Raw genomic sequence first — 71055 nt, forward strand, 5'->3', positions numbered from 1 at the left:
CGAATCATTTGATTTCTTTTAGGGGTCTTGCGGCCTGTAGGTATTATATATATGTTTATCCTGTGATCTGGCTACATTCCCTGTTGGTATCTTGTTTTCGCAGTATCTCCATACAACAGCACACACAAATCGCTACAAATGGATTTGTTTCAAATATTTGAGCTGTCAGATATTCCGATCATCACTGATTTTGGCACAGCTATATCATATATAATTGGTGCTCTATACCTATAACGATTTGCTTATTGACGTAGGTGCACTCATGCTAGAATACTTTTGAAAGTTGTCAATAGACTATTGTGAGTGCTTTGTGCAAAATAGGCCCTATGTGATTTTAGTTCTAATGCATCACAACGCTAACTCTTAATACATGTAAATACATGGTATGTGTTTACAAGCAGTAAGAATTAGGGTTGTATTTATCAGTTAGGGTTTGTATATGCATTAGAATTTCACTGCATCATCACAGTACAGTATGCAGTAGTTTTGCAGTGCATGACAACTTTCTAATGCATAATAGACATTTAGTGCAACTATCCTATTGCGAATTTCCACCAATGATCTACTGCACATTTACTTCTACATGTATGACACATTACCTGAAACCTAGCCATTCATGCATATCAATGTTGGAAAGGGTTTCCTAATCATATCAACGGGGAAAAGGGTTTCTTAATCATATCAATGGGGGAAAGGGTTTTCTAATTATATCATTGTTGGGAAGGGTTTCCTAATCATATCAATGTGGGAAAGGGTTTCCTAATCATATCAATGGGGAAAAAGGTATCCTAATCGTACCAATGAGGGAAAGGGTTTTCTAATTATATCATTGTTGGGAAGGGTTTGCTAATTATATCAATGTTGGGAAGGGTTTCCTAATTATATCAATGTGAGAAAGGGTTCCCTAATTGTATCAATGTGGGAAAGGGTTCCCTAATTATATCAATGTGGGAAGGGTTTGCTAATTATATTAATGTGGGAAGGGTTTTCTAATTATATCAATGTCTACAGAGTCTAAGTTGATGTTAGAATATTCTGTTGTTTTCAACTCAACTTTCTCAAAAGTGTCAACAGCCAAACAGTTTTATTGCTAATTTTATACAGAAACACAGGACAGTCATATTTCCACATAATATTGGATGTAATATAGATAGAGTACAGGGACAAAAATGCAGGTTGATATATTTTATTATAGATCAAACCTGAGTTGATAGGAAAGTCTGTTCTATCAGAATGATGAGGAGTGTGAAAGGAAAATTAGAGGGTGGAGAAGTGACATATTTTACAGTAAGTTGAAATCTATATGTCATCCATGGTGTTTTGTTTCTTGATAATTCAAGTGAATAAAAAAATTATACAATTATTTGTCAAAATTCTGGAAGTAGTTTTCTATTTAGGTGAAACACCGTCACTTTGAGTTCATCTGATAGACCGAGTTCATCTAATAATATAACTATGTGCCGGGGCATTGCATATTTCACTCTGTCTCATTTCCTGATTGTTTAGATAAATGAGAAGGAAGGAGAGTTGGAGGCACAATCAGTCAGAGTGAAAGTGGCTGCTGCCAGTACAAAACAACATAATTCTGAGGTTCGTGTTACTCAGCATCTCTGTTTTCTTCTAGCTGAATTTCTACCAATGAAGTCGTACGTCCAGCCAAACCCCCACATTGGAAGTTCATTAGTTTTGGTAGTAGCTTTTTATGTTTAGATTGGTTTGTTGTAGCAAATACTTTTACAAGTATTTGCTGTATAGTTGTATTTCATTTAATTTTTTTAAGTAATAATCGTTAAAAAGAGGTTTGTATTGTCATTTTTCTTTACGTCAAGACAGGTGAGCAGAGTTGTAGTCTTAGTGACACAGGAGATAGGCGAAGGTATAGGTAGTGATATGGAGCTCTCATCTAACATAGATCAGTCTTTTTAATTTAGTAGAACTATGGCTAGCTGTTCATCATTCACCTATGCAGGCTTCCTCTTTTTACATCCCTTTCATTCTCATAGTAACTAGTAGAAAGGATTAGAGATTATTTTTAAGGGATTGACCGACACTCTTTTTATTTGTTATTATTATTAGCTATAATTCTAAAAAAGTGTTTTTTTTTGCACCACTACTACCACTCACGCTGGTCTCATATGTCCGATGTTAAACTGAGAAAGTTTTAAAGCGCTGTTCTGTATGTATGTGGTGATTTATGAAATTGCAATGCTTTAACAAACTTTTGACATCATATTTGGAAATAACTTTGTACGTCGAGGTGGAGATTTCCTCAAATTTTATGTCACGTGTCAAGAAATCCATACGTTGAAGTGATCATAAGTTGAGGTTTGACTGTATATTAGATGTTAAGGTGATCATAAGTTGAGGTTTGACTGTATATTAGATGTTAAGGTGATCATAAGTTGAGGTTTGACTGTATATTAGATGTTAAGGTGATCATAAGTTGAGGTTTGACTGTATATTAGATGTTAAGGTGATCAAAAGTTGAAGTTTGACTGTAGATTAGATGTTAAGGTGATCATAAGTTGAGGTTTGACTGTATATTGGATGTTAAGGGGATCATAAGTTGAGGTTTGACTGTATATTAGATGTTAAGGTGATCATAAGTTGAAGTTTGACTGTATATTAGATGTTAAGGTGATCATAAGTTGAGGTTTGACTGTATTGTTGTTTTTCAGCTGTGACTGTCATTTAGCTGTAGTTTTTTATGATGTTTCTGACTGCATATTTTGGGACACTTGAAAGCGTAATTGTACTGTCATTATCAATCTGTAGTAGAAGCTGGTGTAACTATCAACTTCATTGTATGGTTGCACTTGTTTTTTGCAAACAAAAATTTTTCAGTTAGCGCTGGTCACTAATTATAGGGCTGAGCAATAGTTACTAGCTATAGTACTAGACACTGGTCACTAACGGTAGTACTAAATATTGATCACTAGCCATAGTACTAGTCACTAATATCAATGGTAGATACTAATTACCAGCAGCATCTCTAAACTCTAGCTAATATCCATAAGGTCATTAACTCTGACAGGTTATCAAGTTTCTGGGTGCCGGTGAGGAGGGTTTCACCTTTCCAGCCTGCACCGACTTCAGTGGGCAGGTGGCAGAAGTTGGATCAGCTGTAACTTCTGTTGCTGTAGGAGATGTTGTCACAGGCATTATCTCTCTTCTGTCACCATTCTCTGCTTGTGCTGACACGTGCGATGTACATCAACTGGACATTGGTAAATAGATGACATGCATAGTCTCAAGGTGAAAACACACAAGGCGATATTTAGTGCGATATCGTGCTGCGTGGCGCTAATCTGCGCTAGAACTCGCTCAGCGAGCTCATGCAGAGCTATAACGCTAGACATTCTCTATCACAACTTTATCACAACTGATGCATTTCGATTGGTTGGTTTTTCCCAGAATGCATTTTCATGGCGGGTAATTATTTCTTGTCAATGTTCACCAACGTACAGCAGCAACATTTTGCTATTTTGTTACGATTAAAACATCATCAGAACGAACACTGAATTGCTCATAAATTCAATAAAAGCACTACCAGTCCTGCACGACACAACACCAAAATTACAAAAAAAACCATTTGAAAACTCACATTTGGAGTCAATCGTTGCGCAGGTTGACCATCTTAAGAATGGTAAATATTTAATGTATTAGATATAAAAAACTACTATAAAGTAAACTATCTATAAGAATCATAAAAATATCACTGTTAAAAATACGAGAACCATTTTTTATGTCTTTTTGTAGTGTACAATTCTGAAAGTGAGATAGGCCCAATAACAAGAGCCTGAGTTGTTTACGTCGTTGCCTACACGGCGCCAGATTGACTCACCAAAATTTATTAACAACTACGAAGAAACTAATGATACGGAATTTTATTGGCATTTTATGAGTGTGCCAATGTCATCGTTTGCTGGTGAATCGCTCAAGTGTGTTTAGGCGCACGCCAGCGATTCTCTGCGCTCATGATGCACGCGATAAAATCACCTAGTGTGTTTGGACCTCTATTGTCTGAATGGTTTTTTGTGATGTGTATTATCTTCTTGTACTCTCCAAGTCTGTTAGTACTTGGTGCATTTACATATTGGATCCTTTTTGTATCCAGTCCTTTTTGTATCCAGTCCTTTTTGTATCCAGTCCTTTTTGTATCCAGTCCTTTTTGTATCCAGTCCTTTTTGTATCCAGTCCTTTTTGTATCCAGTCCTTTTTGTATCCAGTCCTTTTTGTATCCAGTCCTTTTTGTATCCAGTCCTTTTTGTATCCAGTCCTTTTTGTATCCAGTCCTTTTTGTATCCAGTCCTTTTTGTATCCAGTCCTTTTTGTATCCAGTCCTTTTTGTATCCAGTCCTTTTTGTATCCAGTCCTTTTTGTATCCAGTCCTTTTTGTATCCAGTCCTTTTTGTATCCAGTCCTTTTTGTATCCAGTCCTTTTTGTATCCAGTCCTTTTTGTATCCAGTCCTTTTTGTATCCAGTCCTTTTTGTATCCAGTCCTTTTTGTATCCAGTCCTTTTTGTATCCAGTCCTTTTTGTATCCAGTCCTTTTTGTATCCAGTCCTTTTTGTATCCAGTCCTTTTTGTATCCAGTCCTTTTTGTATCCAGTCCTTTTTGTATCCAGTCCTTTTTGTATCCAGTCCTTTTTGTATCCAGTCCTTTTTGTATCTAGTCCTTTTTGTATCCAGTCCTTTTTGAAAACTACATAAATAGCCTGAATCATAAAACAACTTGACTGAGTTTTTAGATGTCTTTTCTGTTATTTCTTTTCAGTGTTTTTAATGATTTCTTATACTAAATAAGGAAATCTAACTAGGAGTAACTTTGAGTAAGTGGCCAAACAGAGGCTGTGCTGCAAAAATGATATAAACTTGTCTCTGAATGCTTGAATTGGTGTAGTTTTCAGGACAGAACCTGTTTTACCACTATCAGTTTGGATAGTAATTTGGAACCTTGCTGGTTCACAGGAAGCAGAGGTTTGACAAAAAAGATAAAACCATAGATGTTACTACCGCTGGCACCCCTAATGCTTAAACTAGACCTATGTGTCGCTGTAAAGGAGGTGCTGTCTTGTCAAAATGCAGTCAACGTTAAAAATATCTACTTTAAAAATAAAGTTTGCGATACCAAGTCTGCTGCGCATCATCTCAACTTCTCCAGTTTATTTACACTAGTACACTGGCCTGTCCTGTGCATTATGAGAGATCGTCATGAATAATCAGTATTAGATTAGATGGTAGTAGATTAGTAGGAGATTAGATGCCATACATATATGTATCCAGTATGTGTCATATTTGCATATATCCGGCGCATCATTTCGGCTTCTGAGTTCTTATCTTTTAAATCTGATGCCCCGGGTTCGATTCCCATGAAAGGTAATTTTTTTTCGTCACGTTTTCAGTGTGGCTTTGGGCAGGCGGATGGACACTGCCTTTATTATATTAAAGACTGCATGAATGCCCAGCGTTGCACGATAATAAAATGGTTGCCCAATGGACTTGAGTAACTTAAGCTAGTAAATTACTATAATAAGAGTCGTGTCTTTTGTCTGAAGCCAGCTTGCATTACCGTAGGCGTGATAATGTGATAATCTTTAACGCAATCATGAACTTGAAGCGTGCTAGTATTTTTGCAAGCCATACATGATTATGTGCCCTAATATCCTATAATATGTCAAGGGCAGCGTGTCGTGTAGTGGGTTAGCTCGCCTGTCTGCAAACCTGGGGGTTCTGAGTTGAACTTCGGTGTGAAGTGGGTTTTTGGTTTCAGACGAATGGCAGACAGACACTGAGATTTATATATATTGATTGGTTTAAACAGAATGGAAAATAAAATCATGGCTGGACTATTGGTCAGTCCTTGAGTTCAAACCTTCTTTATCAGAAAGTTTTCTCTCTAGTCAAAGTACCATCAGCAAGGAGTCAGACAGATGCAGCAGCTTGTATAGGTCCTGCGGTGCGAGCCTATACGGCCATGATGTACCAGACACGCATCTCTCCATCTACCACAGTGCTCATCGTGTCAGGGGCGAGTGCTAACGGCCTCATTGCTATTCAGCTTGCTTTGTCATGGCGAGCTAAGGTACAGTAACTCGAGGGATTTGTCTTCCTTTTTATAAGCATTTCATATAATACGTTTATTCATGGTTTAGGTCCTACTAGCCTTAGTTTTATTATGTTACTCTGTTACTGCCCTCTAGGTTATTGCAACTGTTTGTGGTGATGATGAACGAAGATTTCTAGAAAAAAATCATCCAGATATTGGTGAGTATTCAGATATTGGTGAGCGTCATACATGTATCTATCCAGATATCTGTGAGTGTCATACATGTATATATCCAGATGTTGGTGAGTGTCATACATGTATATATCCAGATAAGTGTGAGTGTCATACATATATATATATATATATGTATATATATATCCAGATATATGTGAGTGTCATACATGTATATATCCAGATGTTGGTGAGTGTCATACATGTATCTATCCATCTATCCGGATATATGTAAGTGTCATACATGTATATATCCAGATACTAGATGAATGCCTGGCATTGCCCGGGTAATAAAAGTTTTTGCACAGAAAATATGTTTGTATTTAACAAATAACAACATTTACCATTCTAACTTTCAAGCTTCATATCATGAGAAAAGTGTTTTTTTCAGTTTGAATAAATTAGGGACAAATTAAACAGCTGTAAAGGTTTTCAAATTTTGTCAAACAACTGTAACTTTCAATCTTCATATTATGAGGAAAATGTTTTCTACAGGTCAAATAAATTAAGAAGCAAAATAAAACAACTATAAAAGTGTTTAAATGTAAATGTGAAATAATTAGCAAGTAATAGCTGAATTAAGCCTGTTTTGCTACAATTACAATAAAAAATGATTTGATAATGATACAATTAACACAAACTGAATATGTTGAGGTAATAATAACAATTTGTGCATAGAAGTGTGGGTATAAAAAATGTTACTGTTCCAGCAGAAACTATCTATCAAAACTTTGAATACGACGATACTGGTACCTCTCTATATTGGTACAAATGTAAAAATGAGATATCGTACTGTCTTTGTCTGACCAAACAGAGAGAGAATGTCAAGGCTCTTTCTACGGAGATAATACAATTTTCTGCGTGAAAAGAATTTGCCTTGACCGCGGATATAGCAATTGAACCTTACGAAAAACCAAAAGTAGAAGTTCAAGACAACACGAAAAAGCATCGTTTTTCACAGCCTATAGAATTTATAGAGTTTCAAATAATATGTCATTTAGCGTGTACATAGGCTATACGGTATATGATAGTGCCCTTGATCATTATGCCTTGTATAGCTCAGTAGTATAGCGTGTGGTTTTATTACTTGCGGTTGTAATCTCTGTAATCTCTTTGAGTTCAAATCCATCATAATGCGGAATTTTAAATTCCAAGATTTTAATAGCTATAGCTGGACATACACAGACATGCACACAGACACACAAACTTGGAGACATATGTACAATCTATATAAATTATGTTTATTGGTGCCCTGGCCTTCTAGTGTGCTGTGAGAGATTGTCATGTTTGCAATAGGAAACTATCAATAAATGATCATTTTGGAACTTGATCTAAATTAGCACATAGAATAACTATAATGCACTGTAATTGTTAAATCCTGGCCTGTGAAGGATTGGGCAGGTGGTAGTTTTGTGGGAGAAAGCCAAGGGTCACAGGTTTGAATCCCATACAACGAAATCTTTTTCCTAACTGTTGTGACTGATGGACACGGCTCCTGTTGTAGAAGAGACTTCACTTACAAATTATTACCTCTTTCTCTTTGCAGCTCAAGTTATAGACTTAGGATCCAAAAATTCCTCTTTAGTTTCAATTGTGATGGAGGAGACAGGGTCTTTAGGAGCTAATGCTATCATAGATGATGGTGGTAAGTGGTATCTACATGTATGTGAACCTTGATATTTGTACTTATAAAAACAACCTTAGTTTGGTCATTGTCAAAAGGTGAACTAATGAGTGGAGGCCGTCAACTCAATTTTAGCTTGGCAGTGAGTTCAAAGTGCCCAGAACAAAGATTTGCCTTTTGGCATAAGGCAGTTTCTGATATCCCTGTATTTTACAAAAAGCTTTTTCATTTTAGCTGCCATATGGGTCTTGTGGCGTTTAGTCAACCATTAAAATTATTTTTTAAGTTAAATGAAAACGTTTTGCACTTTGGTATGTATTTAAAATGTTTGGAAATAGTTTAATAGTTCCACAATCTTATTTGGATAATTTAATCTATCTCCAGCAAAAAGTGATAACTTGTGTTACGAAATACAGTCATACTTCGACTTACGAGCTTAATGCGTTCCGAAAGTGAGCTCGTATGTCAATTTACTCGCATGTTGTTGCAATTTATTTATATATAGAACCACTAAATATATATTGATTGGTTTCCATACTTTAAAAAATGCAAATAAAACACTCAAAACAAGATATTGTAACAGAAAGAACATATTGATTATTGTCCTAATTTACCACATGTTTTCAAAAAGCAACTATTAAAAAATAATGCAAGGAAATGTGATTAATTAAAATGTAAAGTTAAATACATACAATAGCAGCTACCGCTAGCATTTGCCAGGGAGGGAGATATAAGTTATCCTTTATTACAACAGTTGACTTTGATAAATTTGGATTTTATCGATGTCTTACAAGACAAACTTAAGGCAAACATAAAAGCAAACTTTTATTTTTAACTTAACGTAATTAAAGTTTCTTCGGCGTTCGTAGTTTGAAGTTTCTCGCTGGTTAGCTAATTTCTCTTTTTTTTCGCTTTTCCAACTAGCCGGCCGTTTTAAAATAAACCTATCTAAGGATGTTTGCCTTTGTCGCCCTTGCAACATGTTGCGATTAGGGCGAACACAGGTGTCAACACAAAAGGTTAATGCACGACCACTAGCCAACTTGTCCGAATGTCTATTTTTATAGTTTTGATAGATCGCACCGGCCTTTTTACATAGCATCGTTTGCCAATTTTTTATCTTTTAGCCAATGCCTGAGCAGTCTCTCCATCAGCAGTGAAGATCGCTGCGCCGCTTAGAAACTATGGTTTGTCCTTTTGCGAACTAAAAGCCCTGAATATGATCCTTTGATAATCCTGTTTGATAATTGTGGATGGATTTCTGTCATATTGCTGAGCTAGCTCAATCACGCATACACATTTCACATATTTTTCAATAGTTTTCCGTTTAATATCAACTGTTATCATTCACTTTTTTTTTGCTTTACCTTTCATTTTATTGGCAAACTTTTGGTCAACGCAGAGTACTTTTAATTTACACAATTCTGCACTATAAACCCCACACAAAAACTCGGTACAAAAGTATAACCTGAGCAGTTGAAAAATACAGAGGGATGCTGTTCTCATAAAACACCGCCGGCATACTTGGCAACTGACTCACGTGCTCGTATCTCAAACATGGCTCGTATGTTAGTGCTAAAACTTGCTTAAAAGCTGGCTCGTATCTCAAGTTTTTTGTACGTTGGAGCACTCGTAAGTTGAAGTATTACTGTAGTGATGTGGAGTTTGTTAGGTTACGGAGAGATTTGCTGTGTTTGTTACTCAAAGGCTACTGTAGATCTAATCATGTTACAGTGAACATGTTTGCTGAAGAAGACCATGAAACGCAAGTTCCAGGGCGGCCCTCTAAGCATGATGTAATATCCTGTTTGGCGGTAAACGGCAAATGGATAACCTCTCAACCCAATTTGCAGGTAGCTATGGCTTTAACACCGGTGTAAATGTACATGACTAGGGGAATGCCGGCGTTGCACGGGTATTAAAAATCTGCTAATAAACAGTGAGAGTTAATGTAGTTGCCTGCCACTTGCCATTAGCCTGGCACATTGCCAATAGCTAATTGAGTAAGGTTCCTAATAAGAGCTGTGAGAGCAAGCATAAAATTACGTTGTGCTATAGCGGAGAGTAGTAGCATACGTTTACCCACATAGTGACATATTTTGCCCAATGAATCCATCAATGTGGTGTAGCTCAATTGGTAAGGTATTTGCCTGGCGAAAGGGAGGTTCTAAAATGAAATTTTCTGCGATACGGGTTCTTCATTCCTAAATTTTAATATCTATAGTTGGACAAACCGAACTACACACAGACAGACACACAAACTTTGAGATTTATATATATAGCTTCACACCATTTAGTATATATTTTATAAATCTTTCCTTAAATTCCTCTGGCAAATGAATGCAAACAGTACTTAATGGCCAGATATTTAGCGGTTTCTGGTAGATTTCACTTATATTAGAATCATCTCCACATACAATCTTTTTAACAAATCATGAACAAACTGAGAAAATCTTGTGATTTCCAGCATACGACTTTTGAAGTTTGCAGCTTCGTAAGTGAAAGTGAAGATTAAAATTGGATAAAAAGTTTTAAAATCGAATTTTTAGTTTTTAATTTTAAAAATTAGAACTTCAAATTTTAAAATTAAAACAGAATTATAATAAAATTTAAAAAGTTAGTTAAGTTTTTGAATTAATTTTGGTAGAATTTAAAAAAAAGTAAAATAAATCAAATATATAAGTTAAGTTAGTTTAGACTTTATCTAGGCTGGATTAGAGCATTTATAGGATTAGAGTTTAATTTGATCATCACTTTTTCTCTGAACCCACCCATTGCTGAGCCTTCACTTTTGTTTTGGTGTTTTTATGGTAATCTTAGTTTTTACATTTTAAATAATACTCTACGGTTTTCTAGCAATAGCTTGCAACTCTTCAATAACATCTTCAAGTTATCTAATGCTAGTCTTTCACTTTATACGAACATTACTCCTAGTAGTGTTTGGCTCCTAGTAGTAGTGTTTGACTCTTAGTAGTGTTTGACTCTTAGTAGTGTTTGACTCTTAGTAGTGTTTGACTCTTAGTAGTGTTTGTTTGACTCCTAGTAGGAGTGACTCTTAGTAATAGTGACTCCTAGTAGTAGTGACTCCTAGTAGTAGTGAGTCCTAATAGTAGTTACTCCTAGTAGTAGTGTTTGCAACTTCAGTTTCGGCTTTGGATTGACCACTAGTGACTAAAACATGTTTGATATGCTTTCGTTTGACATCAATATGAAATGAGAAATATCACTAAAATCTTTTTGACGGGAACTTGCAGCATCAACTTTCTCCTTTCAACATATGCTAGGTTATAAGTGTACAAAATAATGTTTCCTCTTCACTCTACAAATTATTTTCATTTAAACAGACAATATGTTTGTCATGTGAGAGAACAATAGTGCTACTAGTAAAACTACTTAAAGTTTTACTTGAAAACTGCTCAATGAAGTGAGTCATTCACTCCTTGTATGTTGATGGTAATAGAGAGGCGTATGTATAGTAGGTGATAGTAAAATTATTTTTATAATAACTAAATAATAACTATCTTGGCGCTGCTTGAGATCACTTTCATTATAAATTAAATAGTCAGCAGGTGGGTCTTTAAGAGGCTCGTTCACAGGAAACAAATAGAGTTTTGAAACCAAATATATTCGGCAACCTGGTGGATGACATAAAGTATATGCGTGTGTGAAGTTTGGATGTAATCGGACAAAACATGTGAAATTGCATGTCGTGCATGCATACACACACGCTCGCTCGCCACACATTCACTCCACACACGCCACGCACGCCACACACGCACGCCACACACGTACGCCACACACGCACGCCACACACGCACCCCACGCACGCCACGCACGCCACACACGCACGCCACACACGCACCCCACACACACACACGCCATACACACGCACACACCAATGTTATTTTACCAATGCTATGCATAATTACCTCAATTACCTGTAAGGCTTTTAAACTGAAATGAATTAAACACAATACGATGTATTCCTATTTGCTCCAACATACATGTATGATGGTTTTAGCCTGCGAAATCAATCTTGGAACAAGGTAACTTAGCATGTAGAAGTTTGTCAGATTTTTTTAATATGCTGCCAGTCTCGGCAGCATCTTACACACAATTAAATATCCTGCCATATGTCATCCACCTTAAATGCTAAAATTAAACTATCAAATTGGTATTCATCATCAAACAGCTGGCTTGTTAGAGGTTCTTATCAAATAGATGACTCTATTACTCAGCACTATTCATCAGTAATTTGGCAGTGATATCTATTGGCCAATTCTCTGGATAAACATATGTGATTGGTTGGCTGTTTGCAGTTGGACCCACCTGATTCACTTAAGCTGCACATGCGCAATGCATCTGTTTGCTTCCTGTTTGAGCAGAGCTGGAGTTTGTCTACAGCTCAGCGAGGGGTTTATCTCCACATACTTACTGATATAATGGATAAACTAGCCGCTGGCATTATTAGGTTTGTATTTATATAATATTTTCTATTTCTTCATGCTGAAGGCCAATAACATTGTAGAAACTCCTGAGCAGTTGTCCGAGTTTGTTTGTTAACTTGCTTGATAGGACCTTCTGTATGGCCTTTGAACAATCAGGTAACCAGATCTATGTCGTTACTGCATGCATCTCGATACAAAAATTAGACATTGTGTTTAAAGTGCGCAACAAATGGTTTGAATGAATCTAATTAAAATACAGTCATTGGAGTTTGTCTATTTACAGCTCATTAGAAACTGAACATGTAGATGATTGTAACTAACATTTCAGTAGAGTGACTGTTATAGTTGAATGTGCTAGCATAGCTTCATTATGTTTTTTTCAATCTTATTTCTTGTGTTAGGTACCTTCTACACAGTCTATGAACTTAGCTTGCTGCCTGATATTTGTAAACAAAATTCATCAAAACGTTTTTTCGTTGCAGATTTATCATTTGAATGTAGAACACTCTCAATAATGATAAAAATCATTTCATCAGTAATCATGTGAATTTTCTGACATGTTTTAAATTTCCTGTTGGATTTCTTTGCTTGATTTGGTATTTAGGCACCAAAATAACATTTATGTGGTTTGTTATATCAGAGAAATCAGCAGCCAACCAATAGTTTGTGGTCATGTGTTTTTATTGAGCCTTGGAGGTGTGGGTAGTGGCAGGTGTCTGCAGCTACAACTCCGAGTCTCCGATGCCATCGAGTCGGGGCTACTAAGCTGAACGCTGGTAGTTCGAATCCAGTATGAGGCGGTGATTTTTCACCATTTTAAACCGTAGCCTTTGACACATAGACAGACATAGCTTTTATTAGCAATGATTGACCCGCACACGTTTCTTTGGATCCTCACAGCATTCGATTTTAATTTTATCATTGCTTTACACATCCCTTGAACTTGTCATGAATGTCTGAATATGCCATCATGGTTTGAGCAGGATATTTCAAGTTTTAATTATTTCAAGAAAGGCGTAATCTGTTTGCTAAGTCAGCTAGATGCTATATGCTTCTAATAACTACTGCTTGATTCAGCATTTCCATAGGTTTAGGTTACTATCTAACCTAAAGGAGTTGCTTACTCCTTGTGGCGATCATGAGAGAAAAGACAATTCCGTATTTTCAAATGTATAATGTTGTTCTCGCGATAATACTGTGCAGAACAGGTACAAAAATTTATTACGTAATCTTTTAGTAAGCAAACTATAGGTTTGCTGTCGTTACCATAACTTATTTACATCCTTTGGAATCTTTTTATACTCATGAGTTGTTTTCTTCAGACCCCACGTGTCTCGGACTGTCCAGTTCTCTGATGCCGAGACTGTCCTATCATCGCTACCAAAGCGCCAAATTGGCAGCACGGTTATGTATATGAACTAGTCCGCCTATCGCTGTCCAGCCACTCATTGATAGTAATGTAGTGCATGTATGAATTAAATACATTTATTTTTCTAGTCATGAATCAAATTTTTTTGAAACCACCAACTGCTGAGTAAAATAGCTTAAATTACAATTGTTGTAAATTTTATTTTAATAGTGCATGTTAATTTATAGTCGATTACAAATAGATCAATGTCAACCCAAGCCTATGGTTGACACACGTCTCCAAAATCTTTATTCATTTATATATTGATCTATATTCCAATAATTAACTGTTTGGGAATTTGTAAAAAAGTTAATAGTGTCAAACTTTGTCTTAGAAAACTGTTTAATTTAAATATAAACCTTTGTATGTTTGTTTTGTTTGAATTCATCTAAATTTGTTTCGGAGTCCAAAACATCAACAATAAATACTTGAAGTAATTGTATACGAAGCATTAAAACAAATGTATTCTATAAAATATATACTAACCAAATTTTAACAAACTATTTGTAATATGTAAAGGCCGAGTGGTGGGTGATAGATAAGTGATGTTACTCTGCTTGACGTACACTAGAAATGGGTTAGATTCACTTTAGTGTATATATTCCTCTTTTGTTGGGATTTTCAATTCTTAATCAGCTTTTATGCGGTCCATTTTGTTTTCCGTTGTGTCTGTTTGAAACCATTACTATCTTATTCATATTATTATACTATCTTATTCATATTATATCTTATTTCATGTGACTGATTTCAACCTTTTGGTGCTGTTGGAGGATATTGAGTGAAGCGTCCAAAAATGTAATCTGTTTAACAAATATTTGTAACAATTAGTGAATCACAGTATGATGCTGGCACAGTTGGGTCCTGGTAAGCTTGTGACAACCATGATAAGATAACTCTCACAACTCCTGTGCCCTTTAGAAATCTTGTCGGAGTCGTATCTAAAATGATCCTTTTTTCCAAGCAAATGCTATTTATTAAGAAAAGTATATACAAATTTTATATTAGAATATTAAACCGTTCTGTAAAAATATAAATTATTTGCATTGGCATCCTTACAGTTGCGCTATAATGGTATTAACGATTGACAGGTAGAAAATTTAATATCTTTGAATATTGACCCAAGGCCTTGTACAGAGTGATTGTGCTTAGAAGGTAAATCAAAATATCTTACATTGTTGTTTGAAAAGCGTTGAAGGGTTGAATATACCAAGAGATATGGCACTGACAGGTATTATTATTGTTAACACAACCGCTAACTTGAGGAACCTGCCAGCTGTGCCTGGTTTGTACCTCGTAGTCGATCAGTTCATAGAGCTATCAACAGAGGTAATTGTAAACCGGGAATAAAGAAAAGTGAGCGATATGATCATGGAATGCTTGCTTAGCCGATAGTGACGTTAATATAACATGGTGGGACCATTGTGGTTGGGTCGGCTAGAGTCTTTATAGCTGAATAGGTCGTAACCACTCCACCAATCACTCCTACTATGATAATTTCCACACTGAAGATCTTTTCATGCAGTGCAGCTTTCCTGTAAGAGAAATTAATGAAGCCAATAAGCAACGTAGCATACATGACATCAACCAATCAGCGTTGTTTAGAAAACACAACAGCCAATCAGAATTATCACAACTGAACTGCCAAGTGATGTTTAACAAAGGAGCTAGTCATTGGGAGAATATAAATAATGACAAATGAATTTCCAAGTGTTAATCAACAGTGTAACATGATTTGCAACAGCCAGTCAGCAGAGCACTTGTCATAAATGTATATGATAACCTATCATATATGATAGATTCTCCTTTATGTGGATAATCATGCAGCTAGCTGCATTATTGATAGTTTTTAAGGTAACAATGAGAAAATCGGAATTCAAGTGCTTGTAAAGGATTTCATACGTGAAAAGTAAATGCCCAAGTAAACTAAATATAACAAGCTAAAAAGATTCAGGGGGACAACAATCCTACTGTTTCAATGATAATGATAGCTGTCAAACTGCTACTTGCATTTTGATCATAAAACCTAACACTCAGGGCCTGACAGTGAGAGGACAACTCCATGACAACTCACTTTTACGGCAGCCCTCAACTGTCATATATTCCCCACAATGGTAATGCTTCTCTTTTCCTAAACCTTTCCTAACAGGAATATCTCTACGGGCTAACGAATTTTTCGCAGGCAGCAATTTTTATAAAACAAACTTACAGAATTTTGCTGGCATATAGGCCAGTAAACAACAAACCTACCTTTCAGGCCAGCCAAGGTTTTCCATAGATGTAAGCTTTAGATAAAAGACACAGGGTAAGACAATGGCAAGCAGAGTCGTGGTAGATCCACCAATCAGGGATTGAATTGGTCCAAAATGAGGAACTGTTTCAGCAATAAATACGACAAAGGCGACACAAAGAGTTCGAATGACGGCCCTCTTCCAAGTGAAGTCTGCAACAGTCCACAGCTTTCACATTCCACAGACAAGTCAGCTAATTGCATGGTTCCAGATCCTACGGCTAAGCTAATATGTCAAAAAATTTAGACGCTTAGTCGAGTTTTAACTGTACACTGTATACGTAATGAAGTATGAATTAACAATATGTAGACACATGTAGTTTCAAGTAAATACATATATATACTAGCTGTGCTACCCCGTGTTGCCCTGGTAATAAAAAGGTCTTTGTACAGAAAATTGGTTTGTATTTAACATATAACAAAATTTCCAACTCTAACTTTCAAATTACATATCATGAGAGAAGTGTTTTGTGTAATTAAAATAAATTAATGGAAAAGGTAAAGGCTTTAAGACTTTGTCAAACAACTGTAACTTTTAAGCTGTTAGCCATGCATATTTGCCAATGGAAAATTCTAGTAAGCTGCTTAATAAGATAGGCTTTAAATGGTGGTAAACCATGACTTTGCGTGTGCATTGTTGTCCAGCTACAACTATTCTAATAATAGCTATAGCCGGACAATCAAACCTAGAATACACATACGGACATACTTTGAGAAATATATATATACAGATATATGTCAAATCCCAATTTTTCATTCCGCATGTCTGTCTGTCGGTGCAAACGCTTAGCGTTTCCGTATTTCATAATTTAATTCAAACTTCGCATGAATATGGTCCGTACCTTCCACCAGGTCACTAAAATATTTTGTTTCAAAACTCTGTCTGGTTCCTGAGAATCAGCCTTTTAAACATCCAAACCAGGCAACTGTTGCCTGGTTTTTCTTTTATTTTCATTCAGATAGCCAGCAGGTGGATTTTCCACTATTTTCCACTATGTTTTCTACACAGTAACTGGTATTTTGAAATCATAGAGTTATGGACAAGATAGTGTAACAAACAGACATGTGGAATTACAATTTAAATGTATTATGTAATTATCTCCTAATTAGTTATTCAGTAAAATGCAAAAAATAATTTTACAGAATTATGAGTTACTGTATTTTGTCAGATTAGGGCAGAACAGGCTTACTGCTAGTAGATTATAGATATGCATAGAGAAACTCACGAAGGGGCATCTTTAAGAGTTTTTCCAGTTCCTGACAGGGTGGGTTGATGACTATAGTGAAGGCGAATAGAAGGTGGAGGCATATAAGGGCCTGAATGACGTAGTAGACCCAGTTGGCGTGTTTAACGAGACCGCTAAGGATATTGTCCTCCAGAGTGCTCCCTAGCACCGAATAGCCCAGGGCTGACACCGGCAGGTACATAGCTATTAGTACTAAAACATCAATATGCCTATGTAAATGGGGTGCTGTCACAACTAGATGTCTGCTCAATATGTTAGTATGTGGAGCCTAGTATAATTATACATTTGACACGTGCTTTAAGCTAACCTTACTATGGATACAAACAGGATGACATCTCAATGCCATTTCATAATCAACAGAAACTATTAAAGATTGAGCAAAGAATATACATTGTAGCAGCAAAATATATACGGTATATTATTATATATATATTATAATATACATATATATTATACGGCTTAATAATTAATAATATAGCGTCCCTTAATTAATGTGAAAACTAATAGTAAAACAAATGGGCCCTAAAGTGAAAGTTCTAGGAGACCAAAGTGAAACTGCCAAACACACAAAGTGAAACTGCCAAACACACCAAGTGAAACTGCTAAACACACAAAGTGAAAGTGCTGGGGGTCTAAGAAACTACATAGCTTATTGGATAGACTCAAATGTAACACCTGAGCATGCGGAAAAGAAAAATGAAATATGTCAAACTACATCACAATATTTAAAATCTAGACAAACAGGCACTAAAATAATTGTAGACAACATTAAACAAGTGGCTAATATGATCATTAGTAGAACTTGTTGAACATCAGATGTTTAAAAAAGATGCAAGGAAGTCAATTTTAAGTTTATTACAAAAAATCAAGAAAGTCGATAGCAAGTCATGTGAAATCTATCTTCTATTTATATATATCTCAAAGTCTGTCGTCCTTCGGTATGTCCAGCTATAGCTATTATTAGTTTAGCTATAGCTGGACAATGCTGACACAACGTCATGAAGTACCGTCATTAGAAGCCTAACGCTTATTAGCTTACTAAAGCTTACTGGAATTGTTCATTGACATTGTGCCAGGCTAATAGCAAGTGGCAAGCAACTCTTATTACTTCTCATTGTTTGTGAATTGATTTTTAATACCATTTTCCATTGGCAATGTGCCAGGCTAATAGCAAGTGGTAGGTAACTCTCATCACTTCTAATTGTTTACAAGCTGATTTTTAATACCTGGGCAGCGTCAGGAGGCACAGCTAGCATATATATATTTCTCAAAGTTTGTGGATATACGTGTCCCTCCGACTAGAGCTATAGTGCACGCTAATTATTTTACTGATGCCATGTGTTACGATGCCCATGTTAAGAAGTATTTTTTGTAAGGTTCAATTACTATATCTGGGGTCAAGGCCAATTCTTTCCAAGCGGACACTTATGGGAAGAGCTTCGACATTTTCTCTCCGTTCGGCCCGACAAGGACAGTACGATATCTCATTTTTAAATTTGTGCTGATACCAAGAGGCAACAGTATCGTCGTATTCAAAGTTTTGATGGATAGCTTCTGGTGGAACAGTAACCTTTTTTATACACACATTTCTATGCAAGAATTGTTATTTAAATTCAACATATTCCGGATTTATATTTTGTTTTCTCAGTTCATATTAATTGTATCATTATCGAATCATCTCTTATTGTAATCATAGCAAAACAAACTCAATTTAGCTATCGCTAATTATTTCACTTTTACATCTAAACCCTTTTATAGTCCTTTTATTTTTTTAATTTATTTGAACTGCACAAAACATTTTCCTCATGATATGAAGTTTAAAGTTGTTTGACAAAGTTTGAAAACCTTTACAGTTGTTTTTGTTTTTTCTCTTAATTTATTTCAACTACACAAAACACTTTTCTCACGATATGTAGTTTGAAAGTTAGAATGGCAAATGTTGTTATATGTTAAATACAAATTAATTTTCTGACGAAAGACTTTTTATAACCCGGGCAACTGGGTAGTACAGTTAGATATTTATTTAACTAGGAAACAAAGAAACAATGATGCAAGAGAAACTTTTCTGTAGAAATCGAGGCAGTAAAATCAAATCTGTCACCTCCGTTCCGCGAGTGTCTGGGTTAATTTCTCTAATTCATTATATTATTTTGTATGTGAAGTCTATGATTACCACCTGGTCAAACCGTAACAGTAAAACCACTCCATTCCCTAACCATAGTGATCAATACAATAACCATACAAGTACATGTAGTTGTAACACTAGCCCTAGCAACCTTCACAATGTTAACCAATCCAACCACACTGGTTTCACCATGTCATGCCAATGTCACTATTGGCTAACCATGCATTCTATGATCATCTCTCTCGCGAGCTACTTTGTTCGTTTCCGGTTTATGATTGCCAGCTACCTTTGTTGATAACTCTATACAAGCAGCACTTAAATAACAGTTTATTTAAATCTTCATAACATCAGCTATAAACATACATATTACGCTCGCTAGAGATAAGATTTGCAATAGAGGTCAATAAAAAACCAATACAAATGAACTCCTGCTCCTTTGTGGCACTCACTTGAGAAAGCTAGTACTAGGGCTTTGGGAAAGTCACCAGTCTGTCTCATGTCATGCTGAATAGTTGGAAAGGCAGCTGCCCCTCCAAACGAGAAAAGAATGGTGCCGAAAGACAGAGCGAATGTGACAATGCTGATGTCATCATGGTGAACTTTAGAAGGCACCTGAGACTCTGGATCTATTCCTATGGCAACGAGAAGTAGGATGCAGGCTAAAGCTGTAGACACTGTTGCACCAACTGCAATGGGCCTACAATCACAACCCGCACACAAGCTGATATTGGTAATAAAATAATACAATTCACATAAGGCAAATGCCCCATCACTATATGCTAGGACTAGATGAATCCCCGCCATTGCCTGGGTAATAAAAGTCTGCGCAGAAAATGTATTTTTGTTTAACATATAACATTAACCATTCTAACATTGAAACTTCATATCATGAGTAAAGTGTTTTGTGCAGTTCAAATAAATTAAGCAAAATGATAAAACAACCGTAAAGGTGTTAAAATGTAAATGTGAAATAATCAACAAGTGATGGTTAAATAAAGTCTGTTGTGCTACGATTGCAATGAAAAAGATTTAGCAAACAATTATAACTTTAAGTCATTTAGTGTTGGCTTCGTGGGGCAAAAATTTCGCATAGAGAAGTATAAAAACCCATAATTATTTAATGCAAACACACCCAAGTAAAACATCAAAATTTAAATATACATATTATATATATATTTTATATACATATGTACATATAAAAAATTAGCAACAGAATATTATGTTGACCTTAGTAACTATAGTTACATACATTAACTTTATAGCATTTAGAGGTTATGATCTGCTAGAAAATGTAACATTACAGTGTAGTACGTGCAGTATGTACCGTGGGGAGTTTTTAACTTTCGAGACAAACGTATAATGTAAATCTTGAATTTAAATGAGTTTAACTTAAATGAATTCAGCTTACTAAACACATACATAAAGCTGAGTTTTAGTATGTATTTTACTAAACTTCTACCTTGTCATAGGCTAAAACTTTATCATTTATCTGTTTTCGGTTACGCCTTTACTATAACTTTTAACATAATAATTATAACAAATAACGCTGAACTGAGATAAAGCGAGTACATTATCTTTTTTAGATGTTGTGGGAGGGATTTCGGCAAATAACATATCGTCATTTTCGCTATTTCATTGTAATCAGTACACCGATTGAAAAATTTTTAATTTTGAGAGAAGTTTTTGTTGGTATTAGATGACGAAAACAAATTTTCATCCTCGTGCAGCAAAGACGGAAAACCATCATGTTCCATATCGTAAGGCGAAAAATCTTATAGCGGGGGCATCTTATAACGGGGGCGTCTTATAACGGGGGCGTCTTATAACGGGGGCGTCTTATAACGGGGGCGTCTTATAACGGGGGCGTCTTATAACGGGGGCGTCTTATAACGGGGGCGTCTTATAACGGGGGCGTCTTATCACGGGGGCATCTTATAACGGGGGCATCTTATAACGGGGGCATCTTATAACGGGGGCATCTTATAACGGGGGCATCTTATAAAGGGGGCATCTTATAACGGGGGCATCTTATAACGGGGGCATGTTATAACGGGGGCATGTTATAACGGGGGCGTCTTATAACGGGGGCGTCTTATAACGGGGGCGTCTTATAACTTGGGCATCTTATAACGGGGGCATCTTATCACGGGGGCATCTTATCACGGGGGCATCTTATAACGGGGGCATCTTATAACGGGGGCATCTTATAACGGGGGCATCTTATAACGGGGGCATCTTATAAAGGGGGCATCTTATAACGGGGGCATCTTATAACGGGGGCATCGTATCCCAAGAGCACACTGCATTAATTAATAATTTAGGGTGCATTCAGGTAAAAATGATAGACAGTATATGGTAAGATCTCTGGGTGTGATAAGAACAGCAGCCATGTGGTTACACGTGCTTCTTAGTAGTAAATTTAAATGTCGCGAGTTCAAATCCGGTATGAAGGTGATTTTTTGTTGCTAAAACTTTATCGCTTGAACCAGACAGACAGACAAACATAGAGATTTGATAGATTATTCTTTCCAGTGAGAACAAACAAACTATATTATTCAAACGTTATTTGGCTGGCCACTTGGAATAGCACCAACGAGACACCATTTTACAGAAGACCAAGTACAAAACCACCTGATAAACAAGTCAGATCTGTACAACAACATCGAGTGTGTCTAAAGCTGCAGCAATCTCAAATCAATTTATTAATTTCAAGGAGCTGGCTTTGGCTCACAAACATCTCCAGTTTTTATTATCATCAAAATAAATAATATATTATATATAATATTAAATATACACAGTATTTAACATTTTTAGTAATCAAATAAGGTTTTGATTACCAATATTTTTGTTTAAAAAAGCAAAATTTGTTCAAACAAATTAGTCAGAGAGAGAATTTATTGCAATTAACATGGCAAGCTGTGCTGAATGGCAGCTCTGGCAGTAGAAAGTCAATAATTACTTCGCTACATAAAACAATCTAATCATAGTGAAAAGTTAACATTTAAATGATAGAAAATGCTGCTCACCTAACTTCAGTGAAAAATTAATTGCAACATTCTACCTAAAGTTGAACTAGACAAGTAACAGAGAAAAATTATTTTCGCCTGGAAATACTTTGAAAAAACTAACTGAACTGACAACTCTTGCCATTCACTTAAGGCCCCTATGCAAGACTTTAGTGATTTTGTTGGCTGCATGAGATCTGGTGTTTGGCACATGACTGACCAGTATATATAACAATTGCACGTCTCACTGGACAGAAATGTGGTCTCATCTAATCAAACCTGAGAACTGTACAAAGACAGAAGACTCATACAGACCAGAAGTCTTTAGGAGTGCCCATCCACACGAAGGGGTTGAGTACAGCGGCTATGATGAGCATCCAGAAACAAGGAGAAAATGCGAGGGCTGGAACTTTAGCAAATACGGCTTGGATGTTCTCAGCCGCGAGCAGGAGGAAGACAATAGACACGCCGATCAGTGTTATGTTTGTACAGATGGACACAAAAATCCTGTAGAAATACAAAGTTAATCGTTCACAGAGATAACAGAGAGCCACTGGTATACAGTAGTAAATATGATAGACTAGTACACAGTAGTAAATATGATATACTAGTACACAGTAGTAAATATGATAGACTAGTATACAGTAGTAAATATGATAGACTAGTATACAGTAGTAAATATGATAGACTAGTACACAGTAGTAAATATGATAGACTAGTACACAGTAGTAAATATGATAGACTAGTATACAGTAGTAAATATGATAAACTAGTACACAGTAGTAAATATGATATACTAGTATACAGTAGTAAATATGATAGACTAGTACACAGTAGTAAATATGATAGACTAGTACACAGTAGTAAATATGATATTCTAGTACACAGTAGTACCCTAGGACACTTATGTATTCGCGGCATCTAACTTTCGCGTTTTCGCGGTGTCATTCTCTCGCGAAAGTTTCATGTGCGAAAATAAACTATCATAACAAACGAGCGAAAAAGCGAAACTAAATAGCTTTGTTCATTGATACTGTAGAATGGAATTTTATAACGACATTTATTCTAACGTTTTTAACGACCACTATAGCATCGTAAAAATATAAACCAACAAAATAATTTGACTGTCAAAATTTATTACGTTATTATTTTGCAATTAATTATGATTATTTTCCCATTAAGAATGATTTATAATGATAGGAATATGATATCAATGCACACGCGTTAGTAGCGTTTGCTGGGGACATCAATCAATGCAGTGAGCACCACATCAATCAATGCAGTGAGCACCGTGTGTTGAAAGAAAATAAGACGCATGCACTGACACTCGCAGTACTACACAAGCAGCATGGCTCTAGAAAGGTTTGGATTCACCACTGACACCTCTTCAATAACTTGTAATTTTTTGAGATTTGTTATGTTTCAAGTGATGTGACTGACGAGACGTTTTTAAATTAAAATAGGCAAAACATGACCGCAGTTAAAATGCTCAGAAAAAAGACATCTTTTTCTTTTGAGCGTTTTAACAAAGATCAATTTTGCGGATTTTATTTTAAGTTCATTCGGAGGCTTTTACGCTTTCGATGGAACATGGCCAAGCGGGTGTTTGATAAAACTTAATCTTCTGCAAACCTTTATAAAAGTCGTTAACAAAAATATTTTGCCTCTGATGATGATAATAATGATGCCTAAGAACTACTAGAAGTTGATGTTTGTCTCTATAGCTTTGAATGAAGTAATATTCTACAGCGATAAAAACCGCGTCCATGGTCGTTGGGCAAATAACTTTTCGAATAAATGATGTTAAGGTCGAGTTATCTGAAGGAATTTATCATTGCGTTGGAACTGACAAAACAAATCCGTTTGAGTTGACCTTGTGTTTGAGATGAAATGTTACATTTTATCTGAGGGCGAGTTATCCGAGTTGGACTGTACTTACCGTAAAAAATTCCCAAAAAGTTGGGGCGGCTCAGCCGGCCAGCTGCCCCAGTGAAAACGGGCCTGTTGATAGTCCAAAAAACAAATGGCAGCAAGCGATCAAATTGCATTATCAACCTTGCCCACACCATTCTACCTGCGGTTCAAAATTACAAACTAATCGCAAATTGAAATTTTTTTTATCGGTGAACTGAACCAGAGGAATCTAATTATGTTTGTTCCACTGTATTTATTTTCGCGTCACTATATTTTCGCACTCATCAGAGCTGCGAAATTAAGTTGCTTCGAAATTTTACTCTGTGAGCTACTCACGAAACTAAATACTAGCGAAATATAAGTGTCCTAGGGTAAATATGATAGACTAGTACACAATAGTAAATATGATATACTAGTATACAGTAGTAAGTATGATAGACTAGTACACAGTAGCCAATATGATATACTAGTACACAGTAGTAAATATAATAGACTAGTACACAGTAGTAAATATAATAGACTAGTACACAGTAGTAAATATGATAGACTAGTACACAGTAGTAAATATGATAGACTAGTACGTAGTAGTAAATATGATAGACTAGTATACAGTAATAAATATGATAGACTAGCATACAGTAGTAAATATGATAGACTAGTACACAGTAGTAAATATGATAGACTAGTACGTAGTAGTAAATATGATAGACTAGTATACAGTAGTAAATAAGATAGACTAGTATACAGTAGTAAATATGATAGACTAGTATACAGTAGTAAATATGATAGACTAGTACACAGTAATAAATATGATATACTAGTATACAGTAGTAAATATGATAGACTAGTACACAGTAATAAATATGATATACTAGTATACAGTAGTAAATATGATAGACTAGTATACAGTAGTAAATATGATAGACTAGTACACAGTAGTAAATATGATAGACTAGTACACAGTAGTAAATATGATAGACTAGTATACAGTAGTAAATATGATAGACTAGTATACAGTAGTAAATATGATAGACTAGTATACAGTAGTAAATATAATAGACTAGTACAAAGTAGTAAATATGATAGACTAGTACGTAGTAGTAAATATAATAGACTAGTACGTAGTAGTAAATATGATAGACTAGTATACAGTAGTAAATATAATAGACTAGTACGTAGTAGTAAATATGATAGACTAGTACACAGTAGTAAATATGGTATACTAGTATACAGTAGTAAATATGATATACTAGTATACAGTAGTAAATATGATAGACTAGTATACAGTAGTAAATATAATAGACTAGTATACAGTAGTAAATATGATAGACTAGTACACAGTAGTAAATATGATAGACTAGTACACAGTAGTAAATATGATAGACTAGTACACAGTAGTAAATATGATAGACTAGTACACAGTAGTAAATATAATAGACTAGTACACAGTAGTAAATATAATAGACTAGTACGTAGTAGTAAATATGATAGACTAGTACACAGTAGTAAATATGATATACTAGTATACAGTAGTAAATATGATTTACTAGTATACAGTAGTAAATATGATATACTAGTATACAGTAGTAAATATGGTATACTAGTACACAGTAGTTAATGTGATAGACTAGTACACAGTAGTAAATATGATATACTGGTATACAGTAGTAAATATGATATACTAGTATACAGTAGTAAATATGATAGACTAGTACACAGTAGTAAATATAATAGACTAGTACGTAGTAGTAAATATGATAGACTAGTACACAGTAGTAAATATGATATACTAGTATACAGTAGTAAATATGATATACTAGTACACAGTAGTTAATGTGATAGACTAGTACACAGTACTAAATGTGATACACTAGTATACAGTAGTAAATATGATATACTAGTATACAGTAGTAAATATGATATACTAGTACACAGTAGTTAATGTGATAGACTAGTACACAGTAGTAAATATGATATACTAGTATACAGTAGTAAATATGATATACTAGTATACAGTAGTAAATATGATAGACTAGTATACAGTAGTAAATATGATAGACTAGTATACAGTAGTAAATATAATAGACTAGTACACAGTAGTAAATATAATAGACTAGTACGTAGTAGTAAATATAATAGACTAGTACGTAGTAGTAAATATGATAGACTAGTACACAGTAGTAAATATGATAGACTAGTACACAGTAGTAAATATGATATACTAGTATACAGTAGTAAATATAATAGACTAGTATACAGTAGTAAATATGATAGACTAGTATACAGTAGTAAATATGATAGACTAGTATACAGTAGTAAATATGATAGACTAGTATACAGTAATAAATATGATAGACTAGTATACAGTAGTAAATATGATAGACTAGTATACAGTAATAAATATGATAGACTAGTATACAGTAGTAAATATAATAGACTAGTACACAGTAGTAAATATGATAGACTAGTACACAGTAGTAAATATGATAGACTAGTACGTAGTAGTAAATATGATAGACTAGTACACAGTAGTAAATATGATAGACTAGTATACAGTAGTAAATATGATAGACTAGTACGTAGTAGTAAATATGATAGACTAGTATACAGTAGTAAATATGATAGACTAGTATACAGTAGTAAATATAATAGACTAGTACACAGTAGTAAATATAATAGACTAGTACGTAGTAGTAAATATAATAGACTAGTACGTAGTAGTAAATATGATAGACTAGTACACAGTAGTAAGTATGATAGACTAGTACACAGTAGTAAATATGGTATACTAGTATACAGTAGTAAATATGATATACTAGTATACAGTAGTAAATATGATATACTAGTACACAGTAGTAAATATGATAGACTAGTACACAGTAGTAAATATGATAGACTAGTATACAGTAGTAAATATGATAGACTAGTATACAGTAGTAAATATGATAGACTAGTATACAGTAGTAAATATGATAGACTAGTATACAGTAATAAATATGATAGACTAGTACACAGTAGTAAATATGATAGACTAGTATACAGTAGTAAATATGATAGACTAGTATACAGTAGTAAATATGATAGACCAGTACACAGTAGTAAATATGATAGACTAGTATACAGTAGTAAATATGATAGACTAGTATACAGTAGTAAATATGATAGACTAGTACGTAGTAGTAAATATGATAGACTAGTACACAGTAGTAAATATGATAGACTAGTACACAGTAGTAAATATGATAGACTAGTATACAGTAGTAAATATGATAGACTAGTACACAGTAGTAAATATGATAGACTAGTACACAGTAGTAAATATGATAGACTAGTATACAGTAGTAAATATGATAGACTAGTATACAGTAGTAAATATGATAGACCAGTACACAGTAGTAAATATGATAGACTAGTATACAGTAGTAAATATGATAGACTAGTATACAGTAGTAAATATGATAGACTAGTACACAGTAGTAAATATAATAGACTAGTACGTAGTAGTAAATATGATAGACTAGTACACAGTAGTAAATATGATATACTAGTATACAGTAGTAAATATGATATACTAGTATACAGTAGTAAATATGATATACTAGTATACAGTAGTAAATATGATAGACTAGTACACAGTAGTAAATATGATAGACTAGTATACAGTAGTAAATATGATAGACTAGTATACAGTCGTAAATATGATATACTAGTATACAGTAGTAAATATGATAGACTAGTACACAGTAGTAAATATGATAGACTAGTACGTAGTAGTAAATATGATATACTAGTACACAGTAGTAAATATGATAGACTAGTATACAGTAGTAAATATGATAGACTAGTACACAGTAGTAAATATGATATACTAGTATACAGTAGTAAATATGATAGACTAGTATGCAGTAGTAAATATGATAGACTAGTACACAGTAGTAAATATGATAGACTAGTATACAGTAGTAAATATGATATACTAGTACACAGTAGTAAATATGATAGACTAGTATACAGTAGTAAATATGATAGACTAGTACACAGTAGTAAATATGATAGACTAGTATACAGTAGTAAATATGATAGACCAGTACACAGTAGTAAATATGATAGACTAGTATACAGTAGTAAATATGATAGACCAGTACACAGTAGTAAATATGATAGACTAGTATACAGTAGTAAATATGATAGACTAGTACACAGTAGTAAATATGATATACTAGTATACAGTAGTAAATATGATATACTAGTACACAGTAGTAAATATGATAGACTAGTACACAGTAGTAAATATAATAGACTAGTACGTAGTAGTAAATATGATAGACTAGTACACAGTAGTAAATATGATAGACTAGTATGCAGTAGTAAATATGATAGACTAGTATACAGTAGTAAATATGATATACTAGTACACAGTAGTAAATATGATATACTAATATACAGTAGTAAGTATGATAGACTAGTACACAGTAGTAAATATGATATACTAGTACACAGTAGTAAATATAATAGACTAGTACGTAGTAGTAAATATGATAGACTAGTATACAGTAATAAATATGATAGACTAGTACGCAGTAGTAAATGTGATAGACTAGTATACAGTAGTAAATATGATAGACTAGTATACAGTAGTAAATATGATATACTAGTATACAGTAGTAAGTATGATAGACTAGTACACAGAAGTAAATATGATATACTAATATACAGTAGTAAGTATGATAGACTAGTACACAGTAGTAAATATGATAGACTAGTATACAGTAGTAAATATGATAAGACTAGTATACAGTAGTAAATATGATATACTAGTATACAGTAGTAAGTATGATAGACTAGTACACAGTAGTAAATATGATATACTAATATACAGTAGTAAGTATGATAGACTAGTACACAGTAGTAAATATGATATACTAATATACAGTAGTAAGTATGATAGACTAGTACACAGTAGTAAATATGATATACTAATATACAGTAGTAAGTATGATAGACTAGTACACAGTAGTAAATATGATATACTAATATACAGTAGTAAGTATGATAGACTAGTACACAGTAGTAAATATGATATACTAATATACAGTAGTAAGTATGATAGACTAGTACACAGTAGTAAATATGATAGACTAGTATACAGTAGTAAATATGATAGACTAGTATACAGTAGTAAATATGATAGACTAGTATACAGTAGTAAATATAATAGACTAGTACGTAGTAGTAAATATGATAGACTAGTACACAGTAGTAAATATGATATACTAGTATACAGTAGTAAATATGATATACTAGTATACAATAGTAAGTATGATAGACTAGTACACAGTAGTAAATATGATATACTAGTACACAGTAGTAAATATAATAGACTAGTACACAGTAGTAAATATAATAGACTAGTACGTAGTAGTAAATATGATAGACTAGTACACAGTAGTAAATATGGTATACTAGTATACAGTAGTAAATATGATATACTAGTATACAGTAGTAAATATGATAGACTAGTATACAGTAGTAAATATAATAGACTAGTATACAGTAGTAAATATGATAGACTAGTACACAGTAGTAAATATGATAGACTAGTACACAGTAGTAAATATGATAGACTAGTACACAGTAGTAAATATGATAGACTAGTACACAGTAGTAAATATAATAGACTAGTACACAGTAGTAAATATAATAGACTAGTACGTAGTAGTAAATATGATAGACTAGTACACAGTAGTAAATATGATATACTAGTATACAGTAGTAAATATGATATACTAGTATACAGTAGTAAATATGATATACTAGTATACAGTAGTAAATATGATATACTAGTACACGGTAGTTAATGTGATAGACTAGTACACAGTAGTAAATATGATATACTAGTATACAGTAGTAAATATGATATACTAGTATACAGTAGTAAATATGATAGACTAGTACACAGTAGTAAATATAATAGACTAGTACGTAGTAGTAAATATGATAGACTAGTACACAGTAGTAAATATGATATACTAGTATACAGTAGTAAATATGATATACTAGTACACAGTAGTTAATGTGATAGACTAGTACACAGTACTAAATGTGATACACTAGTATACAGTAGTAAATATGATATACTAGTATACAGTAGTAAATATGATATACTAGTACACAGTAGTTAATGTGATAGACTAGTACACAGTAGTAAATATGATATACTAGTATACAGTAGTAAATATGATATACTAGTATACAGTAGTAAATATGATAGACTAGTATACAGTAGTAAATATAATAGACTAGTACGTAGTAGTAAATATGATAGACTAGTACACAGTAGTAAATATGATATACTAGTATACAGTAGTAAATATGATATACTAGTACACAGTAGTTAATGTGATAGACTAGTACACAGTACTAAATGTGATACACTAGTATACAGTAGTAAATATGATAGACTAGTACACAGTAGTAAATATGATAGACTAGTATACAGTAGTAAATATGATAGACTAGTATACAGTAGTAAATATGATAGACTAGTACCCAGTAGTAAATATGATAGACTAGTACACAGTAGTAAATGTGATACACTAGTACACAGTAGTAAATATGATAGACTAGTATACAGTAGTAAATGTGATAGACTAGTACCCAGTAGTAAATATGATAGACTAGTACACAGTAGTAAATGTGATACACTAGTACACAGTAGTAAATATGATAGACTAGTATACAGTAGTAAATGTGATAGACTAGTATACAGTAGTAAATATGATAGACTAGTACACAGTACTAAATGTGATACACTAGTATACAGTAGTAAATATGATAGACTAGTACCCAGTAGTAAATATGAAAGACTAGTACACAGTAGTAAATGTGATACACTAGTATACAGTAGTAAATATGATAGACTAGTATACAGTAGTAAATATGATAGACTAGTACACAGTACTAAATGTGATACACTAGTATACAGTAGTAAATATGATATACTAGTACACAGTAGTAAATATAATAGACTAGTACACAGTAGTAAATATGAGACTAGACACAGTAGCAAATATAAGATGAAAAAGTGAATAGATGGAATCGGCTCACTTTCCAGGCCGTCCAAATGCCTCATAACCAATGGACGGGTAGGGATCCCTGCACTGGTCCTGATACTCAGGAAACCGCTCCTCTACAATAAGCCAGCATCGGGCAAGCAGCACCCCGCACCAGCCAACGGCAGCGCAGCTAACTACCAGCACAACCAGCCCAATCCAACCTGCGGACAAACATTTACACTGCCACAATATGTTATCAGCACAAGTTAAGCCACGATGAAGCAACAAAAGTGGACAGCATCAGTCGAAAAGCGTTCGGGACGCTCCCTTTGGTTATGGTTGGTGATATTGTGGACAGCATACGAGTTGAAGTGTATGAAGAGGCCTTAAAGGCATCAAGTTAATAAAACATCTACAAATTCTGAAGTGTTGAGACAATCCTTAGATGAAACTTTGTCTGACTCGTCTGCAAGCCATGGCTTTGTGAGATTCTCTAATTAAGCAAAAAATAATCACATTTAAATCTCAACATGCAAAGTTGTTTTTCTAAATTTTTTTTGTATGTCAAAGCTATCATTTATTAAAAGAAATACTTTTTTTAATTAGAACACATTTTGCCCAGCTCATTTCGGAAGCCAAAGACAACCAAAAAATACTTACAGTAATTATGTATAGCCCGTCTTATATAAGCCCATGTTAAAAATGTAAATATGAAAACCTTCATTTGAAAAGACAAAATGAATAAAATAATATAAACAATAAAAAGATGTTTTATTGCTACTTTAGCTTGGAAACATGTGAAAAGGAGGTATATGTAGCAATGTCTAGGCATGTGGTAGAGGGAGTGATAGAAATACATGGTGCAACATATTTTAGCTATAATTTAAAAAGACTTAAATTAGGTATTGTTTATTATTTTAAACATTTTCCTTTAAACTATATGAATGCCCAGCTTTGAACGGGTAATAAAAAACTTTGGCACAGAAGATTTAGTTTTAAGCTACATATACCCTTCTAACCTTTAAATGAAAGTGTTCGTTTATTTCTGTGTGTGTTTATTTTTGTATAATTCAAACTCTACCGGCTGCTGTGCCTACTACAGCTCTATATTGATTGCAATAGTTTCGCTTAGCACAAGAGTTTAAGCATTTTTTCTGGTCAATAATTTTTACTAGCATAATGCTGCAGTTTTAAGCTTGAAGCCATGAACGATTGGCACGTGTAATGAGTAGGTGCACAATTTATTCCTTAGTACTGCCAGTTGGACAGTCTAGTGTATTGGATAAATGCCTTAGTACTGCCAGTTGGACAGTCTAGTGTATTGGATAAATGCCTTAGTACTGCCAGTTGGACAGTCTAGTGTATTGGATAAATGCCTGTTTGCACTACTGAAGGTACAAAGTTCAAATCTAGTAAACATCGAATTTTCATTCCTAAAATTCTGTCGCTATAACTAGACACATGGGCAAACAGACCAAAAGACAAACAAACACTGAGATTTATATATAGATTTCTAGTAGCTTTCACTTTGACATTCCAAATTAATCTTTTGAGAAATTTTATTCGCATGAATAACGATACGGCTGTTTTGGTCTGAACAGTGTTTTTCGAGTTCTACTGTATCAAATAATTCTGGTTCATCGTGTCAAGGTATAAAAACATATAGCCGATCAGTTTATCATTAATTATTAACATAACTAATTTACTTTTCAAATACAAAATTCAAAACTGTCAATTATTAAAAACACAGTTTGTAAACTTTTGCTAGATATGAAACAATACACAGAGAGCAGTAGTAGTTAACTTGTCTCTAATACATCCGTGAGCAAGTAAATTTAACAATCCGTATCACAGAAGATTTGATTACGGAATCTCCCATTCACCCGCCATACAACTTACCAATTTAGCTACGCGAGATTGATGGATTTTTCGTGCGATATATGTCGCTATGTGGGTGAAAATATGTTATCGCTCTCTGTTACGGCGCAACATCGTTCTATGTATTAGTAAGAACCGTAGATAATTAGCTTACTTGAATTAGCCATTGGCAATGTGCTAGGCTAATGGCAAGTGGCAGGCAACAACATACACTATAAGCTGGTTTTTGATACCTTTGCAACACCGGGCATTCCGCTAGTCTCCAATATAATAAGAAAAGTGTTTGTCCGTATGTCCGAAGCTACGCTAGTAATATTAGAGAGAAAATCTTGCCCTTTACACAAATCAAACCTGGAGCATCCAATTCACAGACAACAACGTTACCATTATACCCTATATATATACTCTATATATCTGGAGCCCTAAAAACCTCACCAGATAGCTCTCCACATACTGATTACTCATGACAATCTCTCACAGTGCACGGGACTGGCGAGTGTACTAGTATAAGTAAAATGAATAAGATGGTTCTTATTATTCTTGTTACAAGTTTTTTTTAGCTCCAGAGTGTCTCAATTCTAGCCAAACAACTCAGTAGACTTAAGCAGTAGCTATTGCAGATCGGCATAATCATATAAATCTCTACTCAACACAATAGACAGGTAAATGTTATATTATCTATAACTTGAGAGTAAAGTGAGCAAATACAGCGAATAAGTTCAAGGAAACCATTCTACACACTGATGAGATACACTGCCACTAGCACACTTGCACAATGCAATAAAAACAAACCTGAATTTTCGATAGCTCGAGGTAAAGCAAGCACTCCGCTGCCAGCCATTTCTCCAACAATAAACACCATGGCTGTCCATATGCTTAGTTTATGTGATGAGGACATTCCTCCATTCTGGAGAAATACAACATTTGGCTAAACTGAGACAACACTACAGTTAGTTGAATATACTGAGACAACACTACAGTTAGTTGAATATGCTGAGACAACACTACAGTTGGTTGAATATACTGAGACAACACTACAGTTAGTTGAATATACTGAAACAACGCTACAGTTGGTTGAATACACTGAGAAAACACTACAGTTAGTTGAATATACTGAGACAACACTACAGTTAGTTGAATATACTGAAACAACGCTACAGTTGGTTGAATACACTGAGACAACACTACAGTTAGTTGAATATACTGAGACAACACTACAGTTAGTTGAATATACTGAGACAACACTACAGTTAGTTGAATATACTGAGACAACACTACAGTTAGTTGAATATACTGAGACAACACTACAGTTAGTTGAATATACTGAAACAACGCTACAGTTGGTTGAATACACTGAGACAACACTACAGTTAGTTGAATATACTGAGACAACACTACAGTTAGTTGAATATACTGAGACAACACTACAGTTAGTTGAATATACTGAGACAACACTACAGTTAGTTGAATATGCTGAGACAACACTACAGTTAGTTGAATATGCTGAGACAACACTACAGTTGGTTGAATATACTGAGACAACACTACAGTTAGTTGAATATACTGAGACAACACTACAGTTAGTTGAATATGCTGAGACAACACTACAGTTAGTTGAATATGCTGAGACAACACTACAGTTAGTTGAATATACTGAGACAACACTACAGTTAGTTGAATATACTGAGACAACACTACAGTTAGTTGAATATACTGAGACAACACTACAGTTAGTTGAATATACTGAGACAACACTACAGTTAGTTGAATATGCTGAGACAACACTACAGTTAGTTGAATATGCTGAGACAACACTACAGTTAGTTGAATATGCTGAGACAACACTACAGTTAGTTGAATATACTGAGACAACACTACAGTTAGTTGAATATACTGAAACAACGCTACAGTTGGTTGAATATACAGTAACGGAGACAACACTACAGTTAGTTGAATATACTGAGACAACACTACAGTTAGTTGAATATGCTGAGACAACACTACAGTTAGTTGAATATGCTGAGACAACACTACAGTTAGTTGAATATGCTGAGACAACACTACAGTTGGTTGAATATACTGAGACAACACTACAGTTAGTTGAATATACTGAAACAACGCTACAGTTGGTTGAATATACTGAGACAACACTACAGTTAGTTGAATATACTGAGACAACACTACAGTTAGTTGAATATACTGAGACAACACTACAGTTAGTTGAATATACTGAGACAACACTACAGTTAGTTGAATATGCTGAGACAACACTACAGTTAGTTGAATATGCTGAGACAACACTACAGTTAGTTGAATATGCTGAGACAACACTACAGTTAGTTGAATATACTGAGACAACACTACAGTTAGTTGAATATACTGAAACAACGCTACAGTTGGTTGAATATACAGTAACGGAGACAACACTACAGTTAGTTGAATATACTGAGACAACACTACAGTTAGTTGAATATGCTGAGACAACACTACAGTTAGTTGAATATGCTGAGACAACACTACAGTTAGTTGAATATGCTGAGACAACACTACAGTTGGTTGAATATACTGAGACAACACTACAGTTAGTTGAATATACTGAAACAACGCTACAGTTGGTTGAATACACTGAGACAACACTACAGTTAGTTGAATATACTGAGACAACACTACAGTTAGTTGAATATACTGAAACAACGCTACAGTTGGTTGAATACACTGAGACAACACTACAGTTAGTTGAATATACTGAGACAACACTACAGTTAGTTGAATATACTGAGACAACACTACAGTTAGTTGAATATACTGAGACAACACTACAGTTAGTTGAATATACTGAGACAACACTACAGTTAGTTGAATATACTGAAACAACGCTACAGTTGGTTGAATATACTGAGACAACACTACAGTTAGTTGAATATACTGAAACAACGCTACAGTTGGTTGAATACACTGAGACAACACTACAGTTAGGTGAATATACTGAGACAACACTACAGTTAGTTGAATATACTGAGACAACACTACAGTTAGTTGAATATACTGAAACAACACTACAGTTGGTTGAATATACTGAGACAACACTACAGTTAGTTGAATATACTGAGACAACACTACAGTTAGTTAAATATACTGAGACAATGCTACAGTCAATTGACTATACTGAGACAACACTACAGTTGGTTGAATATACTGAGACAACACTGCAGTTAGTTAAGTACATTTAAACAACGGAGTAGTTAAATATACTAAATTCTCAGATTTGATGATACATTTTACTTATGATGACATGGATAGTTAACAGAAACTTGAATAGCTTTTGAAATTTTAGTGCATATGAATACAAGTACTCACAAGTGCAATGGGAAGTATTAGCAAGTATCTCAACATACAAATTGAAACACTAGTGGTATTTGTCAAATTGAAAACTATTCAAACCACCAACATATTCATAAATTTGGTCATGATCAGCCATTGAGTGGGGCATGAGCACAATTTGACTGGCATGACACCCACTGGTATATATGTGCTCTTGAAATATTTTATTATTAAGCTAGTTTTGGGTGCTGCACTCAAAAGGCATAAAAAGTAGCTGAAAGAAAGGTTATATTAATTTTCGCAAAACTTCTCTCCAGCTATACAATACAGTGAGTTTAAGCAGAAGCTCTTAAAAAGATATCAACATGTGTTGGGCTTGAAAGCATGCATATATGATAAACAATCTCTCTGGTGTCTCAAAATTTCACCAAAAAATATCAGCATCCATTTGAAAAAAAAACAAAGTAGACGGACATTTGACCAACATTTTGTCTCACAAATCATGTTATAGACTTCCAGTTCCATATTCAATTGCAAATAAAAACATTATTCTTTGATAATGTTGAAGAGGATTTTTGTCGTTGTTCATTTAGTATTGCATACTTTCTTTCACTGGTTTAACAAATGTTGCGGAAAACATACTTGTGACAACTTTACTAACTACTTGTCAACCAGGCCATAAGACACTGAAGAAAATTAACAAAATAATAAAACTGTTCCCGTCTGGCGTTGCTAAAATTTGAATACCCTTTAACAATCAAATAGAAAAAATATCAGTTGTTAAATCAAATATTCATTCCTAAAATAAAGTGCGAAATTAGCTATCTTAGGGGTTAACTATCGGAAAGGATTCGTCGTAATGTACTGTATCTTCATGTTGAACTGGTTTTAATGGACGACTATATATCTATAAACTATTTTTGGTAATATATGGACTGTTGCAATATCATATTACATCTATGTCATTCTGGCAAACACAAATTCAAACACGTTCCCAACCTATGAAGCAACACATCATCACCATTCCGTTAATGTAATTAAAATAAGTTTTTCACCTGCTGGACGAGCACAGCATCAGATTCGGCGCTCCCTTTAAGTATACTAGCGTGGGGATAGTCGTCAGCGGGTGTTGTTTGGTCTTTGGATTCTCGAGAGCCCATGATCCACACAGCTCATATAATATCACACAGCGCAACAAAACTCATCAGTATCAGCAATACAAAACAAACGCTATTCGCTGCCTCGCGGTTTGATCAACCACGGTGCGGTCATGTGAACAGATCACATGATCAACCTCGCAGTGTTCATCGCGCTGGCTTTTCCGCTTATACCGTATTTCAATTGGTCGAAAGTAAATCGAGACAAGATTAAACTAGGTCTGCATATGGACTCATGTCCTCACGCAAATGATGTGCCACCGTGAGTAGACAACTCCTTATTTTCAAGTTAATTTGATACTAATTTTTATAACCTTTTGACTAAAAGTCAGTAGAAAGAATTGAACTTAAACCACTTGGAAAAAAAATATATTAATTCGTCAATGTAATTACAAGAACAATCAAACCAAAGACACCTGTAAATATTTGCCTTGTTGAAAAACCTTGTCTTTGCTTTGTGTTACAAGGAAATTGCCATGTCTTTTGCATCTATTTCAAGATTACAAATTTATGTAGTTCCTTTAATGACTTACTATTCAAGTTAATTACTTGAGTACAGTTGTTTATTCCATATTTTGTTTTAAAAATGACTGGCAAACTAACTAATCATACCTACAGCATTCAAGAGAGACTAAGAAAAACCATGTCTACATAAAAAGCTCTCATTTTTGTAAGTTTGTAAGAAATTTTTGCATAAGCATGGCAGTGAATGTCTAACGGGAGTAATATCTTATAAATACTGTGTTATCTTTAAGAACTCTCCATCTTCACTGAATCAGCTGATGGAGCAATGCTAAACTCATTTAGCCAATGAAGAGAAGTGGCACACCCTTTCTACTGAGCACAATGCATTGGCTGCGCAGGAATATAAAGTCATCATTAGACATTACTTTCGGTCAAGTATTACCATATTAGACACGACTACTGCTAAGAGATTTTGCAACTAGCCACTTCAACAGCCAGTCATCATGTTGACCTTGGAAGGTGACAAAACTTGGCGAGCAAAGCTACTAATTATTTTATGTAGATGGTGACCTCAAGTTTGTCTTTGATTTTAACTTTTTATTTGCGCATCTATGATTGCACGTACATCAGAAATGACAGATACTGCCCAACAATTACAGTGTATATAAACCTACTATGGGACTTCTTTAGCCATTTGCACTGAAAGTAGAGTCACTATGGTGACTATTTTTAGAAGTCAAAACAGAAGACAACTCTGAATAAGCGTATTAATAGTTTACGACTAGGTTAGGCCAACAAAGCAAAAATATATATAAAATTAAAGACAACATACATTTTGCAATTTCCTATGACAGAAACATTTGCCTAGCTTTCTAAAATTAAAAGATATTTCAATGTGAAATACCAATATTGTCCTAGTATAACATAGATAACATAAAATTAACTTCTCCAAAAAAACAATAGAGACGAAAATAAGGCTAAACATAAAATGCTACATTTGCAAAAGTTCAAGTCTAGCCAATGGCATGTAGGCCTTCAAAAATCATAGTATTCTTGAAAGGAATGAATTTACCGGCACGTGCCTCCAAGGCAACATTGTACATATGTCTAAGAGTAAGCATGTTAGCATTAACAAATGAGTAATGATGATATTGCACATTTTTGTATTTGGCTACAATTTCTTCAACTTTCTTCCGCAGAGCTCTCAGTCTATGTCGAGGAAGTCTCGGATACAAATGGTGTATGGTTTGATACTGCAGACCCCCATGGAACCAGTCCATATAACGAGGACAGTCAACGTCGAGCGTCGTTCGAAGTTGATACTCGTAGTAGCTTTCTTCATTTTTTCGATAAGGCATCTCTTCAAAGGTTTCCATCATAAAATGGCTGAGACAAATCTGAACATGAATCACTCCAACCGTTGCATTAGCAATATACCAGTAGAGCAGCCTGCTAGACCAGCTTGGGCATAAGTAGAGCATGTATCCCCACCAGCAGTAATGAACAGCAAGAGTAGACAACTCCAGCACCTTTCTAAACCCTTGACATTTAGGGTGTTGCAGAGTGAAGAGAAGGGACTGCGCGAGGAGATTGATGCGAGCTACACTCATGATTGGATAGAAAAGCCAGTGCTGATAGCTGACAAAGAACTGGGAGACTCTGTCAAATGGCATATACGTGTTCCAATAGCTGGAAAAGATGCCTGCACCTTTACCCGTTATATATTTGAACATCTTGCTCGTGATAGCAAACACTGGCAAGTGTTGGATATCAGGATCGTGTGAGATAACATTTGTGGCGACGTGATGGGTCTCGTGCGAGTGCTTCCACCAGCTGATGGAGAGCCCTGTGAAAGCATTGCCGACGATGACACCCAAGTACTTATGGTTTGAGTTGTCATCGAAGACACTACTATGCCCCACATCATGCCCAACAAAATTTGCCTGCTGCCAAAATAGACCAATAAGAAACGCGCTAAAATAAAAGGAAAGGCCAGGAGAGACATCAGACCCGAGGTTAAGGCCAAACATGTATACTGCTACGCTGAGCATACACACAAGAGCAGACATTTTCATGATATAGTAAGATTTGTCAGCCCTATACCAGCCATTATCCTCTATCCAACGACCCAGCTTTCTGAAGTCTTCAGCAATGGACGGACCTTCAGTCAGAGGTGAAGCCTGCACCAGTTCACCTATGTACCAATTATTTATCCTTTTTTTCCAAACTTCCGGCCTATGAAACTGGTTCATAAGATCTGTAGCATCCCTACCACCCACATTCATCAGGGCTGCCTCTCCTCCTGGGTGGTGTTTGGCCCATTTCGTCACATCATAGACTTTGTTATTTACAGTTATCCAAAGGGAATCCCTTGTTACATGCTGTGCAAGCTGTTCCGTAGTGATCATGCGTAAAGGTTTACGATTTGTGTCTTTCGGAGTTGTACATGTTTGCTCCGCTACAGAAACGCTACCAAGCCTTTGATCTGCCATTTTGCGTGTGACTGCAGCCCCACTAGCTGCAAGAAAAAGGGAATACTGGTTAATAATTGCCCTGAAGATTCCAAGATATGACAACCCACGTACAGACAGTCCCATCATAACCAGCGATCACATCGCATGCATACTAGATTAACAAATATAGTGTATAAAATTCATCTATGCATTTGATGTTACGATCAGCATCAGGGGTTATTAAAGATTTAGGGTTGTCCCTTCCTCCTTACAATTCCTTATTACTACGGAGGACAATTAACCATGTAATACTGAAAAAACTTGAATGCAAACAAGATTATTTTATAACAATGATAGCTCTATTTTCAATTTGCTCCTAGAAGAGGTTATGGCTAGGTACCCAAGGTCTCATCAACAAACAGAGCTAGGCTACGTAATGTATTGTGATTGAGAGATTACTGCCACAACTGGCTTTAAAGCTGTCTGGCAGCATTCTAATCTACTTATAATAATAAATATAATAATTATGTTATCATTTATAACCAATAGTAATTATATTTAAATACAAAATAGGCGTTACAAACGATCACCAAATTTCCAAATAATCAACTTCAGAAACCTTGATGAACTCTATACAACGATTAATAGAAAAAAAAAAATTATAAACAAAGCTATTCTGGTAGTGAATTCTTAAAGGATACTTTAAAAGTTAGAAAATCTTAGAATCTTTAAATCTTAGAAAACCACTTCCTTGACACTAATCTTTGCAGCTGGTTTGGTTGTTTTATACTCCACCAGCAGGTGAAAGGTTGTAAACTAGTAGGTTAATGCTGTTACTAACTATAGAGAACACGAGCAGACAATTCTAGATTTGTACTGTAGATCATGATTTTGAGATGAGGCTCGGCACAACTGATGTAAGCATTGATAAATAAAAACAAGCAACAGACTAAAGATTTTCAATGATGCGTTCCAAAAGTTAAGGTGTGTAATAACAATGTCCCGCAACGTTTACATTACGAATATTAGGCTATCTTATGCAAAGTCCTACCAAATCCTCCAACAAAAGGAAATGTGGTGATGATGTGTTGCCATGATAGTATTTACTTCTTTCAACTGAGTGGATATGCGATTACTCAAAGGTTGACTTGCAACAAAAGTCACATTACAGTTATTTGGTATCAAAAGATTCACCATGTCTTACTCTGTTGTGTTGTAGGTGCAAAATATGTGGAAATGTGATTACAAGCTCTTAAAAGCTCAAAAACGAAAAGCCGCCGTAGATTGGAATCTCTTTATTTCTCTGACGTAGTCATGAAATTTATTTATTGTCTTGTGATGTTCTCATGTGAATAGAAAGGCCAATAAAAACCTCAATATAAAACTTATCGTAACACTAGTTTATGACAAACACTTCGGGTTTTACCGAAGACCCCGTATCAAATATAGATGCTCGCTACTTTACAGTTTTGTTTCAGTTTGGTCTAATCGGCAAGTCGTAATCTGATCATGTGACCCAATACTTCGCAAATAATTTTTGCAGCACTTTTCAATTATCACAGGTGACCAACAGACTCGTCATGATTATCAGACAATGATAGGTACTCCTTCAAGCTAAGGCTAAAAAATTAAACGAATTTTTAGGGTAAGTTATAAGATATCACTGCTAAAAATGAGTAGTGACAGCATTACAGTGACGATAAAACAGACGCGTAAGAACAATAGACATGGTTTTATTGAATGCGTAAAGTATATTTGTGAAAATATTTCGACGAATAAGGTTGCATGCAAGTGTAAACAGAAACCATCTCCCACAACTACGTCACATTTGAGCCGTTTTGGAAAGAGAATCCAAACTACTGCAGTCTCGTGTGGCTGCGATTAACTGTTCGTTTTTTAGCTTTTAAAAGCTTGTAATCACATTCCCACATATTTGGCACCTACAACACAACAGAGTAAGACATGGTGAATCTTTTCATATCAAATAACTGTAATGTGAATTTTGTTGCAAGTCAACCATTCACTAAAAGACACTACTTTTTGACACAAGCATGATGTACCATTCTAGGCTGTTCGTGAAAAGCGACTTCTAATTAAATTAAGTTATTAAATTATTATCAAATCGATGCTGCCACTGTCACAGATGCTGCTGTAAATGTTCGGCAGCAGTGGGTAATCTACAAACTTTTGGCTGGTGTAGGGAAAAGTTTTTTTCTAACAGTTGTGCACAATCTGTGAAACCATCTGATGTTATCGTCATTCAACCATTTATATTGTAGCTGTAATGGTTGTATTTGGCTGGACCTAGCAGAGTGACTGGAACCATTTCCATAGCTCATATTTGATAATAACATACACGTTGTGGAGCATTAGTTAACTATGCGCCGCCAAGGCTGAACTATTAAAAATCGATAGGAGTGTTTCATTATGGGTAGTGAGAGGCAGACAAACAAAGGTTTCTCACAAATCACTCATGGACAACTTCATCTACCTAGTAAACTGCCAACTATTAAGACTACACAGTAAAAAGCTAATAACTATCTTTAATGCAAAAGTGAACCAAGCAGTAGCAGTAACTGTCCATACAATACTGTGATGGTGAGTGACATTACAGAGGTCATCTCCTTGGCAAACTTTGCTTAGAAAATTTTAATACCAATGCTGGTACAACAGAAAAGCGAACTTATTTTTGCATACCAATTAAACCCCAAAGCATGCTACAACAGTCACTGATGTAATGATCAATTCAGTATCAATATCTAAAATTGAGTATTTACTTGAAGTTACACAATAAATAAAATATGAAGTAATTTACGAGAAGGATAGGCGAGTGAAACTATAAAACACGAGTTACAGTAACTTTAGCTTTCTGTTAGTCGAACTCCTTTGAAGTATTGTTTTACGATGATGTCTATTTCATGTGATCAATTATACTCTCCCTTGATTAGGGATCATCCCGCAGCTGAACTGTTCATCGTTAGTGAAACCCTTTCACGATCTCAATCCTGCTGACCATACAGAATGGAGGCATGTGTAATTAGCTCAGTCTTTCACAATGATCCAGCAATATACTCGGCCATAGTCTAATATTTGCCGCAACAGGAATATTAGAAATCTTTTCTTCATATGGCACCTTTTTAGGCCGTGGCTCGACAAGCTGGTCACAAATATACCGCAAGAATCCAAGCAAGATGACAACAAATCGAGAATTGTTTTTTCTTCCACCATTAAAAACAGGCAAACAACTTTTGTGGCATTTCTCTGTAACTCCAGCGAATTTACAAAGAATGCTTGTTTAAGACATTATTCTAACAATCATGTAAGTAAGCTACACACATTGGGGGAAGTTAGTTTCCCAGTCTTGTCTCACTCATCTGCTACTCTGTGCAGCGAGTAATTAGCGACCCTTTTATTAAATTAGTCTATTTCATTAGAACTAGGGCTGAAGGCTCCACCATTTAGAGACTCAATTCCTGCGTTGCTATTACAAAGCCAGCAGGTTCTATGACCTACATTCAACTACAAGTAAGCGATAGGCTAGTATATCGACAAGTAATCGCACTCTACATTCTCTGTGATAACATTGTAGACAGTAATCGCACTCACACACTATTAAGAACCCATCCATGTTTACATCAATTAATAGTCTGCAACATAGTGTTCTTATTACACAATATCGTCTCTGAAATGATGAAATACTAGTCCTGCAGTAACTGTCATGAAGGGAAATAAAGATTAGACAATCCGTGACAGCCAATGCCATCGCCGAAGTGGTACACAGAATATCGTGGATACAACGAAACATCGTGCAAGTTTGACACCTGCAACGCTTGCCGACATTCTGATGCCATCGGCTTACATTGCACATAATCTATGACTAATTTTTGAGCATGGTATGTGATGGGTGACACGATTTCCACTCCAACCAAGTAACCCTTAACATTTTAGGAGAATTATATGGTAAGAAGTCGGCAATGGTCTGTTGATGTGAGACGATGCAGCCACTAGAGCCATAGTCGAGATCTCTATGAATAGTGCAATGATTTTAGGCTATGATAACCCACAAACATACCTTATATCAATTGCATCCTGAAGCTAAAAAATTTTATTGGATTTTTTAGTGGATCATCGATAGAGTAATCAGTGTTGGCTGCGCATCACTAGGAGCGGTAGGCAGAGGATAACCCCACGCTTTTGGATATTAGTAGGACTAAAACATGCTTATCATGCACTCAATATCTCAATAGACATCTTTTTACATTTTGGTTATGTGCAGGAGATATGAAAGTGCAGTATGTAGCTATACAAGCCAAGCATGCATGCGAATGTATTTGCATGCATACCTGTATAGCTACATACAATAGTGACAAGTGGGACCAGCCAGTCCTTGAAAAACGCAACAGTTGTGATAGGAGACTAGCTTAGAGCAGAGTAAACACTAACCTAATTTGCTAAACACTCAATGGCAAGGACTATCTACAGGTGGAAGAAAAGTCTATCCAAACCAGAACTCTATCGATACTCCTCAAGATAACAATGACCTTTACAACTATAACATGTGTAGCAAGCATGACAGGCACTGATACGTCAGTGAGTATCATCCCATTCCGCTGACGACCAATAAGAACAAATCTTAAAACCACCTGCTGAACATGCCAGTGCTGATTGATAGTCATTAGGGGTTAGATGTAGGAGAGGTGATAAGCCGCGCGAATTGACTGAGCCTATACAAACTCTGAAAGCTTTGCAAGCTTCTTAGTGGATAGGCGTAACATTTTTGGCAACTAAGGGGCAAATGTTTCTCCCTACATTAATGTAACATCATTAATGTTATACCAAAACAATTATTTGTAAGTGGAAGTTAAAAAATAATCACTTTATATGAATGATACCATAGAGTTATGTTTTCCATGAAGTACTGACATCTACATCAATATGTTAGTCTTAGTGCCGGCTGTGTGGTTTTACATATACAGTCAAACATGGATAACTCGAACTTCACGGGACCGAGCAAAAGTGTTCGAATTATCAGAGCGTTCAAGTAATCAGAGCACTGTCACAAGTCCATGTATTTACTTATTTATTAGTAGATACATGTACATATACAAACTATAATATAAATCAAAAGCACAAATGGCTTGTTTCAAATTAAATGCTTCTAATGTAAAGTTTAAAACGTATTTTATCAAAAAGTAGGGAGATTTTTCTATCACTTGAGATTGGTTTGTTGTTTGAGGTGATGTTATGCCAAGACGTTTTTTAGATTGACATTGGCAAAACTTGATCGTTGTTGAAATGCTCAAAAGAAAAGACATCTTTTTCTTTTGAGCGTTTTATCCATGATCAATTTGGCCGATTTTTCTTGAAGTATATGCAAAGATTACCTCACTTTTAACTGTGAGGTCAACAGAACACTATTTTCTCATGAAAACCTCAATAAATAATATTCACAAACAAACAAACTTTACCTTGCTTCCGAAGGGCGATCGCTAAGCGGATGTTTGGTATAAATCAAATTTCACCAAACCTTTAGAAAAGTCGTTGACAAAAATATTTTGCCGATGTTGGTAATAACGACGCTTATAAATTACGAAAAGTTGAGGTTTACCTCTATGGCTTGGAATAAAGTGATTTTCTAAAGCGACAACAACCGTTTCGGTAGCCGTTGGGCAAAAAACAGTTCGAGTTAACAGTGTTGAGTTCGAGTTATCTATAGCAATTTATCATTACGTGGGAACGGACCAAAGAAACCGTTCGAATTAACCATGTGTTCGAGCTATCCGAGGGCGAGTTATCCATGTTTGACTGTATATATCAACTGCTGTTCGACAGGGTTTATTAATGCAAATGGCTGCTAAGCTATTTTGTAATGGTGCGTTTACACTGGCCGATTTTGTCACCCATTTTGTCGTGCACAGACAAATTTGATGAGTCGGTGTCGGTAGGTGTGAACAGAAAAATCGGTGTCGGCACCGATCTGAAAGTCGGTGTCGGAGCTACCCAGCAGTGCCCGGTTGCACCGACAAGTCGGACGCTCATCAGCCAATCAGAAGCTAGGAGCCTCTGGTTAAATGAGCCTAGGCTTTAATGACAGTGCTAAGTTTATGAAACTAAAGGGCTAGCTGGTTTAATGAGAGGCTAGAAGACTGTCATTAAACTTTCCCTCGGTCTCTTTTTAATAGTGAACCAGCATGGCTAGCAACGATGTGAACACGAGAGTACCAAAAAATCCAAGTTTTTTTCTTTAATTTAAATTAATTAAAAGTGAATAGCCAGTTGTGCGACTACTACTAGTTATACTACTAGTACGACTGTAAATACAACTGTCAAGAAATTTGCCGGCCCTTACTTGGCACGATTTAGATTATGTCATACAGAAATAAATTGCGTGTGATTTCATTCAATGTTTTATTAGCGAAGGAAATTCACTAGCTGAGGAGCGTACGGACATTTGCTCTGTCCACTAAGTGAGCGTTGCTCCCTTATATACAATAAAATTGCCCGTTTAGCCGGAACCGAGTGAGAACACCGGCTAGCAATGTTTAAATGGCCAATTATTAGGCCCGCTAGTGCGTTGATATGACAACATAAACGACGACAGTTGATAGCATAACGAGTAACAAGGCCAACCATAAAAAGGCAATAAAGAGAGAATAAAAAGGACAACTCATATAATAAAATATTTACAGACATATACATTCACCATTCAATCTTCTTCATTGTTCATTTTATTTATTATAATTACTCGGACGAAAGAACTGCACGTACAGTTCTTTGCTCGGATTTTCATTGCCTCATCATTCATTCATTGCTTGGCATTCAGTAGTTGCTTCTAGCAGTAGTAGTAGGAGCAGTAGTAGTAGTGTAGTACTAGTATATAATTTTCCACATCAAGCGCGTTGATTTTTATGTGTAATCGTCTTCGCGTGGTCGGGTGAAGGTCAGAACGGCGAAACGCTGTGATTGGCTGTTGGTACCGACAAAAATCGTTTGATCGTTGCAATGTAAAGTGGGAGTCGGTGTCGGCACCCATACGTGAAATGTCGGAGGTACCTGTCTGAGTCGGGGTATTGGCACCTAATCGGAGTCGGTGTCGGCCAGTGTAAACGCACCATAAGACTCTAACATGTTCATAGATAATAAATTGGTCAAGTTGTTCCTTACAAGCAATAAATGCTTTCCTACTTAAAACAATGACCTTCCAACATAATCATTGCCTTTGCGAACAAACGTCTTGACTAGAATCACATCAAATCGGAGAGCAACAGATCACAAATCACTACAATTCTAAAAATATCTTAACAGTACATTCTACAATAACATTGCAGCAATTGTTATACAAAATAAAACAAGCCAAGGTAATACTGATAGTGCATGCTGGCATGTAAACGCTAAAAGATCTATGGGAAGATGCTACAAACAATTCTCTGTACAGAGTTATACTTGCAACCCCTCAACATACAAATTTTCCAACATAAGATGTAAATTGAGCTAATATTGTCCCTAAATTTATTGTTCGAAGTTTCTCAAAGCATCTCATTGTTTTGTAAATGAAAGTGAAATGAGAAACAACAACAAGAAATAACATTTATAAATAATTAAAGAAATAAACTACGTCATTTAGTTTACACTTCCCCTCCTCACGTTGAGCGAGTTACTCCATGTATGACTATCACTCAACCTCTGAGCCTATGCATTACCAATACACTTACCTCTTTCACTACTGCGTTAAATTCGCTATTCTGACCAAATTAATTTAAACCGATTTTTGAAAATCTTATATACCGCTAGTATTTATGTAATATCTTGAGAATCAATAGGCCTACAGATATTGTGTTAATATAAAATGCACCTTATTCTCTATTAAATTCTCTGCAAGATGCGTACAAAATGAATCATCTGAATCCCACTCTCTTAATATTTCTGACGCTTTCTTTGCATTGAACGAATGCGGTGAGTTTCTTTTTGCTATGATGGTAGCGATCTGGTTTTCCCGTTTTGAAAATTAGGTAAATATGGAATTGCTTAGCAAAAAGACTTTCGATTAGCTACACGCGATTGGCAACAAGGTTGTTTTGTTGGAGACAAAATTTGGTTGTTCTAGCTAATGCATAGGCTTCGCAACGAAAAGAAAAACCCTATTGATTAGCCGACGGTCTGTACTTCCATAACAGGAGGTGTCCGATAGGACGGCGCATGGTAGCAAAAGAGTTAAATTTATTTATTTTCAAAATGAAAATTTTTGTTAAATTATCTTCTGTATGTCCATAATACAACAAGTTATAATTAACTGTCATAACTACTAATATCTTATTGTAGGTTTCTGCACTGTGGAACGGAATCAATATATGATAAACATGTAGTTACGTAATCAATTATCCACTCTGCGGAAAGGAAGGTAACACCATCATGGGCAACACGTTTCATAGAGATATTTAAACCAACAAACGACAGTTTAATATACATATATGCATTCAGTTCATATGTAAATGTTTGACCGTAGTTAGTCAACGAGTACAAAGTTGACTTAATATCTCTTAATTCCGTTTACATTAGGAATACTAATAAAGCAAACGGGTGACTTTAAAGTTTCCCTCATTATTATGTCCTTATTGATCTAATACTAACAAAACTACATCATACCAGATTTATTGCTTTTTAATAATTGGTAAGTGAGTGTAACGTTGAACTTGGTGAAACCTGAACTAGAATGCACTAGTGTAGCCGGGCTGAGTAAGGGTTCTTTTTGATTGATCATGATAAAATTCATTTATAGGGTTCAATCATGCAATCATGCACTCTTCATATTTTCAAGTACAATCAGGTTGATCTTGTTTTGCTTAAGGTGCTTGATGGTAGATAATAACTGAGTCAGATAGGCCCATGGGTAGTAGATAAGTGATTTGGGAAGGATGCCTGGGGGTCATTATCTTTATAAGGATTTTAATCTTTTTAGGATAAGATGACTGAACGCTGCATACCAAATCTATTCAGTGTATTCAAAAATTATATTTATCAGATCAGTTTGCAGGTTATTGATAGAGCAGTTACCGTGTCACGTGTTACTGAACACAACTGTTAGAAAATAACTCAAAAGTTATAGACATGCATAGAACTAAACAAATACTTATCATGTCCCCCAAATCCACGATAGATTTCATCTGCTATTTTGTCACGAGTGCACCAAGGGAATACTCATATGGAATCCTCATGTGCCCATCATGACTGAGCTCAAGGTGCCTCGAAGCTAAGCAGTGGTCAGAAGATTAAGTGTGAAGTGTGCATAGAAGCTATGCCAATAGCAAGTCAGGCAAGCAAAAACATGCCCGTGTTTGATACCAATATAAGGGCTGATGTAAGCAGCACTCTAATAGATATGTTCTTTAGATTCAACTCCCTGGTGTTCAGTGAATCCTAAAGTATAACTCACATATCACCGCTTAACTTTGTTGGCAATGGCCATCATTTCTGCAGTTTTGAAAAGGATTAAAAATGACAAACACTTTTATCGCAATAATCATTTTCAAATCTAATAAAAAAGAATGCGTATTTTCATTCACCTACATATAGTAGCATATATATATACTACTATATATATACTACTATATATATACTACTATATACATGTATAGTCGGTAAAGACGTTATAACAAATAGTACGCTGATATAAAGCATAGAAACTGAAACATCGATGCAAGAAAGGTCCATATCGCCATACTACTAGGCGTCCATGTAGTCATACTACTAGATGCACATGTAGTCATAGCCTAAGTTTTAACATGATGATGAAGCAAATGTAGCCAGTGGATCTGATCTGTTAGCACATTACAAGAGAAATATCTCTTGATTCTCGAGGGGCTGATGATGAGTTAAAAGCACCATGATTTCAAGCTCACTTGAGGCGATTTTGAAATCAGTTCATCTGTAGAGTGTATTAGGGGTGATATGAAAGAGGAATGAAATACTCGTTCAAGGATTAGGACATGGAAGAGTGAGGATTTTGACAGGATTTATGAGAAGCCTTTGCTAATGAAACTCTGAAACTCCCAGCGACTATGACGAATAGAGACATCAAGTATGCAACCCGTTCAACTTTCAACCATGGTTGTCAGCAAACAATATTAAGTCATTATTTGCTGACACCCTGTGGACAATACGGCAACAAATAATGCTGAAACGCTATCAAAGTAATAGAGGGAATAGTCCAGGCTGCATGTTTAGTTATGGTTGGTGAAGTCCTATGTAAAACTGTTTGTTGATGTGAATAGTAATTCTTGTCAATAGGTAACTTTTGAATATTGAAAATAAATTTGAATTCAAGCGCCTCTTTTGCGGAACACCAAAATCCTGCAAAGGTCAACTGTCACTACGTTTCCATGACACTGTTAACCCACAAGTCTGCGCCATCCATAAGATGAAAATGATGAAAACCTGCAAACAAGTTTTGTTACTGGCAAATCTTTACCAAATGTTTTATGCTTGCAAATGATGCGCAAAAGAATACCGCACAATCTATTCCACTTCAAACATTCTCTACATTCCAGTCAGTCCTATTTTGATTTGACTGAGACTAGAGTCACTCTAGCGTACAACTCCCTATCATTTTCATCAAACCGCCGCATTAATACTCAATATGCGTGTCTATTGAAACGATAATCACACAGCAGCTCAACGTGCGCACAATTCCAAATCCATATAATCGAAACATAGCAATTATCAATTCTAATTCGTTGCGCATGTTTCAAACCTTGTGCGGCATTCAAAATGCCATTTTTGAATGCCATTAAGGACTTGATGGCAGTTATGAATGGCGAGGAAATACATACAAATCTTCTCTGAAGCATTTTGTTTTATTTTCTTAGACACGCGACATCCGCCACTGCGCTGAATGGCAAACACCAACTGTTACCAAATGTTGAACCTAGATTACATGTGAACACTGCATGGCGCTAAAACACGTGTATCTGTTCGCAAATAGAAAAAGAAATGGTCACTTACCACTGGACAGAGAACCTGAATCTAATTCTGGCAGATGCACCATATCTTCCACTCGACTGTCTCTGTCTAAAAGAACCAAGACTACTTAAACCAGCTGTCATTTGATCATGTTCATGAGAACATTACGGAATACAGTTAATGATTTTTTTAATTACTGCGATAGCGTAAGCTACATGGTTGACTTTCAGTACTGCAGCACAATGATATATAATCTAAGAAGCCTCAAAAGTGATCAAGAAATAAGCGTAACAATAAAAACATGCTAGTCATTTTTTTCATTGAACTAATTTTGCATTAGTTCCCAATATATTAGATAGACTGAGCTGGAAGGGGGGTGTCTTAACGACCTCAATGGGAAGGATAGATAAAGGCTGGTTTAGTTTGTTTTAACTTTTAGCTTGTAAATAGTTGGTCCTTAAGGCTAGCCAGATTAAAGGGTCAAGGTAACCAGGTAAATGGGTCAAGGTAACCAGGTAAATGGGTCAAGGTAACCAAGTAAATGGGTCAACGTAACCAAGTAAATGGGTCAAGGTAACCAGGTAAATGGGTCAAGGTAACCAAGTAAATGGGTCAAGGTAACCAGGTAAATGGGTCAAGGTAACCAAGTAAATGGGTCAAGGTACCCCAGATTAAAGATAATGAACTTCATGAGAAGTACTAAAAGTCATTAATACTCTGGCTGCTTTACTGGCTAAGTATTCATCGAGCCCCCCATTTTTTATTATTCGATACGATATATAAGTTTCGGATGTTGTGATAGGCTAAAAATAAGCAACATATTCATATCGAGAAGACAACTACCAACTATCGCAGTCGACTATCGAGTTATCATGCAACCCTAGCAGAGAGTACAAGACCAGGTTATGAACTAGAAGTAGGAGATACCGCAAGGCTAAATATGCGATTCTGCAATAATTTACACAACAGACGGTCTGACTAATGCCTACAGCTAATTAGTCAAACTTTCTTTTGCTTGTGATTGGGTTGGTTCATTTGACAACATAGAAGATCTATCCAAACATGTATACATGCTAGCTGGAGGTAGGTAAGCTAAATTAGTCAATCAGTATTTATAGTGAATGTAGTCACAAGACCTATTATGGCTGAATCAGCATTGTGAATGCACAGACATGGACAGTGCTTTGAATATTCATAGCTTTAAAGATGTAGTTGCGTCAAAAATGAAATTAGGATCCATAAAAGACTAAAACATCGGCTACAATTTGATGCCATTTTTGTCTTTGTAGACCAACCCTGTCCAGAGATATATGCGTTTGAATGAGGCCCTCTTTTAAAAAGCTCACGTTCCAGCGGGTGCCTATTTCGTGACGTCACAAGCAAGGTATCTGAAACGAAACCTCGAGCAATAAATATGAGGTCGATTCGTTAGCCAATCATGCGTGCGAAATTTTAATATAGGCCGTAAAAAATGTTATCACTCGTAAAACGCGTTGTCTGTGATCTCGAAGATTCTCATCGTTTTAGAGTTCATTCTCATCGTTACTGATTCAACGCGTTTCAACAATTACTAAGTTATACATAGTTTTAAAATGGCTTCAAGTTCGAGCGACCGCTACTCAGAGTTATCTGAGCAACTTTTAGTAAAATATTAGAGTAGACAGCCTATGGCCAAAGCTGACAGGCGTCAGCAGCGTTTTGCTGCAGAAGAAGACAGAATGGAGGTAAATTAACTTAGAGTCTTCTATACTTTAGTAAATGTAATATTTTTTATAGTCATAAATACATATACTAATTAATAAAATGATAATTCTTTGCTATCTCCAATCATCGTTTCATAGCTTATCTGCCATTTTACCTAGCTATAATATTTTTTTCGAATTTTCTTTGGTAAATTAGAGTCATGATTACAAATTATTTTCACTCGTAGGAAGTGGGTAAATCGATTGATCATTGCAAATCTTTAATTTCCAGAACCAAAGCTTCGAATCGTTGGCTTGACGTACTTGTGCCTTTATTAAATGTTTATTCGTTTTTAAAATTACACTCGCAATCTATTCAACTCCCAATTTGGAAGCTCTCAATTACTTTGTTTACATTTACTTGTTTTACTGATTACAGAATGTTTATGTCGTCCCACCAGCCAAAGAAGCTTTGTCAGTGTGGAAACTGCCATCAAGGAGAAAGCGAGACTTGAATGCGTGCTGGATGATGTTTTGTTTGAGTTTGTTGCAGTAGATGAATTTGTCTCATTGTATCAGCTAATACTATGTGAGTGGCCACGACTTGATGGATATTTTTAATAAAAGCTTTATGCCGAGATAAAAATATTTTTGCTTGTAAAAATTATATAATAAAATAATATTGTTGAAGATAATGCTAAACATGATTTGCAGAATATTGTAGTGAATGGTATATGGGTGTCCGCAGAACTGGAGAATGTGAGTTCAAATCCAGTTTGCAGAAGACTTCTCATCCTTAAAACTCTATCCCTGTCTATATTATTTTCAAAGAGGTGGCTTGCTTATTTCACATATTTAGTATTTGGTAAGAATACTAGTAAGAAACTAGTACGTAGGCAATAGGTGACATAATGTGGGCGTGGCTTATGGGAGGCTGTATATCGTTAATATGGGTAGCTGCAGAACTGTGCTGATACAAAGACTGCGTTCTACATAAAGTGACTTGACAGGATTACCGTAGACCGGTAGAATTGGTAGTCGGTACCCAAATGTTTACACAACATTTTGAGAAAGTGAGTAGAACAAATTTTCAATTTTCGTTATTTGAGGCCTTTTAAACATTCATAATAATGCATCTGTAGCAGAATTTAAAATTTTATTCTAGCCAACATGAGCAAATACAAAATAAGATATATGCCAATAGAGCCGCGTAAGACTAGACTTTTATCGCAAATACCCGATGTGAATACGAGAGATAGAGACAGGTTGCCAAACGCCTGACATCATTTTGGGCAAGTCGGGGCACGTTTTGGTGGCCTGAGCGTTTTTACGGCAATCAGATTTTTTCGGTTTTAATCTTCAAATATCTTGGCAATGAGATCGCGTAACACAACAAACAACATATCAACTGATAGAGAAAAAAAAATGCTTTCTTTTAAGATCAACTTAAATTTGACGCAACTACATCTTTAAGACTGGTACACAATATATCGTCGTATGTCGGTGTTAATCCCACAATACTTTGGTGATCGTCTGGGATAACAATGTTCATACTATCACAAATTCATCTGCGTTTTGATCAGCTAATAGTCCACGGTATAGCATTATGCTACAATGCACTCACGGAAATGATGAAATTCTAGTCCTGTAGCAACTGTCATGAAGGGAAATATAAAATAGATTAAGCAATCCGCGGCAACCAATCACACGCACTGCACAAGCTGTCGTATACGTTCGGCGAACTATCAGAAAGGTTTGACAACTGCGATCTTGCCCAACATGTTCGGTTGCGTTGACGATGCCATCGAATTAGGGTACACATAGCGAATGATTCATCGTCGAAAGGACAATGCCGACATATGGTGGGGCGAAGTAGTGCGAACCAGCCTTTGGGGACAATCCAAAGCACGGAGAATGACTAACAGGCGCAAGGAATGAATGTGCTACAGGTCAGGTAATGGTGAGAGATTAGATACAAGTAAAGGGGTATTCAAATAGAACGCATGTGCGCCAATCTATGACTCACAAGACCATGGATTGGGTGAATAAACACCAGCAGCTTTAGTGCAGTTATGCAATATAGATAACAGTTTGTATGTTGACTCTATTTAGAACAAAGGGGGTGCCTTTATCACGGCTTTAGTCAAACCACAAAGAATGACCTTGTGATTTGATAATAATGTCACCTTGTCATTTTATAATAATTGTGTTTGCCAACTGCTAGTTGAAAGGGAATGTGAACTATACATCAGCAAGGCTTACGTGATACTCAGCATGCTGATCACCTTCAACGGAAGTATAATTTGCTTTAATGAATAATTTATATCATATTAATGATATAGAATATCATATGAATATCATATAAATTATATCATATGAATAATTAATATCGCCCTTATATTGTATATATTATATTGTACCTTATATTATATTGTACCCAAGTTAAGGGCTGGCTAGATACTACCTAAATGCTTATATAAAGCAGACCATGGCCTTCAGATGAGGAGTTGCTCTTTGCACAACAAATCAAGCGAGGAGCTGAGGAATGAAAACAGCATGAGAAATCGTAATAATGTTCCTGAAGCTAAAAATTTAAATTTTTGGGTTTGCATAAAAGCACAAATAGAGACTAACTAATGCCAATGATGGTTATACATAAAAAGTAGTAATCTTTGAATAGATATGAATAAACAACCTTTACTATATTAAGAAGCGGTATTCGTCTATCTGAAGCCACAGGTTGGTAAAAAAAATTGCATTGTAGGGGATTTCAAACCTACATGCATACAACTAATGCAAAAAGTATGATTACAGACTGTGGTTAAAAGTTTCATGTTCAGTAGTTAGTTGAGTGTGGAACTAACTACTCATAAGCTAGTGTCATGGAGTCGTGTGAAAAAGAATCGGTGTGTGAAAAGTCCTTTAAAATATTCAAATCGTGTTAATATATTAAAATTGTGGTAAGTGTTAACATTAAAATTATACCAACGCACCTTGACATATTAAAATTGTGTTAGATGTATATTAACATATCCATCTACAGTAGATCAACATAAACTTTATGGAAAGCCAGAGGTGCCTTTATAATCAGGTTTTGAAGTGTTCTCTGACTGTACAATGCTTTTTAAAAACAATGGATCTTGCATTCCCTGATATAAGCATCACTATTTCCAAGTTAATGGAAGTTAGGATATAAGTTAGTTCAAGATATCAGAGCACTGTCACAAGTCCATGTATTTACTTATTTATTAGTATATACATGTACATAGACAATCTATAATATAAATCAAAAGCACAAATGGCTTGTTTCAAATTAAATGCTTTTAATGTAAAGTTTAAGACGTTTTTATCAAAAAGTATAGAGATTTTTCTATCACTTGAGATTGGTTTGTTGTTTGAGGTGATGTTATTGCCAGGACATTTTTTAGATTGACATTGGCAAAACTTGATCGTTGTTGAAATGCTCAATAGAAAAGACATCTTTTTCTTTTGAGTGTTTTACCCACGATCAATTTTGCCGATTTTTCTTGAAGTTTATGCAAAGATTACCTCGCTTCCGAAGGGCGATCGCTACGCGGATGTTTGGTATAAATCAAATTTCACCAAACCTTTCGAAAAGTCATTGACAAAAATATTTTGCCGATGGTGGTAATAATGACGCTTATGAATTACGAAAAGTTGAGGTTTACCTCTATGGCTTGGAATGAAGTGATTTTCTAAAGCGATAACAACCGTTTCGGTAGCCGTTGGGCAAAAAACAGTTCGAATTAAGTGTTGAGTTCGAGTTATCTATAGCAATTTATCATTACGTGGGAACGGTCCAAAGAAACCGTTCGAATAAACCATGTGTTCGAGCTATCCGTGGGCGAGTTATCCATGTTTCACTATACATCTGCTACGACAACTATGTAGCTCATGGGTGATTTAAAGTGTAATTTTATAAAAAAAAATGCAACAGTTTGAAAGTGTCCAATACAGAAAATTATTTTTAATTTACAACTAGATTTTTCCTTGATTTAACACAAGAACATCTAAACCTCAGCTAGAGCTCCCTCACGTCACAAAGCGCTCCCTATCGACACAAAGCGCTCCCTATCGACACAAAGCGCTCCCTATCGACACAAAGCGCTCCCTATCGACACAAAGCGCTCCCTATCGACACAAAGCGCTCCCTATCGACACAAAGCGCTCCCTATCGACACAAAGCGCTCCCTATCGACACAAAGCGCTCCCTATCGACACAAAGCGCTCCCTATCGTCACAAAGCGCTCCCTATCGTCACAAAGCGCTCCCTATCGTCACAAAGCGCTCCCTATCGTCACAAAGCGCTCCCTATCGTCACAAAGAGCTCCCTATCGTCACAAAGAGCTCCCTATCGTCACAAAGCGCTCCCTATCGTCACAAAGCGCTCCCTATCGTCACAAAGCGCTCCCTATCGTCACAAAGCGCTCCCTATCGTCACAGAGCGCTCCCTATCGTCACAGAGCGCTCCCTATCGTCACAGAGAGCTCCCTATCGTCACAGAGAGCTCCCTATCGTCACAAAGCGCTCCCTATCGTCACAAAGCGCTCCCTATCGTCACAAAGAGCTCCCTATCGTCACAAAGAGCTCCCTATCATTACAAAGAGCTCCCTATCGTCACAGAGAGCTCCTTATCGTCACAAAGCGCTCCCTATCGTCACAAAGAGCTCCCTATTGTCACAAAGCGCTCCCTATTGTCACAAAGAGCTCCATATCATTACAAAGAGCCCTATCCCTACTGTAATTACATCTTCGAGTGCTTACAATTTTTATTGTTTTGTGCTTAGCTGAACTTATTGAGGGTTGATTAGGTATTCTAAAGAGTGAATATCGAATTTATTGCTAGATGAGTGAACATTCTGTGAGTTTTTCAACTTCTTTATTGCTACATGCAAATTTATTATTTGAACCTAAAACTGATTAATGTCAAAACTTTTATTTTAAACAGTAAAACTTACATCGAGTGTTGCAAGAATATCTTATAAATAAATACGAATTTTCTAACTTATACAAGTGATAAGTTACTCAATTTTTTATTACAAAACTTATATCAGTAAAATATTGTAAAATCAAATAGTTTTCAAAGTTAGGTGTATTCGCTTTTCTTCTAACTTACATTTGTAACTGAATAAAATTGTTCATTAAAATGAAGAGATATTCATTCAGCCGTTTTAATCGCAAAAACTGTCTTATAACCTTAGTATTCAGCGATAGTTGGTTATCGTAACATCAAAACAAACTATATACACAGATCTCCGGCAAATATGTTTGAGATTCCTCAAACATTATACACTTAGCTACTGCTAACAAAGGCTGTTCGAATCAGTTATTGAGTACTGGCATGTACACCATTCATCAGAATGTTTTTCTATAATTATAAAAAGAAAGACTGAAATCCAAACGCATCCTCAATGTTATGATTGAATTTTGGAGCGTTTCTCTTCAATCATAACATTATTTCTCTAAAGGTTTTTGGGTATATTTAACATAATATATATTGTACACTTTCATATACCTCATAATTATATTATATGTAAGGGCTCAGAACATACTGTTAGCACCATCCAACAATGTTAAAGTATACAAATTAAAAACTAGATTTTGTCAGAAGCGATATACTCTGCTTTGCTGTTAAATGTAAACTTGGAATCCACAAGACATCTTTAGACAACGATCCACAATCCACAAGACATCTTTAGACAACGATCCACAATCCACAAGACATCTTTAGACAACAATCTTGCGGGGTTGAGCTAGTAAACTTCTAGTGTTTGCTAATTGTTTGTATAGAACAAGTGGTGTGTCCTTAGTAACAGCAATGAATAGCTATATATCAATATTTGATTAAGCAAACAAAAAGAATTGCTGTCGATTTTAAAAAGAGCATTAACTATTACTGGTGTTATGACTATGGCTATCCAATTTGTTTTTCTGAACGTACTAAAAGTGGTTACAGTATATGAGCCCCTAAGAGTGTTCCAGTCTATTTTAAAGATGAAAATTTTACACTTGTATATTTTCTCAATCCAGTACAGACTTGCAAAACTACGAAACATGATTTAAAGGATTTCGGAATCGTCTGGTAAAGAACACAAATATGGTCATGTGCGCCATCAGATTTTTTGGTCAGATGTTGTTAAAAGTGCTTAACAGGGTTTAGGACTTGAGTGGTGTAAAGTGCAATACATAACTTCATCTGATTTGTAGTTAGCAAGCCTATCCTAGACATAATCAATCAGTGTCAAAAGTTCACTGATGACATCCTTCATCAGGATACATGGGTGACTACTCATCAAGTAGTACATATTTGTGGGAGTGATTCCGTCTAGAACTTGCAAAAAACATCATTGTTAGCTAATTCCTGGACAAAAAATGGACAAATTTATGGCACGATTGAACAAGTGTGGCCTCATTGACTCCTAACTATCCTATCATCCTATAATATAAATTTAGGGGTTCTGATTACTTTTAATAATTATGTTTCTCTTGCAAGGTATTCCTTCCGATTACTTTGTTCATTTTAGACAAAATATCATTGCCGGACACCATAGAGCCGCACAGCTACTTGATCAACAAAAGATCAACACATCAGCAGATTGATAAACATAGGCACACACTGACATTACAGTATCTATGATCGACACAATTGACCCGTCTTATTGAAAAAATTTCGCTTATAGAAAAAGTCAGCCGTGAAAGATCCACTCAGTTATACCAAAAGAGTGGTCATCAAGTCGCAAAGCACTAAATATGGCTGACAATTTGTAGGCATTCAAGTTGAGTCGGCTACAGTATTATTCCTACCGACCTGGACAAACTGTTGGTATGATTGTTATAGTTATTGTTTTGTGATTCATAAACATGCCGAATGAAACATTATGGAATGGATTAAAAAGAGATCACTATTAAAAAGTGTAATTGAACAAGATCATAATTTTACACTTTACTACAATCAATCTTTTGGAGGATCAACCCAATTTTTATTATAAAGAGTAGATAATAGTGGATAAGAATTTTCCAAGACAAAAGTGTAACAAGTGAAGTCAGTCCAACATACATCGGCTATGGTAGGACCTTTCTAACCAATATATTTGATGACCAGACCGCTATCTGAATAATATACGTACTGCAGAACAATTACAATTTTCATTCTAAAACATATAAATTCCAACATTATTCTTAAAAACGATGTGCTGCTAGAAATTATATCCGAGTAACACAAGAAACTATCGACTATTAAAAGTTACTACACAAAAAAGTTAAGTACTACAGGTTAAGAATATCACTCGGAATATTGAGAATATCCCCCGGAATATTGAGAATATCAATATTTCAGTGTTTAGTTTTTACAAAAATATGACTTCCCCATAAATTTTACAGGCTTCTTAAGCTTGCTTTGAATAAAACATTGGGAAGACAGCTGCTATACATAGTCGCCGTAATTTACACTCTTCAGTCACTCATTACACACATTTAAAAGGACCCAGAAAAAGACAAAAGATAATTTAACAATTCATTCTACAGGCGCTGCTTCAAGAAGCAAGGTGAAACTATCAAGTGTCATTTTTTATGAACAAAAGAAATGCGACATAAGCGGCGGTGATCCAATAGAACAGACTAATAACAGTCAAGTTTAGAAACATGAATGAATCACGTGTTTGCGCATCATGAGATCACATGGTGCGCAAAGTCAAACAAAAAAGGCCAAGTGCATGCCTTAAAAACTCACTGAAAACCCATTTTTGCAAAAATGGTATCTAATCAAGCAGGTGCTTCAATATCCATGTAAAACCATATACAACCTAATATGTATATAGAGTAATCACATCTATTCTATGAGTGAATTGGGTGCTTATGTGTGCATGATGTGTAGCCACTTTTCTATGGGTGTGCTACCCAGTTTTGAACAGTTCATGTAGCATCTGCTGCCAATGCTGCCTAGCAATTTCTATATATTGCTAGGGTTCATTGCTCTCTTCTAACGAATACATGCTAGGTGGCAGTTAAAGTTGGTAGAGTCGTGGTGGTCCACTAAACTCTTAGCTAGAATGACAATAAGCTGGAGTAAATCTATCTACTATGAACCTTGAGTGTCACAACTAACCAATACCAATGCTCATATTTAAAGGCTTGAATACATTAAAATTGTAAAAATTATGAATCATATTAGAAGTTTAGACTCCTCGTTTCAATTCACAGCTATTCTTTACAGGAAACGAATGAGGTTTAGTCATACCACTAATCAGTATGTTTCCATGAGCTGCTGCAGGCACGTTTTAGACACTTTCCGTCATGTGCAAACAATTGCAAAGCAATGCAAACAGACAAAATGGTACATATCAAAGATAAATTTTATTAGTCTAAATATGTAAACTAGTTTCACTTCCTTATAGAAATATAGAAAAGTCGATGTCAAAGATGGAGACAATTTACTCATAGATGGCAGACTTGAGCAGAATTTTGGCACTTCGTTTATCTAAACATTTAGGCATATCATTAGACTATAAACAAGTACATAAATGACTGATTCATTAGCAAAAAATACTATTCTAAAAAAACTTCATGTAAAAACTCGCTAGTCTGGTATCAAATATTAAAAATAAAGTGTTAGCAGGTTAATATCAAAATAACAGCTATTTGATTAGTTGCATGGCATGCTTCAGCAAACAAACAAGCAAATGATAGGGAATATTTGCTTATTATGTAGGTTATAATATAGCTGCTTGTGGAAAGTTTTAGAAATTGATTATAAGAAAAGACATGCACAGTATGAGCAGAACATAAGGTAGCTTGCGTAGTGTGGAATTTTTTAACTAAAATAAGTCGTTAACAGTAGTGACCAGATTAGAGTGTGTCTAAGTCGAGCCGACAGATGAAGGTCTCGAATGACATATTGTAAAATATATGAACACGAATAGCAATAAATGTCACACAGATATGCTATGATTTCAAGTCCTGTAGCAGATTTGAAATAAATTTTTTATTTGATTAAAAGTGAACTGTAAATTTTTTATTCAAACTAGAACTCAATCAACTTGCCCACACAAACCACTGGCGAGTTTTGCAAGATGTTCTGTGAAGCAACTACCAGGGAAAATTGCTTTATAAAATATAAAACACTAGATGATAAGGCTAAATGAATTAGAGAGCAAGAAAAGAGAGAACGAGAAAGAGTTGAAGAATTATAAGGGAAGGAGCTGGGTGGAGAGAAATGTGTATGATTATCATTTATCTTTACCATTGTATCAATCACAATACCGTCTTATACTGACCTTTAACAACTTAAACAATCTCTCTCTGCGTTTACCCACGTATAGTCATGGTAAAAAATCCCAAAAAATTATTTTTGATCTATCGCGATAACGCATGCCAATCCGTCTGCGACAATATAGTAACTTTAATTATTGTAGCATCGGGAGCAACCTAACTTGAAAGCTTTACACCAAATTCATATCAACTGTTCACGGCATATATTTACCGTTTTCCTTTCTCGCGCTGATTTATTTGTTGCAACTTCCTGGCTCTGTTCTTCTTTTCAACGTCGAGCTAACAGAACGTAGCGATAATGAATGACAATGTGCATGTTGAATTGCGCGAACACCGGCGAGTTATCGTTGTTAGCGCAAATAAAACTCGCTGCATCGATTGGACGATACAGCGCCACGCGCTGTCACGATGGTATGTTCCGATCCAAAATTTTCTTCATACATTTACGCAATATCCGATCTTATAAAACAACCCGCGGGTGTGCGGATGGCCTTCCTTTAGGAAAATGATACTTGACGTCATCTACCGACTACGCTATTGCACGCTACGCTAAGAGTACGCAACTTCTCCGTCATAAATAAAGTAGATACAGTATAGCATGACCATACATGCAAACTCTCACGCATTGGGCGTGAGACTCACGCAATTGCCCCATGCCTCACGCATCGCACGCGCGTGTCACGCAATTGCCCCCTTTACCCAAGCAACCCTGTTTTTTGCCCCTATCTTCAAGTAGTAATCATATACTTACTACTAATAAACAACTATGTATAAACATATTTGTGGCATTCCCATCTATCAATAACCTCTACGACATGTGGTTTCCATATGGTGTTATATTATTTTTTGCTGTGGTGTTTTTATACGCTATAAAAATTTACCCCACTCCCATTTTCATTGTCCCCAAAATAGACTCTCAATCCTTTCCCCACTCCAAGGTTGGCAGGTCTGAGCATGACTTCTTACCATATCTAAAATGCAATGTTATGCACCTTATGAGTTTGACCTAAACTTTCAAACTTGGGCACATTCTTCCCATAGGAAAAAATTAAGGTAAAACCATTGTGGTAGAATGGAGGTAAAATAATAAGGTTACTAGTCGCTATAACTGTGATTCTTTAGTAAAAAAAATTAAATTCTAAAAATTGAAAAAAATATTATGTCGGTATTTTAGTTATTTCAGCACACCCTATCGAGTTTTATATATATTAGTTTAGTTAGAATTATTGTCTAAGTAGCATTTATTTTAGTCCAGGAAACAAGAGAAACAATACGTCCGTTTTTTAGTAAGCCAAAACGAAGAATGCCGAATGTGAGAAATGAACAAGTGTGTTGCCATCTATACAGGAAATACCTCCCTGAGCATGTGTATGTCATCACCATGGTAACAAGTAAATATATAAGTTTGTAAACTAAAAACTGTTACATCTCCTTTTCCATGGAAATATTAAAACAAACACAAAATCATTGGTAAGTACAATGGTATGAAATATGATGTGAACATGTAACAATGTCATTGGTTTGGACTACTAAGTTGGTTAGAACATCAGATAGTCAGCGTATCGGGAGGGGAGTTTTCTATTCCGGGGAGGCAGAACACGTCTAGGGGTTTGGTCAGAGACACTGCTATCAGAGGCTGGCTCAGATAATGGTAACGAACGTGGAGATTCTGGCGGGTTGTTGGGAATGGGTACAGTGTCGTTTGAGGCTGATAGAGAACTATCTTGAGCTGTTTTTCTTGCCTGGGTACAAAGATTCTCAGCCTGTTCTGGGAAATGGTCAGCCAGGGTATAACTCTGATTCTGCGGTGCAGGAAGCTGTGATACCCTTATGTCTTTACGGTTACGTCTTACGGTACAACTACCTGTCGATAAATGGTAGCTGCGATCCCCTGCTATGTCAATTATCCGTCTTGGTTTCCACTCACCTGACGCAGCTCTGAAATACACGGAATGTTCTGGTTCGAGGGGAGATTTCTCGCTACCTGCTTGTCTATCGTGATAATACTTATCAGAACTCTTCATACTACCCAACTTGTTTCTAACATGCTCCAAATCATAACTGTTGACTTTGTATCTCTCAGTAGATACTGGCATTGAATCTCTCAACAGCCTACCTTGAAGCAGCTCAGCCGGAGATGGTAGGCCATCACATACTGGTGTATTACGTATCGTTACCAAACCACCTAACCAATCGGTACCTTCATCTGCACACTTAGCCATCATTGATTTCACTGTACCAATAGTCCTCTCGGATTGACCATTACCTGATGGATGCAGAGGTAAACTTGTTTGATGAGATATTTTCAACTCAGTACAGAATCTCTTGAACTCATCACTGAGGACCGTTGTTCGATACAATAACATCTGCCTGACCGAAGTCAGCGAATATTTCTCTCAAGCACTTGATAACGACACCACTACTTGTACTCTTAGGCAAATGTTTCACTACAGGCCACTTTGACAAATAGTCAACTAATAGAAGATAATCACTTCCATTCAGATGAAACAAATCTACACCGATCATCTCAAATGGCGTGTTGGGAATAGGAAAAGGCATTAATGGCTCCTTCTTTTGACAGCCTTCCGACTTGAGGCATGCCTGACAAGACTGACATTTGTCCTCTATGCGACGCCTGAGACCAGGCCAGAACACAGACTGCATAGCTTTCTGTAGAGTCTTCGTGACCCCTTGATGAGCCATATGCAGCTGGTTCAACACATCATTCCTCAACTGTATAGGAATGACCAATCTCTCACCATAGAACAACAATCCATCCAGTTCACAGAGATGATTACGCAGATTCAAGAAAGCCAGACCACGAGCACCACACGACTTTTTGTGTGTGTGCTAGAGTATGTAAGGAATGTACCATTCCTTACATATTCTAGCACTACCTGCAACTCCTCATCCTGAGAAGTAGCGTTTTGATACTTGTCCATAACTCCATCACTACGAATTACAACAGAACACACAGATCTGAGAGGATCTACACCCAGGTCATCATAGCTGTTCGCGCCCTCTGGACATGATCGACTTAATGTGTCTGCCAGGACCATATATTGACCAGGCTTGTACAACAGCTTTATAGGATAGCCCAGCAGTTTTATCCGCATGGCAGCTAACCTTGGAGATAATTGATTGATATCCTTAGACATGAGACCAATCAGAGGGAGATGGTCAGTCTCAACAACCACTCGTTTCTGACCAAGGCAGTAATATTTGAATCTCTCACAAGCGAAGACCACTGCAAGCAACTCCTTCTCAATCTGACTATACCTTGATTGACATTCTGTCAGGGACTTGAGCAGCAAACTTGATGGGTTTACCATCTTCTAGTACTACAGAGCCGATACTGTGCGATGATGCATCAGTACTCAGGGTCACCTCGCCTCCTGAGTAATATGCCAGAGGAGGGGCATGTATAATCAGGCTCCTGAGCTTTTCAAATGCCTGAATGTGGGCCTCCTCCCAGATGAACTGCACATTCTTCTTACACAGATCTCGGAAAGGCTTAGCATGCTCACTCAGATTTGGAATGAACTTAGCAAGATAGTTAACAAAGCCAAGATACCTCTGAACACCTTGCTTATCAACCGGAGCAACCATATCCTTGATAGCCTCGACTTTTGAATGACTAGGTTTTACACCCTCAGCTGTTAACTCATGACCAAGATATGACACAGAGTCCTTACAAATCACAGTCTTATCAGGATTCAAAGTCAACCCAATCTTTCGACACCTCTGTAGGAATTGTCTCAGAAACTTGTCATGCAGCTCTTTCGATGGAGCGTAGATGACAACATCATCTACATAGACCTTCACGAATGGCATATCGGCGAAACTGTCAACCATTCTCTGGTGAAATATCTCTGTGGCGTTACAGATACCCATACCAAGTCTTACAAATCTGAACTTCCCAAATGGAGTGACAAAACTCAATAGCTCAGAGGACTACTCATCAAGCGGAATCTGATTGAACGAAGATTTGACATCTGTAGTGGTGAAATATTTCGAGCCATACATACTTGAAAATATCTCAGTGGTAGTCGGTATTGCACATTGAGCTCTTGCCAGTTGTGTATTCAAGTACTGCGGATCTAACACTAGCCGTAACTCACCATTAGGTTTATTCACCAGTACAAGTGGTAATAGCCACTCTGTTGGTGATATATCCTTTACTATCACGCCCTCACCTAGTAGTTTATCTAGCTCTCGTTTTAGTTGTTATTTGAGTCGGTGGGGTACAACACGAGGAGGTGCAGCCCTTGGTTTAGCATCATGTTTGAGTTCCAAAGTAACTGGTTCACCAACCTTTCCTAGACCAGTTAAAACATCAGAGAACTCGCCACCTAGCACTTCATTCACTTGGTCAACAACTTTACCATTAGACAACAATCCTAGATCTTTGATAGCCGGCATGCCCAATAATGTTTGATTATCATCATCGGTGACATAAAATTTGACCAGTGCAATTTTACCATCTTGTAGCTGCACATCTAGTTTTACTCTACCAACTACAGTGATCTCTTTGTTACCGTACCCAGTTAGCTTAGTATTGGTTCTAGTAACTTTCTTACCTCCTAGTTTAGTGAAGAGGGAAATGGCCATAGTACTAACTTGGGCACCAGTATCGACCTTTGTTCTCACTTCATGATCTAGAATGTTTACTGTCAGTAGCCACTTGTTCTCATGAAGGACACCATTAGTTCTGACATCAGCCATATCCAGTGTGTGCACGTTGAACGTCATGTCATCATCTGAGCTAACGTCACCATCACCGGCTTGTAGAAATGACACTCTCTGAGTTGTAGCATTACTTTTCTTCAGACCAGTACACTTTTTTTTTAAATGCCCTCGTAAGTGACAACCGTTACATGTCTTATTATAAGCAGGGCATCTACCTTTGACATGATCATAGCCACAGAATGAACAATCTGTGATCATGTGATTAGCTGCTGCATTATTCTGGCTTTGCGGTGTATAGTTTCTAGGCTTATATGAATTTGAGCCTACTGGTTGTACTGAACGAACACCATCTAGTTCAGCCTTTTGGTTCCTTGCGATTACTTCCTTAGTACGCATTTGCTGCTTTATCTGCTCAAGCGTTATGTCTGCACGTAACTGTAGCTCACGACTCAACTCCTTATCCTTCATACCTGCCAAAAGTTGAGTGCGTAACATATCCTGTCGGTGTCGATCATCCCAATTGCTACATTTTACAGCCAGTTCATGCACGTTCCTTATGAATTTCTCATTACTCTCATCAGGAAGTTGAACTCGAGAACCCAGCAGCACTGCGTAATGCAAGTGATTATCACGAGGAGTGAAGTAATTATCCAAAGCTTCTACAGTTCTATCAAACGACATACCACCTGCGTCCTCAGCTGCAATACCGGCATCTGGATTAGCCACACGGGGAGGGCGCACAGTCAGCTGACCATATATACTCTCTGCCTCCTTGCCCATACAGTACAGCAGCATGTCTACCTGACGCTGAGCATTCTTTTCATTCAGTCCAGAAGCACTGCGATATCTCAAAAATCTCCTCTTCCATTCCGGCCAGCTCTGCGGTGCAGAAAAATCCATCTCTTCCGGAGCAGACACCTTGAAGCCACCCATAATGTTGATGAATAAAACACCAAACCAGACTAACACCAAAAGTCACTCACAATTCAGCACAAACATGCTGAAAAACAACGGGCCTATTCAAACTCCAACAATCTCACTTCAAGTAGTATTCAGTCCAGCTATACATCCAACAATGCAATGTTCGTCGCCTACGACGCCATATCGAGTTTTATATATATTAGTTTAGTTAGAATTATTGTCCAAGTAGCATTTATTTTGGTCCAAGAAACAAGAGAAACAATACGTCCGTTTTTTAGTAAGCCAAAACGAAGAATGCCGGATGTGAGAAATGAACAAGTGTGTTGCCATCTATGCAGGAAATACCTCACTGAGCATGTGTATGTCATCACCATGGTAACAAGTAAATATATAAGTTTGTAAACTAAAAACTGTTACACACCCTAATTTTTATAGTTATTTGCTCATGGAAATTGTATCTGCATATTTTTTTTTGAAACCTACTGCCTCCATGGTACACCTAGAAATCTATAGAAATTTTTGTTATAGACTGAATAGCTACAAATAGTTGGTGACTAGCTGTGCTACTCAGCGTTGCCCGGGTAAAAGAAAAGCTTTTTTGGACAGAAAATTGATTTGTATTTAACATATAACAACATTTGCCTTTCAAACTTTCAAACTACATATCATGAGAAAAGCGTTTTGTCTTATAAACCATGGGAAGTAGTGAGAGTTGCTTGATATTAGCCTGGCACATTGCCAATGGAAAATTTCATTAAGCTAGTTAATAATGCCGGTAGGCACAGCATTGTTGTCCAGCTAGCTATTTTAATGATAGCTGTAGCTGGAAGGACAGACATACTTTCACATTTATATATATAGATGCGCGAAAACAGAATTTTTTGAGTCTTTCTTGACGTTTAGCTGTTTTTGATAAACGAAAGCTTTCACTGATCTATAGACTAAAACTGTGATTTGAAATATAATTAATATAATTTTAAGTATGAGTGAGTAGGGATTACTGTCATTGGCTAATTATGTAAAGGTAGTATTTGATAGCTGTTACATATTTCCGGTGTTTAACTAAATTTATCATGAATGATCATAGTGTTTATTGCCTTTTAGCCTGAATTAACTACATTCCACTGTACACTCTTATAGTTATTTGTAGCTGTTAGCATTTCGGGATGAATTCAGGTGAGCCTATATGAATCTGCTATCAGTAATACTTGTGATCTGGTGCCACTTGTGCATGGATGGGTCGGACCAGCGGCGATTAAACGGTCAACCCCCCCACGGTCGGGGAAGGCGAAATAAAAACCTTAGAGAACTAAAAACAACCTCTGTAAAAGTACTGTGCTATACCACTGATGCACCGCGGGATCATCTAGACTCTACAGGGTGAAGATAATCAAACTTATCTACCATTCAGCTGCTACAGGATGGGTATGTTAACAAGTATCAATGCTAGAAACCTTGTACTTCCAGTTGAAAGAGTGAATCTGGTTCCCTGAAAACCAGAAATACTTAAATACTCCAATGCAGAATTATGGAGAGAGAGCTATTTGGCATAGGACTATTCATTCCTACGTTAAGTGAGACATTAAGGCATGACGCAATGCATCACAAGGCATTAGAATTTAATTTGTTGAAGTCAAGAAGCGCTATGAAACAGGGCTAGCTGAGTATCGACATGGATATTATAAAACTATGCGTGAACCATAAAACATTGGAAACAACTCACGGAATCTTAAAGAGGGCTTCATCGCTACAAGCATATTTTGGAGACAGGATACAACAACCTTATCACAAGTGTTGGGACAAGTGCTGCTCGACACCGATTTTATTCTAAACTGAGATAGAGAGACTGTAACTTACGATTGGTTAATATTTTAACCCGTAGAGAAACTGTTTGCAGGGACCAGAGGCCTCAGTTCCTGTAATAATTGCTGCAAGTATAAAAGACATTTTGCCTATGTGATGGACAATAGTTACTTCGTGTTAAATGCACTAAACAGTCAGCTGAGATATTTGAAGTCAGAGTTTGCAGAGTATTACACTGCTGAGTTGATTCTCCCTTTCTACTTACTAAATTTAAGGCATATCAATGATGTTGTTAGAGTTGGCAGTAGTTGACAGTTCTAGCTGATTTCTTTTTTTTCAGAGACTTCACTCTTTTCCGAGTGGTACTCGCAACTTCCTCCTGTTTCGGGAAAAAAGATGGTGTTAACTGATAGAATATGCCAACTCAAGAAAACTAGTAACTGATAAATGGCTGAAAATATCTTTGTCGAGGAATTGAAAAAGTTCAATCAGTGAATGACACAGAAAACTTTACATCACGTCAAAAAAATAAAAACCCTTCTCTCTGTGGTGGGTTGTACATAATTTGAATTAAGTCAATCAACATTCAATCATCAGCGTACTAAAGATGTTGCCCTGTCATAGATCCTCCTGATCATAATTCCACAGCGGAGAGTTCTTATCATAACCAGGTAGATGTACAGAAAGAATCTTCCTAACCTAACAGACAAAATATCAGATTTGTTGGGAGAGATTGTACTCACTCCATTGTCAGCCGTATTAGAACGAACACATCTTGTGAACAACCCAGTTACCTGCAACACAAATGATCTAGTGAAAAGTTGTGTAAAAGTAGAAGTCGATGTTTTTACTTAAAACCATGAATTATAGACAGGACAGTGGTATTTTTATTTGTAAAGACACTATTTTATGTTCGGCATCACCTGGTTCGCTATGAGGTCACCCGTGTCGGGTACTATTGATTATGTTCTGTTGTTGAAAGGGTCCTAACTTCTATTGGTATATTGTTAGTTTGGGCTAGCTGGAACAAGACATAACAGAGCAAAAG

The 71055-nt window shown here is 35.9% G+C and overlaps 4 protein-coding genes across 4 annotated transcripts; 1 reads left to right on the plus strand and 3 right to left on the minus strand.

The window, feature by feature from the left end:
- The first annotated feature begins 1178 nt into the window (after positions 1-1178).
- Positions 1179-14528, plus strand: LOC137403622 (quinone oxidoreductase-like protein 1). The gene is made up of 9 exons (XM_068089598.1): positions 1179-1287; positions 1507-1590; positions 3035-3227; positions 5905-6086; positions 6205-6268; positions 7828-7926; positions 9640-9758; positions 12225-12376; positions 13676-14528. The coding sequence occupies exons 1-9, from the start codon at positions 1234-1236 to the stop codon at positions 13773-13775; spliced, it is 1047 nt and encodes a 348-aa protein (XP_067945699.1). The 5' UTR covers positions 1179-1233; the 3' UTR covers positions 13776-14528.
- Positions 14529-14742: 214 nt separating this feature from the next.
- On the minus strand, positions 14743-37840 carry LOC137403621 (uncharacterized). The gene is made up of 8 exons (XM_068089597.1): positions 37649-37840; positions 34065-34179; positions 31447-31615; positions 22741-22932; positions 19870-20117; positions 17275-17487; positions 16009-16201; positions 14743-15293 (listed from the first exon to the last, which is right to left on the minus strand). The coding sequence occupies exons 1-8, from the start codon at positions 37751-37753 to the stop codon at positions 15143-15145; spliced, it is 1386 nt and encodes a 461-aa protein (XP_067945698.1). The 5' UTR covers positions 37754-37840; the 3' UTR covers positions 14743-15142.
- A 964-nt stretch (positions 37841-38804) lies between these two features.
- LOC137403620 (uncharacterized) lies at positions 38805-62943 on the minus strand. The gene is made up of 3 exons (XM_068089596.1): positions 62806-62943; positions 51667-51732; positions 38805-40733 (listed from the first exon to the last, which is right to left on the minus strand). Exons 2-3 carry the CDS (start codon positions 51707-51709, stop codon positions 39229-39231), a joined length of 1548 nt encoding a protein of 515 aa, XP_067945697.1. The 5' UTR covers positions 51710-51732; positions 62806-62943; the 3' UTR covers positions 38805-39228.
- Positions 62944-66821: 3878 nt separating this feature from the next.
- LOC137404944 (uncharacterized) lies at positions 66822-68078 on the minus strand. Its single transcript, XM_068091170.1, has one exon. The coding sequence runs from the start codon at positions 68076-68078 to the stop codon at positions 66822-66824; it is 1257 nt and encodes a 418-aa protein (XP_067947271.1).
- Positions 68079-71055: the final 2977 nt, after the last annotated feature.

This window comes from Watersipora subatra, chromosome 9 (genome assembly GCF_963576615.1).
Source record: "Watersipora subatra chromosome 9, tzWatSuba1.1, whole genome shotgun sequence".
NCBI classification, from domain to species: Eukaryota; Metazoa; Bryozoa; class Gymnolaemata; order Cheilostomatida; family Watersiporidae; genus Watersipora; species Watersipora subatra.

Excerpts from the sequence above, each read along its gene's own strand:
- LOC137403622 (XM_068089598.1), top strand. The coding sequence starts at position 1,234 with ATGATGAGGAGTGTGAAAGGAAAATTAGAGGGTGGAGAAGTGACATAT. Across the intron at positions 1,288-1,506 it reads GAGAAGTGACATATTTTACA|ATAAATGAGAAGGAAGGAGA; the intron begins GTAAGTTGAAAT and ends CTGATTGTTTAG. Across the intron at positions 6,269-7,827 it reads AAAAAATCATCCAGATATTG|CTCAAGTTATAGACTTAGGA; the intron begins GTGAGTATTCAG and ends TTCTCTTTGCAG.
- LOC137403621 (XM_068089597.1), bottom strand. The coding sequence starts at position 37,753 with ATGGGCTCTCGAGAATCCAAAGACCAAACAACACCCGCTGACGACTAT. Across the intron at positions 34,180-37,648 it reads ATGCTGTGCTCGTCCAGCAG|AATGGAGGAATGTCCTCATC; the intron begins GTGAAAAACTTA and ends GTATTTCTCCAG. Across the intron at positions 31,616-34,064 it reads TCGAGCTATCGAAAATTCAG|GTTGGATTGGGCTGGTTGTG; the intron begins GTTTGTTTTTAT and ends GTTTGTCCGCAG.
- LOC137403620 (XM_068089596.1), bottom strand. The coding sequence starts at position 51,709 with ATGGTGCATCTGCCAGAATTAGATTCAGGTTCTCTGTCCAGTG. Across the intron at positions 40,734-51,666 it reads TTCAGGTTCTCTGTCCAGTG|CTAGTGGGGCTGCAGTCACA; the intron begins GTAAGTGACCAT and ends TTTTTCTTGCAG.
- LOC137404944 (XM_068091170.1), bottom strand. The coding sequence starts at position 68,078 with ATGCTGCTGTACTGTATGGGCAAGGAGGCAGAGAGTATATATGGTCAG.